Here is a 72089-nt window from a genome sequence, read left to right on the forward strand (position 1 = left end):
TGGCTTTCGATAATGGATGAAGCGAATCCTGAAGAGCGTATCCGTACTATCCAGTTGTAAGTGCGCTAGTTTTGTCATGTCTCAAAATCTTTCTGAAATGTATAACTTGCCTAGGAAAGTAATGATGACTATTAAAAGCACATTTGAGGGGGCTGGAGCAATAGCACAGCAGGTAGGGCGTTTGCCTTGCACGCAGCTGACCTGAGTTCGATTCCCATCATCCCATATGGTCCCCTGAGCACCGCCAGGAGTAATTCCTGAGTGGAGAGTCAGGAATGACCCCTGTGCATTGCCGGGTGTCACACCCCCCCAAAGAAAAAGCAAAAATAAAAAAAAAACACATTTGAAATAGTAGGCGCAAGAAAGATAGTGGAACAGGAGGGAGCTTGCCTTGCACACAGCTGATCCAGGTTCCATCCCTGCCATTCCATTTGGCATCCTCAAACACCACTGGATGTGACCCAAAAAAAAACAGAACAAACCAGGAGAGTAGATTAGCTGCCGTCATTGGTATTTCAGACGTAATTCTACCACATGGAATTCTTTACCTTTCTAAGAATCTGATAAGAACTGAAACCAATAACATCCAGAGCTAATGCTCTAGACCAAATCTTATCATTGGCGGTCTTAATTTTGTTAAGTATTTCACCAAACAACTCCTTAAATGTCTAACTCAACATCTGGATTCTTCTCTCAAGGAACTCTAAAGTCTGAGCAGATAAACTAGGAATTATAGTACTGTCTCATCAATGCCAGAAAAGACATAACTAGGGGTGGGATCTTCTTGGAGAGGCACTGCAGAAGGCTGCTCACTATTAAGAGTCAAGGGAGAGGGGAGTTGCAAAGTCTCTCCATCTTAATCACAGAGAACACATGGTTCTGCTGCAAAGGGAAGTTCCTAGCAGAACTCTGCACCCCTGACCCTAAACATTTTCTGTATTATGAGAGAATAAGAAAGATATGTCTAGCGACTGGAGCGATAGCACAGTGGGTAGGGCATTTGGCTTGCACACGGCTGACCTGGGTTCAACTCTTCACATTCCATATGGTCACCCAAGCACTGCTAGGAGTAATTCCTGAATGCAGAGCCAGGAGTAACCCCTAAGCATTGTTGGTCTGACCCAAAAATCAAAAGAAAAAAAAAGAAAGAAAGATATGTCTACCCTAATAAAAAGCAACACTTCCTTCACCTGTGAAAATGCAATCACTTATTTTTGCAAACGCTAGTTTAGTAGTCCTTTCTGGAATAACATTTAAAAAAGTTTGTTTCATTTGAATGAATCAAAGTGAGATACAATTACAGACTTACAAACTTGCATGATTACTTATTGGTTATACAGTTCTTGAATACACATCCCTCCACCTGTGCCCATTCTCCATCACCAATGTTTCCAGGATCCCTCCGACCACACGTACCCTTTTGCTCCCCTCTCCCCAACTCTGAGGCAGGCATATTCTTTCTCTCTCTTTCTGGGTATTGTTCTTTGCAATACAAGTACCAGGTGACCATCATGTTTGGGCGATGGTCTACTTTCAGCACGCATCTACCATCCCAAGCAAGCCCTCCAACCATCATTGATTTAGTGGTCCCTTCTCTATCCAGCTGCCTTCCCTCAGCACATGAGAACAGCTTCAAAAGCCTTCCCCGCAGAGATCCCCTTGGCTCCTATCTCTACTCTCCTTAGGTGTTGGTCTCCGATTATTTTACTTTATATTCTACAACTGAGTGCAGTCATTCTATGTCTGTCACTCTCTTTCTGACTCATTTGATGTGATACTCTCCATGTCCATAAAATTGTTTGAAGAAAACCGCCCTAAAGCCCTTCTGGAGTAACCTTGAACTTGTGAATTATCTAGACTGCTGTTGATAAACTATGTTCTTCTATTAACAAAAGAGGTCTAGCTCCTAAGAGGGTCAGAAATCAAGGCCATGGAACAAAGAGGTTATTACTTTCATTATGATTTTGTGGGATGTTCAGACAGAATGAACATCAGATTATATGCTTTGTTGCTTGTCTTAAAGATCTTATCCTACAACTTCAAATAGTTCAAAGACTGATGACCTGAAAGTCAGAGAACCAAAAGAGAGTACCCTAGACAATAGCTGCCTTCTTACTGAACTTCCTCAGCAATCTTTAGATTCCTCGTCCGTGTCCTTTATACCCTTTCCCTACAGACTCTACCCATTAGACCACTGCACTGAGCCTAAGTGCCTCTGCTTCATTTGGCGCAGCACCACCCACCTGATTTTCCCACTGGCTGCAGATTCTGGCTAAAAATAACAAACTTTCAAGATTATCAATAATGTCTCTGTTTCTCTGGGTAACAGTTAAAATCATTTTTAGTGACTAATTGTTTGAAATCCCTTATGAGCTGCAGTCCAGACAGTGGGAAACATAGTGTGAGAGTGAAGGAGAATGCTAAGCTCTGGATGGAGCAAGGATGTGTCCCAAGCACACAGCTGAGGCCAAGTGCTTGGGACACCAAAAGATACACTGGCATTTCTGCATTGCTGGAGCAACTTGATATTTCAAGGAGCATGTTGGGAGCTGGAGTATTAGTAAAGCCAGTAGGACACTTGCACGTGGCCAACCCGGGTTCAATCCCCGCCACCCCATTTGATCCCACAAGCCTGCCAGAGTGATTCCTGAATGAAGAGCTACGAGGAATCGCTGAGTAACATCAGGTGCACTACCCCACTCCCGCCAAAAAAAAAAAACACATTAGTTGTTTAATTTCCTCAGAAAGTGTGTGGGATAGTTAGCTTGAGAGTGTTCGGAAATGTCTCTGGGTTTCAGGCAAATATTTTAGGCAGCGCTGTTTTACAAACCATTCAGTACCACTTTTACATCTTTCTAGACCCAATGCCCTATTCATTTGACCTCTCTACAGGCAGTGCTCACTCTGCACACCATCACACTCACTAAAACTCTGCATATCTGACTGTGCTCTTATTTTCTTTGGTTCCCTATGGACAGAAAAAGTGCCTACTCTATACAAGCTTTCTATGAAATGTCTTCTCTAAAGTGCCTTATTCTTTCTTTAGACTCTTACAGCATCTTCCAAGAGACAACATCACTGTCCTGAGGTATCTTTTTGGAGTGCTACACTGCATTGAGCAAAATTCCTCTTTAAATAAGATGAACGCTCTCAACTTAGCTATATGCATAGCCCCTAGCATCTTGGGGCCACCAAGAGATACCCCGAAGGTGGAAACAGAGATTTACGAAAAGGTAATGGCATTTCTTTTTTCTTTTGATGCCCCAGGGAACTGAGTTTTATTTCCTATAGCATTTGGGGTAGTTCTGGTGTCTTCTTTAAGTAACATACCATACCTTACAGACTACATTGAACATGTTATCCTAGCCTGTTCATCTATTCACACATGGATGGCAGTACCGTAATTTGTGTTAAGCCACATTCAAGTGTGAAACACTGATAGTACACGCCAGCATCAACATATTCAACAGAGAAGTACTCCCAATTGGGTCACTTCTCATTTCCCTTGAAGAAGGCAAGTCCTTATGTCTTCAAGTGATGAGAAAGCAACTGACTTATATGAAGGGAAGAAGAACTTTGAAGTGGGACAGGTCACGGTTCAATTCTCAGCCCATTATGTACAGAAAAAATATATATATCTGTATATGCTCTTAGAAAAATGATTTGCAGTGTCCACCATTGCCAAATCTAAAAATCTGAAGTAATGGTAATCTCAAACTCATATTCTAGTGACTGGGAGCCACACTCATGTACAGTGTTCTTGCTTCCACCATTCTTCCTGTTCCACTGTCTCAGACACTGGGGCAACAAACCAAAGATTCCAGTATCCATCTCCATAGGGGCTGCTGCCCCAGGTGAAACTTTACCTCCTCCCACATCAGGGAATTCAAGGGAATGAACTTCACTGGCAGAGGCTGTGAGACAGAAGACAAACTCCCTCCTCCTTAAGAGGCCCCATGAGCACAGCCTCTGCCCACACTCACACACGTCATCAATACTTATCAAAGAATGCTTTACCAATTTTCATGATGTATGATTTTGTCGCTTCAAATACTCTACACAGAGGATACTGAAAACAGTCCTCATTTTAAAGTCAGAGCCATTGGCAGAAAAGTGTTAGCATGAAATCCAGGTCACAAATAGTGATTCTTTAATGTATACGCCAAATAACATACTCAGATGGAGAGTTAAGACACTTGACTTGCATGTGGCAAACCCCACACCTAGCACTTCCTATGGTTGCCCAGATACCGCCTGGTGTGGCCCAAGTCCTACACCCTCCATCCCCAAAAATGCCTTGTGTTTTGTGACTTTGAAAGCAGACATTTCTCTTAGGATTCACGTATTACAGGTGACTCGAAGAAAGGCTGTATAAAAACAGGTGCTTCCTTTTTTGTCCTTTTTGAACAGATGTCCAAACTCATTCAATTCATGATAGAGAATTGTTTCCAAATTTTTGGAGAGGTAATCATTTGCCTCTTTGGAGAAGTTTCGAAACCATATGATAGGAAAAAGAATATTCCAGGTATTGTAAAGAAACAAGATCTCTAGGGGGTTGGGGGGTGGGAGAACATGGACACTTGACTGGAACAGGGGGTATTTCTTAGAAGGCAGGTCTTTCTTGTCAGCAAAGGTCAGGGCATGGGGACGTCCACAGATTCACTTGGTGAGGTCCCGGAATCCAAGTAACTCATCAGCAACATGAGATACTAGAGTCATTTTAGCCTCTATTCAAATAAAGTTACACTAGGACCAAATGTGTTTACGTTGCTATGGTTGAAGTTGTAGTCAATGTCCCAGTGGCAAAGTAAGGCTTGTCTTTGGCTGTGTGATTCCTGGCATAGAGTCCTTGAAACTAAAAAAATAGTATCATGGCTGGTGTCCATGACTGAGTGGTGCTTGCATGTGGGAGGCCCTGAGTTGGATTCCTGGCAATGCCTTCCTCACCCCAGCACAGCTAAAAGGGGCTGAGCAGCAAGTTTTCTCTCACCCTGATCACCTTTTCTAGTCCTTCAAGTACCTCTCCAATAGAGACGACTTTTCAGGCTCAAAGGATACCTGGGATTGCTCTTTGGGCTCGCACGCTGATAACCCTGATTTTGAAATGTCTGGTTTCTCAGACGGCAGGCCAGCACTGCTTGGCTTCTACAAAAAAAGGACACGGTGGGATGGTATTCATAAAATAGACAAAAATCATTGCTGTTGTGGGGAAGGAGGTTTGGAATATGAAGTCCTGTTCTATCAATGACTAGTTCTATGGTCTTCAAGCTGCCATAGCTGCACCAAGAAAATACAGAGAAATCTAACTAATGGGGACTGAAGCAGTAGTACAACAGGTAAGGCACTTGCCTTGCACGTGGACGACCTGGGTTCAATTCTTGGAACCCCTTTGGGTCCCTGAGCCTGCCAGGAGTGATCACTGAACACTGCTCGGTATGGCCCAAAAACCGAATCGGTGTGTATGGGTGTGTGTGTGTGTGTGTGTATACAAAAGACATACAAAAGAGAAATAGTAGTTGTTAGAAAACAGTTTTCTGAGCCTAGAGTTGTAAGTCCCCACCAGCGATCCATGTTAAAAATCTGAACCCAGTTCAAGACGTTGGTGTATACCAGACATCAAGTCCTTACTTATCTTTACCATTTCTTGTTATTTTGGTATGTCCTCATGACAAGGATGTATGTAGCATGTGCTTGAGAAGTTCTTTTCCTACACTAACATTTGGGAAGATTGTGACAGAACCTATCCTCCTTGAGAGTAGGAGGCAAATGACAAGAAAATTCCATGGAAGATGTCTGTTTTTAAGGCACATGCACTGTGTTTGTGGTAAGAAAATACTAACAATAACTTGGATATTTTTTTCCCACAGCTTGTTTGCAAAAGTCCTATGATAGTGTGGAAAATGAACACCCATATCTTATGCCATGGTATCATGGAGAAGAGGACACCCCTGATGGTGATCCTGTCTTACTCTCAAACCCTCCCCTGGAGAGCCACTCTAAGCTCCCATCGGGAAAATTCAAAATGAAAAGTCCAAACGGTGCCAGATGTCAGGGGCAGTCCTCGGAGCCCACACTCTCCACAGAACTCTGTCTCAAGGAGAGCGTTCCCCAGGAATCGCGGGTGGCCTCCGCAGCGGCTCATGCCGTGCCCTTTGCCAACGCACATCATGGTGATCACGCCAGGGATTCCTCAGGGGAAACCCTAGTCAGATCTTTGTCAAGCAGACTGAGCCTGTGCTCGGAACCAGTCCCTGAAACACACCACAACCTCCCCGAAGGCATTCGGGGGGCCCAGCCTTCAGAGCCCACCACACCAGGGGCTCCAAGCCCTATGAGGCAGCAGCAGAGCTTCTCCGAGCCCACTCTAAACAGCCTGAGGATAAAGTGGCCCTCTTGGAAGGAACTGTATCAAAAAAAGTTCTGCTGCCATAGCTGTGACTCAGCCCTTTCACCACCACAGAGAGACTGTTTGAACCAAAAGTCACCCGGAAATGCAGAAAAGCAATGCTTAGAGAGAGATGTTACAGGCCTGGTGGGACTGCCTAAGAACAAACCCCTCCGCCAGTTGAGGCGATTTTCAAAATCCAACACAGGTCTGCCATGCGAGTCCATTTCTTTTTTTATTTTATTTTATTTTTTTTGGTTGGGCATTATATATATATATATTTTGTAGATTTACAATTTTTTGTGCTTGGGTTTGAATTATAAAATGATCAAATACCCATTCCTCCACCAGTGCCCATTTTCCACCACCATGGATAATATCCCTCCCACCCCCATCCCCCCCATTCCCCCCTGCCTCTGTGGCAGGGCAATCCCTTGTGTTCTCTCTCTCTCCTTTTGCTTGTTGTGGTCTGCAAAAGAGGCATTGAGAGGCAAACATGTTCAGTGCATAGTCTACTTTCGACATGCATCTCCCCTCCTGGGAGGATCCTCCAAACACCCTTTATTTGGTGCTCCCTTCTCTATCTGAGCTGCCCTTTCCCCTAGAATGCCCGGCTGGCCTCTAAGCTATGGAGTAATTCTCCTGGTGCTGATCTCAGCTATTCTTGGGTATTAATCTCATATTTTGTTACTTTATATCCCCCAGATGAATGCAATCTTTCTATGTCTATCCCTCTCTTTCTGACTCATTTCGCTTAGCATGATACTTTCCATGTAGTACCACTTCTATGTAAATTTCATGACTTCATCTTTTCTAACAGCTACATAGGACTCCATTGTGTAGATGTACCAAAGTTTCTTTAACCAGTATCTCCTCTCGGGCACTCAGGTTTTTTCCAGGTTCTGGTATTGTAAAGAGTGCTGCAATGAACAAACAAGTGCAGATGTCACTTCGACTATACTTTTTTGCCTCTCTGGGATATATTCCCAGGAGTGATTTTGCTGGGTCAAATGGGAACTCAATTTCTAATTTTTGGAGAATCATCCATACTGTTTTCCAAAAGGACTGAACCAATCTACATTCCCACCAGCAGTGAAGGAGGGTCCCTTTCTTGCCACATCCGCGCCAGCACCTGTTGCTTTTGTTTTTTTGGATGTGGGCCTGTCTCTGTCGTGTGAGGTGATATTTCATTGTGGTTTTGATCTGCATCTCTCTGATGAATAGTGATGTAGAGCATTTTCTCATGTGCCTTTTAGCCATTCAGATTTCTACTTTGAGTATATTTCTTTTCATTTCATCACCTCATTTTTTGATGGGGTTAGAGGATTTTTTCTTGTGAAATTCAACCAGTGACTTGTAGATTCTTGATATCAACCCCTTATTGGATGGGTATTGCGGGAATATACTTTTCCATTATGTAGACTGTATTTGTATTTTGGTCACTTTTTCTTTGGGGTGCAGAAGTTTCTTAGTTTAAGATAGTTCCATCTGTTTATCTCTGTTTCCACCTGCTTGCCTAGCAGTGTGTCATCTTTGAAGATACCTTTAGCTTTAATGTCTTGGAGGGTTTTGCCGACCTTGTCTTCAATGTACCTTATGGATTCTGGTCTGATGTTGAGGTCTTTAATCCATTTGGATCTGACTTTTGTGCATGGTGATAGGTAGAGGTCTGAGCCAATTTTTTTGCATGGGGCCATCCAGTTTTGCCAGCACCATTTGTTAAAGAGGCTTTCCTTGCTCCAACTCCCATTTCTTGCTCCCTTATCAAAGATTAGATGATTATAAAACGGTGTTGAGAGGATCCTCCCAGGATGAGAGAAGCATGCTGAAAGTAGACCATAGACCAAACATGATTGTCACCCATCGCCTTTTTTGCAAACCACAACACGCAATAAGAGAGAGAACAAAAGGGAATGCCCTGCCACAGAGGTAGGGTGGGATTGGGGGGTGGGGGGTGGGAGGGGTCCTGGGATCCGTGGTGGTGGGAAATGGGAACTGGTGGAGGGATGGGTATTTGATCATTGTATAATTGAAACCCAAGCACAAAAATTTGTAAGTCTACAACTGTACCTCGTGATGTCTCACTCATAAAAATTTTTTTAAAAAATTAGATGATTATATATTTGGGGGGGTCAGGATATTAAACCTTGTTCCATTGGTCTGCGGTTCTGCCTTTGTTCCAGTACCATGCCATTTTAATTATAACCACTTTGTAGTAGAGTTTAAGATTGGGGAGTGTGATTCCTCCCATTATCTTTGTCTGAAGAAATGCTTTAGTTATTCGTGGAGACTTATTGTTCCATATGAACATCAGGAGTGTTTGCTCCATTTCTTTGAAGAATTCATGGGTATCTTTATTGGGATCACATTGAATTTGTACAATGCTTTGGGGACAATTGCAATTCTGACCATGTTAATCCTCATCCTCCTGATCCGTGAAAAGGTGATATCTTTCCATTTCCTCATGTCCTCTTTTATTTCATGTCACTGTCATTGTCCTCCCGTTGTTCATCGATTTGCTCGAGCAGGCCCAGTAATGTCTCCATCAAGAGACTTGTTGTTACTGTGTTTGGCATATCGAATACGTCACGGGTAGCTTGCCAGGCTTTGCCATGTGGGCTAGATACTGCCACGCTCTCCGAGAGGAGCGGAGGAATTGAACTCGTGTCGGCCATGTTGGTCCCTTGCGAGGCATATGCCCTACCCGCTGTGCTATCGCTCCAGCCCATTTTATCTTATGAAGCAGTATTTTATAGTTTTCTTTGTACAGGTCCTTTACCTCCCAAGTTAATTTGATTCCGAGGCACTTGACTTTCTGGGGCATAATTGTGAATGGGATTGATTTTTTCATGTCATTTTCCTCTGTTTCATTATTTGCATATAGGAGAGCCATGGATTTTGGGGTATTGATTTTATAAGCTGCAACTTTATTGGACAAGTCTATTGTCTCTAGGAGTTTCTTGGTGGAGGCTTTGGGGATCTCTTAATATAGTATCAAATCATCTGTGAGAGCTTGATTTCTTCCTTTCCTATATGGATGCCCTTAATATCTTTTTCTTGCCTAACCACAATTGCAAATACATCCAGCACTAAATTGAACAGGATTGGTGAGAGTGGCCATCCTTGTCTTGTCCCTGATCTTAGAGGAAAGGCTCTTAGTTTTCCCCATTGAGGATTAGGCTTGCCATAGGTTTGTGGTAGATGGCTTTGACTCTATTGAGGAAAGTTCCTTCAAAACCCATTTTGGTGAGAGTTTTCATCCTTAATGGGGGTTGGATCTTGCCAAATGCTTTTTCCACATCTACTGATATGACCATATGGTTTTTATGTTTTCTTTTGTTGACATGGTGGATTCTGTTGATTAATTTTCGAATATTAAACCATTCTTGCATCCCCGGAATAAATCCCACTTGGTCGTTGTGTATGATCTTATTGATGAGATGTTGGATTCTATGTGCTAATATTTTGTTGAGGATCTTCGCACCCATGTTCATCAGGAAAATTGGCCTTTAGTTTTCTTTTTTACTGGTATCTTTGTTTGCTTTAGCTATTAGAGAGACATGTGCCTCATAGAAACTGTTTGGGAGATTTCCTGTTTCTTCCATTTCCAGGAAAAGCTTGAGAAGAACTGGTAACAGGTCCTCTGTAAAAGTTTGGAAGAATTCACTAGTGAATCCATCTGGACCTGGGCTTTTGTTTTTAGGAAGACTTTTTTGTTTTGTTTTGTTCTGTTTTATTTTTATTTATCTATTTATTTTTGCTTTTTGAGTCACACCTGGCGATGCACAGGGGTTACTCCTGGCTCTGCACTCAGGCGTTATTCCTGGCGGTGCTCAGGGGACCATATGGGATTCTGGGAATCGAACCCAGGCTGGCTGCATGCAAGGCAAATGCCCTACCCGTTGTGCTAGCTCTCCAGCCCCGTTTTTTTTAAAGAAGATTTTTGATCACTGTTTCAATTTCCTTGATACTAATAGGTTTATTGAGGTATTCCAAGTCTCCCTTGTTTAATCCTGGGAGAATATTGGAATCCAGGAATTTATCCATTTCTTCTAGGTTCTCTTGCTTCGTGTCATACAGACTTTCAAAGTCATCTCTGATGATCTTTTGTTTTTGTTGTGTTATCTCCCTTTTCATTTCTGATTCGTTTTATTAGGGTTCTTGCTCTCTTTTTCTTTGTGAGTCTTGCTAGTGGTTTATCAATCTTGTTTATTTTCTCAGAGAACCAGCTCTTGGTTTCATTGATCTTACGGATTGTTTCTTGGGTTTCCATGTCACTGATTTGTGCTCCAAGTTTTGTTATTTCTTTCCTTCTGCCTGGCTTGGCCTCTTTCTGTTGGTCCTTTTCTAAGATCTTGAGTTGTGAAGTCAAGCTATTTATATAAGCCCTTTCTTCCTTCCTGAGAAATGCTTGCAGAGCTTTAAGTTTCCCCCTTAAAACGGCTTTAGCTGCATCCCACAGGTTCTGGTAACTCGTGTCTTCAACCTCCTTTGTTTCCAGGTATCTTTTGATTTCTTCCTTCATGTCCTTCTTAACCACTTCATGTCCACTCGTTGTTCAAGACTGAGCTGTTCAATTTCCAGGTGTTTGATCTGCTTTTCCACTTCTGTGCATGATTAACTTCTGTCTTCAGTGCACTATGGTCTGAAAAAGATAGTTGACACAATTTCTATCTTCCTGATTCTGTTGAGGTATGTTCTGTGACCCAGCACAAGGGCTCTTGTGAAAACTGTTCCGTGTTCACTGGGAAAAAATGTGTATTCTCTCTTTTGGGAATGTAAGAGCCTACATAGTCTATGAGCCCTCTCTCTTCTGTTTCTTCCTTCAAAGACAGTGTTTCCTTGGTGAGTTTTATTCTTGTTGATCTATCGAGGGGTGATAAGGTGGTAATGAAGTCTCCAACTACTATTGTGTTGCTAGCAATGTCCTCCTTAAAACCTATTAGTAGGTTTTACATATTTAGTGGGTCCCTCACTAGGTACAAATACATTTGGGAGTGGGATTTCTTTCTGTTGTGCATATCCCTCGATTCATAAAAAAAAATTGCCAGCATCATTCATTGAAGAGGCTTTCCTTGCTCCACTTCATATCTCATGCTCGCTTATCAAAGATTAGACGATTCTATATGTGAGGATGTGTGTAAGGATATTCAACCCTGATCCAATGATCTGCAGCTCTGCCTTGTTCCAGTAGCATACTGTTCTAACTGCTCAAACATGAATTATTGGGAGGAAAAGTCAAAGAAGTAAGAAACCACACTGGGCAATAACTGTGCCAGGAAAAGACCTGATGGGCGCATTCCTGAGATGGTAGCAAGTGACGTGAAGTGACTCTCACCTGCCAAACGAGGGGCTGTGCTGGACTGATTAACTAGATTTTTGGAAGCTCCTATCCTTAGAAAACAACAAGTTTTTACTTTACTGTTATTACTACCATTACTTAGTACACAAAATCACGGTAGTGGTGAGAAGCAGGCTTCACACCTCTTGGCTCATTTGGTGGGATTTGAAAACTGCTTTATAGCCCATTCGGTTTATTTTATATTCCAGGACATATCTACAGTCTTATCTGCCTGGATAGCAGATAGCCTCGTTCATTTGGTGTGAGGGTATACAATGTGGAACCATTTTTCCCCGCCGGGAGAACACTTCTCCCGTCAAGTCAATATAACTAAGTGGATCGCTCTGTGTCCTGACAACTTCACGGACCAGACCATCCTGGTCAAGGATGATACATTGACCTTAGAATCAACTGACCATACTGTGACTCCTCACCCTGCTTAAAAAAGAGCAGAGAGTTCACTGACCTGTGTGACTTAGACTGAAAAGAACGGATGCATCCAGTTCTAACTATCTCTCTTTACACTCACAGCAAGCCTAAACTAGAGACTATAGTAAACTCCCAATATACCACCCAAGTGTCTTCTTTATGACTGTCTGAAGGAGAAAACTGATGGACACTTTGGGAAGAAAAAGAAATGCCTCCCACAAAACATGGAAAGAGTTGTCAAGCCTCATCTCACCACTGCCGTGGGTTTGTGTACCATCAACAACACGCACTTCAAAAAAACCTGGCTATGGGCTGGAGCGATAGCACAGCGGGTAGGGTGCTTGCCTTCCATGCAGCCGAAACAGGTTGGATTCCCAGCATCCCATATGATCTTCCGAGCGCCATCTGGAGTAATTTCTGAATTCATGAGCCAGTAATAACCTCTCTGCATCGCCAGGTGTGACCTAAAAAGAAAAATAAAACCCGGCTAAATCAGTCCAACACTGTCCATCCTTCGGCAGGTGAGAGGCACTTAACATGCTCCTACGTGCGCTACCACCCCAGCGTCATGCCCATCAGGTCTTCTCCTGGAACCGTTATTGGCCATTGTGATTTCTTACTTCTTTTATGGATTTCTCCTAAATTAGTCCCATTTGAAGACTGGCTTTTATATCCCATTTGGATTCTTTTAGGGTCAGCAGCATTTCTACAGTCTATAGACTTGTGATTAGACTTGTTTCGTTGGTGTGAGATGATAAACTTGGCAACCTACTCGAAATTATTTTCTCAGCCATCAAGTTTTACCAAGTTGCTCAGAATTTATCTCTAGAACAATCCATCAGAATTAGTTGCTTACAGTCTATCAAAAAATAAAGAAAAATAATAATAAAAAGAGTTTGTCTCTATAATCATCTACTAAATTGAGTGGCTCAGAATTTATTTCTATAATCAACAAATTTAGTTGCTCAGAATTTATCTCTAAATTCATCCATCAAATTTATATGGACTTGTAGACACCTACTTCGACTATTATGTTTCTTGGTCACTTGAAGATTTCCAAGTGTCACATAATATCTGAAATGTAACATAGTTGCTTCTTGGAACTAACTTCCAGTCCGCACTGGTTTCCATGGAATTCACTGACTCTAAATTATTTCTCTTGTGCACCAGAATATGTTGACAGTGTCAAGTTGCTCAAACACATATCTCCAGTCACCTATCAAATGGACCTTTCTATACCTACAAACAATCTGTTTAAACTGTCTGCAGAAGTCAAATGGACTTTTTTCCTAATGACTCCCAATAAGTTACTTTTCATTTCTATTGGACAATTCCTCTTGTCAAACAACATCTACGTGTAAGGCAGTTGATTGCTGCAACAAACTATAGGAAAAACCTTTCTAAGAAAACACTTTAAACAGTTTTTCTCGGCTACCAGAAAATGCTGACCATATCAGCATGCTCAGAACTACTGTCTGGAGTCATCAGCAGTGCACTTTTCTCATTTCACTCTCAAGAAGTTATGGCTTAGTCATCATAAAACTTAGAAATATTCTTTCCCTATTGTCTGAAAACTTGTATTTCTCAATAACTAGGAGAAAAAATGTTTTCTGTAAGATAACAGAATTACCACACAGCAACAAACAAGAAAACCAGCTGGAGGGCACCACAGCTCCCGGAGAATGCTCCAGGCCCAAACAGAACCGATATCAGCTGGAGGTCCCAGATAGGCTAGGTGCTGCCGTCCTGCCTTCTCCAGATGGAATCCCAGTGACCATGAGCTCCTAAAAGTATAGCTCTGGCATACGGGTACCAGGACATTTTTTCCGAACTGAATGGGTCAGCCCCGGCTCCCAGACAACCTCTCATTCTGAAATCATGCCCACAACTCGCCCTCCAGCACCATGTTACACCACACACCAAGAGAGAAGAAATCCCGGTATAGGGACCCACAGCTGCCGGAGAATTCTCCAGGCCAAAAACAGAGCCGATATCACCAGGAGGTCCCAGATGGGGTAGGTGCTGCCGTTCCACCTTATCCAGATGGCATCACGGTGACCATGAGTTCCAAAATGCATGGCTCTGGCATGAGGGTACCAGGACTTTTGTTCCGAACTGCAAAGGGGCAGGCACGGCTCCCAGGCAACCTCTGTTTCTAAAAGTCACGCCCACAACTTGCCCCAGCGCCATCATAGAACTCACATCAACAAAGAAGAAAACCGGCTGGAAGGCTCAACAGCTCCCGGGGAATGCTCCAGGCCCAAACAGAACCGATATCACCGGGAGGCCCCAGATGAGGTAGTTATTGCCATCCGGCCTTCTCCAAATGGAATCCCAGTGACCATGAACTCCTAAAAGCATGGCTGTGGCATGCTGATACAAGGAGGTTTTTTCCACACTCCAAAGGGGCCGCCCCGGCTCCCAAGCAACCTCTGATTTTGGAACTCATGTCAACGATGCGACCGCCAGCGCTATTTACAGCACACAGCAACAAAGAAGAAAACCGGCTGGAGAGTTCCACAGCTCCCTGAGTATGCTCCAGGCCCCAAACAGAGCCGATATCACCGGTAGGTCCCAGATGGACTAGATGCTCCCATCCCACCTTCTCCAGAGAGTATCCAGTGACCATGACTTCGTACAAGCATGGGTCTGGCATGCGGGTCCCAAGATTTTTCTTCAGAACTGCAATGGGGCCGACCTGGCTCTGAGGCAACCTCTGATCCCTGAGTCAAACCCAAAAGTCGCCCCCCAGCACCATCTTACAACACACAGCAACAAACTAGAAAACCGGCTGGAGGGCCCCACAGCTGCAGGAGAATGCTCCAGGCCCCAAACAGAGCCGATATCACCGGGAGGTCCCAGATGGGCTAGATGCTCCCGTTCCACCTTCTCCAGAGGGTATCCAGTGACCATAAGCTCGTACAAACATGGATATGGCATGCGGGTACCAGGACTTTTTTTCCAAACTACGAAGGGGCCACCACAGCTCCCAGGCAACCTATGATTTTGGAACTCACGCCAACGACTCGCACTGAGCACCATGTTATACCACACAGCAACAAAGAAGAAAACCGGGTGGAGGAGCCCACATCTCCCGGAGAATCCTCCGGGCCTCAAACAGATTTGATAATACCAGGAGCTCCCAGATGGGGTTGATGCTGCCTTCCCGCCTTCTCCAGAGGGATTTCCGGTGACCATGAGCTCATACAAGCATGGCTCTGGCATTCGGTACCAGGAAATTTTTTCCAAACTCAATGGGTTCGCCCTGATTCCTAGAAAACCTTTGATCTCGAAAGTCAGTACCACGAGGCGCCCCCCAGCGCCATCTTACACCACACAGCAATGACGAAGCAACTGGCTGGAGGGACCCACACCTTCCAGACAATGCTCCGGGCCTCAAACATTCAATATCACTTATTCAATATCACCTGGAGGTCCCAGATGGTGTAGGTGCCGCCTTCTCCAGAGGGAGTTTCGGTGACCATGAGCTCATACAAGCATGTGTCTGACATGTGGGTACCAGGACATTTTATCCTAACTACAATGGGGCCGACCCAGCTCCCAGGCAACCTTTGATTCCATAGGTCACACACACGACGTGCCACCCAGCGCCATCTTACACCAAAAAGCAACAAAGAAGAAAACCGGTGGGAGAGCCACACAACTCCCGGAAAATGTTCCGGGCCCACCTAGAGGCAATATCACCTGGAGGTCCCAGATGGGCTAGGTAATGCCATCCTGCCTTCTCCAGAGGGTATCCCAGTGACCATAAGCTCCTACAAGTATGGATCTGGAATACTGGTACCAGAATATTTTTTCCAAACTCAATGGGTCCGTCCCGGCAACCAGGCAACCACTGAGTCCTGAGTCAAACCCACAACTCGCCCCGCAGCGCCATCTCACACTACACAGCAACAAAGAAGAAAACTGGCTGGAGGGACCCACAGCTCCCGGAGAATGCTTCTGGCCGAAAATGGAGCCGATATCACTGGAAGGTCCCAGCAGGGGTAGGTGCTGCTGTCCACCTTCTCAGAGAAAATTCCGGTGAGCACAAGCTCCAAAAAGCAAAATTATGTGGGCATGATTTCAGAATCAGAGGTTGCCTGGGAGCTGGGGCAGACCCATTGAGTTTGGAAAAAAAGTCCTGGTACCCTCATGCCAGAGCCATGTGGGTACCAGGACTTTTTATCCGAACTGCAAAGGGGGCAGCCCGGCTCCCAGGGAACCTCTGATTCCAGAAGTCATGCCCACAACTCGCACACAGCGCAAACTTACAACACACAGCAACAAAGAAAAAAACCGGCTGGAGGGCCCCACAGCTGCAGGAGAATGCTTCAGGCCGAAAATGGAGCTGATATCACTGGGAGGTCCCCGAAGAAGTAGGTGCTGCCGTCCCGCCTTCTCCAGAGAAAATCCCGGTGATTATGACCTCCAAAAAGTATGGCTCTGGCATGTGGGTACCAGAACTTTTTCCCCGAACTGCAAAAGGGCCGCCCTGGCTCCTAGTCAACCTCTGATTCCGGAAGTCATGCCCACAACTCGCACACAGCGCCAATTTACAACACACAGCAACAAAGAAGAAAACCGGCTGGAGGGCCACACAGCTGCAGGAGAATGCTTCAGGCCGAAAATTGAGCTGATATCACTGGGAGGTCCCCGAAGAAGTAGGTGCTGACGTCCCGCCTTCTCCAGAGAAAATCCCGGTGATTATGACCTCCAAAAAGCATGGCTCTGGCATGTGGGTACCAGGACTTTTTCCCCGAACTGCAAAAGGGCCGCCCTGGCTCCCAGGCAATCACTGATTCCAGAAGTCATGCCCACAACTCGCCCACATACCATCTTACAACACACAGTAACAAAGTAGAAAACCGGCAGGAGGGCCCCACAGCTGCAGGAGAATGCTCCAGGCCCCAAACAGAGCCGCTATCACCGGGAGGTCCCAGATGGGCTAGATGTTCCCGTCCCATATTCTGCAGAGGGTATCCAGTGACCATGAGCTCGTACAAACATGGATATGGCATGCGGGTACCAGGACTTTTTTTCCAAACTGCGAAGGGGCTACCCCGGTTCCTAGGCAACCTCTGATTTTGGAACTCACGCCAACGACTCGCACCCAGCTCCATATTACACCACACATCAACAAAAAAGAAAACCGGGTGGAGGAGCACACAGCTCCCAGACAATGCTCTGGGCCTCAAATATTCAACATCACCTGGAGGTCCCAGATGGTGTAGGTGCTGCCGTCCCGCCTTATCCAGAGGGAGTTTCAGTGACCATGAGCTCACACAAGGATGTGTCTGACATATGGGTACCAGGACATTTTATCTGAACTACAATGGAGCCGACCCAGCTCCCAGGCAACCTTTGATTCCATAAGTCACGCACACGACCTGCCACTCAGCGCCATCTTACACCAAAAAGCAACGAAGAAAACCTGTGGGAGGGCCACACAGCTCCCGGAAAATGATCCGGGCCCAACTAGAGGCGATATCACCTGAAGGTCCCAGATGGGCTACGTACTGCCATCCTGCCTTCTCCAGAGGGTATGCCAGTGACCATAAGCTCCTACAAGTATGGCTCTGGCATACTGGTACCAGGACATTTTTTCGAAACTCAATGGGTCCGCCCCGGCAACCAGACAACCTCTGAGTCCTGAGTCAAACCCACAACTCGCCCCCCAGCGCCATCTTACACTACACAGCAACTAAGAAGAAAACTGGCTGGAGGGACCCACAGCTCCCGGAGAATGCTTCCGGCCGAAAATGGAGCCGATATCACTGGAAGGTCCCAGCAGGGGTAGGTGCTGCTGTCCACCTTCTCAGAGAAAATCCCAGTGAGCACAAGCTCCAAAAAGCAAAATCATATGGGCATGATTTCAGAATCAGAGGTTGCCTGGGAGCCGGACCGGACCCATTGAGTTCGGAAAAAATGTCCTGGTACCATCATGCCAGAGCCATGTGGGTACCAGGACTTTTTATCCGTACTGCAAAGGGGGCAGCCCGTCTCCCAGGCAACCTCTGATTCCAGAAGTCATGCCCACAACTCGCACACAGCACCAATTTACAACACACAGCAACAAAGAAGAAAACTGGCTGGAGGGCCCCACAACTGCAGGAAAATTCTTCAGGCCGAAAATGGAGCCGATATCACTGGGAGGTCCCCGAAGAACTAGGTGCTGCCGTCCCACCTTCTCCAGAGAAAATCCCAGTGATTATGAGCTCCAAAAAGCATGGCTCTTTCATGTGGGTACCAGGACTTTTTTCCCGAACTGCAAAAGGGCCGCCCTTGTTCCCAGGCAACCTCTGATTCCGGATGTCATGCCCACAACTCGCCCCCATGCCATCTTACAACACACAGCAACAAACTAGAAAACTGGCTGGAGGAGAATGCTCCAGGCCCCAAACAGAGCCAATATCACCGGGAAGTCCCAGATGGGCTAGATGTTCCCGTCCAACCTTCTTCAGAGGGTATCCAGTGACCATGAGCTCGTACAAACATGGATATGGCATGCGGGTAGCAGGACTTTTTTTCCAAACTGCGAAGGGGCTACCCCGGTTCCTAGGCAATCTCTGATTTTGGAACTCACGCCAACGACTCGCACCCAGCTCCATATTACACCACACATCAACAAAAAAGAAAACCGGGTGGAGGAGCACACAGCTCCCAGACAATGCTCCGGGCCCAACTAGAGGCGATGTCACCTGAAGGTCCCAGATGGGCTACGTACTGCCATCCTGCCTTCTCCAGAGTGTATCCCAGTGACCATAAGCTCCTTCAAGTATGGCTCTGGCATACTGGTACCAGGACATTTTTTCCAAACTCAATGGGTCCGCCCCGGCAACCAGGCAACCTCTGAGTCCTGAGTCAAACCCACAACTCGCCCCCCAGCGCCATCTTACACTACACAGCAACAAAGAAGAAAACTGGCTGGAGGGACCCACAGCTCCCGGAGAATGCTTCCAGCCGAAAATGGAGCCGATATCACTGGAAGGTCCCAGCAGGGTTAGGTGCTGCTGTCCACCTTCTCAGAGAAAATCCCGGTGCGTGCAAGCTCCATAAAGCAAAATCACGTGGGCATGATTTCAGAATCAGAGGTTGCCTGGGAGCCGGACCGGACCCATTGAGTTCGGACAAAATATCCTGGTACCATCATGCCAGAGCCATGTGGGTACCAGGGCTTTTTATCCGTACTGCAAAGGGGGCAGCCCAGCTCCCAGGCAACCTCTGATTCCAGAAGTCATGCCCACAACTCGCACACAGCGCCAATTTACAACACACAGCAACAAAGAAGAAAACCGGCTGGAGGGCCCCACAGCTGCAGGAGAATGCTTCAGGCCGAAAATGGAGCGGATATCACTGGGAGGTCCCCGAAGAAGTAGGTGCTGCCGTCCCGCCTTCTCCAGAGAATATCCCAGTGATTATGAGCTCCAAAAAGCATGGCTCTGGCATGTGGGTACCAGGACTTTTTTCCCGAACTGCAAAAGGGCCGCCCTTGTTCCCAGGCAACCTCTGATTCCGGAAGTCATGCCCACAACTCGCCCCCATGCCATCTTACAACACACAGCAACAAACTAGAAAACTGGCTGGAGGAGAATGCTCCAGGCCCCAAACAGAGCCAATATCACCAGGAGGTCCCAGATGGGCTAGATGCTCCCGCCCCACCTTCTCCAGAGGGTATCCAGTGACCATGAGCTCATATAAACATGGATATGGAATGCGGGTACCAGGACTTTTTTTCCAAACTGCGAAGGGGCCACCCCGGCTCCCAGGCAACCTCTGATTCTGGAACTCACGCCAACGACTCGCACCCAGCGCCATATTACACCACACAGCAACAAAGAAGAAAACCGGCTGGAGGAGCCCACATCTCCCGGAGAATCCTCCGGGCCTCAAACAGATTTGATAACACCGGGAGATCCCAGATGTGGTTGATGCTGCCTTCCCACCTTTTCCAGAGGGATTTCCGGTGACCATGAGCTCATAGAAGCATGGCTCTGGCATTCAGTACCAGGATATTTTTTCCAAACTCAATGGGTTCGCTCCGACTCCTAGAAAACCTCTGATCCCGAAAGTCAGTACCACGAGGCGCCCCCCAGCACCATCTTACACCACACAGCAACAAAGAAGAAAACCGGCTGGAGGGACCCAGAGCTCCCAGACAATTCTCTGGGGCTCAAACATTCTATATCACCTGGAGGTCCCAGATGGTGTAGTGCTGCTGTCCCACCTTCTCCAGAGGGAGTTTCGGTGACCATGAGCTCATACAAGCATGTGTCTGGCATGTGGGTACCAGGACATTTTATCCGAACTACAATGGGGCCGACCCAGCTCCCAGGAAACCTTTGATTCCATAAGTCACGCACAGGACTCTCCACCCAGCGCCAGCTTACACCAAAAAGCAACAAAGGAGAAAACCGGTGGGAGGGACACACAGCTCCCGGAAAATGCTACGGGCCCAACCAGAGGCGATATCAACTGAAGGTCCCAGTTGGGCTAGGTACTGCCATCCTGCCTTCTCCAGAGGGTATCCCAGTGACCATAAGCTCCTACAAGTATGGTTCTGGAAAACTGGTACCAGGACATTTTTTCCAAACTAAATGGTTCTGCCCCGGCAACCAGGCAACCACTGAGTCCTGAGTCAAACCCACAACTCGCCCCCCAGCACCATATTACACTACAAAGAAACAAAGAAGAAAACTGGCTGGAGGGCCCCACAGCTCCCGGAGAATGCTTCTGGCCAAAAATGGAGCCGATATCACTGGAAGTTCCCAGCAGGGGTAGGTGCTGCTGTCCCGCCTTCTCAGAGAAAATCCCGGTGACCACGAGCTCCAAAAAGCAAAATCATGTGGGCATGACTTCAGAATCAGAGGTTGCCTGTTAGCCGGACCGGACCCATTGAGTTCGGAAAAACTGTCCTGGTACCCTCATGCCAGAGCCATGTGGGTACCAGGACTTTTTTGTCCGAATCTCAAAGGGGGCAGTCCGGCTCCCAGACAACCTCTGATTCCAGAAGTCATGCCCACAACTCGCTCACAGCGCAATCTTACAACACACAGCAACAAAGAAGAAAACTGGCTGGAGGTCCCTACAGCTCCCGGAGAATGCTCTAGGCCACAAACAGAGCCAGTGTCACTGGTAGTTCCCAGATGGGCTGTGTGCTCCCATTCTGCCTTCTCCAGAGGGTATCCCAGTGACCATGAGCTCATACAAGCATGGGTCTGGTATATGGGTACCAGGACTTTTATTCCCAACTGCAAAGGGCCGCCTTGGCTCACAGGCAACCTGATTCTGAAGTCGCGCCCACACCTAGTCCCCCAGTGCCATCTTACACCACACAGCAACAAAGAAGAAAACCGGCTCGAGGGTTCCACAGATCCCGTGAATGGTCCCGACCCAAACAGAGCCGATATCCCTGGGCGGTCCCAGATGCGCTAGGTGCTGCCGTCCCGCCTTCTCCAGAGGGAATCTCGGTGACCATGAGCTCCTACAAGCATGGGTCTGGCATGCAGGTACCAGGACATTTTTTCCGAACGGCAATGTGGCCGCCCCGGCGCCAAGGCAACCTGTGATTCAAAAGTCATGCCACAACTCACCCTCCAGCACCATCTTATGCACACAACAACAAAGAAGGAAACCGGTGGAGGGCCCCACAGCTCCCGGAGAATGCTCCAGGCAAAAACAGAGCCAATATCACCCGGAGGTCCCAGATGGGCTAGGTGCTTCCGTCACGCCTTCTCCATACGGAATCTCGGTGACCATGAGCTTCTACAGGCATAGCCTGGGCATGCTGGTACCAGGACATTTTTTCTGAACTGCAATGGGGCCGCCTTGGCTGCAGGCAATCTCTGATTATGAAGTCACACCCACATCTCGCCCCCCAGTGTCATCTTACAGCACACAGCAACAAAGAAGAAAACTGGCTGGAGGTCCCCAGAGCTCCAAGACAATGCTCCAGGGCCCAAACAAAGCTGATATCACTGGGAGGTCCCAGATGAGCTAGGTCCTACAGTCCCGCCTTCTCAAGAGGGAATCCCGGTGACCATGAGCTCCTACAGATATGGCTCTGGCATGCAGGTACCAGGACAATTTTTCCGAACTGCAATGATGCACCCCGGCTCCAGGGCAAGCTCTGATTTTGGATGCCCTGCCCACAACTCGCCCCCAGGGCCATATTACAGCACACACCAAGAAAGAAGAAAACTGGCTGGAGGGACCCATAACTCCCGGAGCATGCTCCAGGCACAAACAGAGCCAATATCACTCGGAGGTCCCCAATGCGGTAGGTGCTGCCGTCCCACTTCTCCAGAGGGAACCCGGTGAGCATGAGCTCCTACAAGCATAGCTCTGGCAACCTGGTACCAGGATATTTTTTCAGAACTTCAATGGGGCCACCCCAGTCACAGGCAACCTCTGATTCTGGAAGTTGTGCCCACAACTCGCCCCCCCAGTGCCATCTTACAGCACACAGTAAGAAAGAAGAAAACGGCGGTGGGCCTACAGCTCCCAGACAAAGAACCAGGCCCCAAACAGAGCCAACATCACCCTGAGGTACCAGATGGGGTAGGTGCTGCCGTCCCGCATTCTCCAGAGGGAATCCCGGTGGCCATGAGCTCCTACAAGCATGGCTCTGGCATGCGGGTACCAGGACATTTTTTCCGAACTGCAATGGGGCTGCCCCGGTCACAGGCAACCTCTGCTTCCAGAAGTCACGCCCACAACTCGCCCCCCAGAGCCATCTTACACCACACAGCAAAAAAGAAGAAAACCCGGCATAGGGACCCACAGCTCCCAGAGAATGCTTCAAGCCCCAAACGGAGCAGATATCACTGGGAGGTCCCAGATGGAGTAGGTGCTGCCGTCCTGCCTTCTCCATAGGGAATCCCGGTGACCATGAGCTCCTACAGGCATGGGTCTGGCATACGGGTACCAGGACTTTTTTTCCGAACTGCAAAGGGGCCGCCTCGGCTCCCAGGCAATCTCTGATTCCGGAAGTCATGCCCACGACTAGCCCCCAACGCCATCTTACAACACACAGCAACAAAGAAGAAAACCAGCTGGAGGGCCCCATAGCTCCCGGAGAATGCTCCAGGCCCCAAACAGAGCCGATATCACCAGGAGGTCCCAGATGGGCTAGGTGCTCCCGTCCAGCCTTTTCCAGAGAGTATCCCAGTGACCATGAGCTCATACAAGCATGGCTCTGGCATCCGGGTACCAGGGCATTTTTTCCGATCAGCAACGATGCACTGGGTTCCAGGGCATTCTCTTACTTTGAATGTCCCGCCCACAACTTGCCGCATTTTTAATCTATTTTAATTTATCTTTAATCCCGCCCACAACTTGCCCACATTTTTAATCGATGTTAAAAATGCGCACTGCATCCTAAATTTACACCTGTCCTTTTGGTTTATACATACTTCACTCCATATACAATGTGAAGTAAAATGAGGATTATTTTATTCTCCAATGAAGTCTACTGGCAGAGAGAAACAGAAACAAAGAAACAGCTGGTCATCAATGGGATGAGAGAGGACCTGGATGTTTTAAACAAGAAAAAGGGGTAAGAAACCCTATTTTATACGAGGGCGTTGGGAAAAGTGCCATGTCAAAAGGAGCATGTAAATTGAGACTAGAAAGATGAAAAGCAACACTTGCAGGATTTCAGGTCAGAGAGAGAAAATGACCCAGGCAGAAAGAAATGTCAAATTGATGGAAAGTCCCAAAGGTGGAAATGTGGGTTGAATTCAATGCAGTGCTTGAGAAAAAGCAGGTGGCCAACGCGTGAATAAAGAATGAAGAGAGAAAGAGAGAGGCTGAGAGTAGTACAGAGGTGCAAGCACTTGCTTTGCACACAGTACTGGATTCCCCACACACTGCAGGGCAGGATCCCTGAGCACAGATCCAGGAGTAATCCTTGAATACTGCCAGGTGTGACACAAACCCCACCCCCTCCGCAATGGGGGACAGGGGAAGAGAGAAAGGAGAAAAGGAGAAGGGAGGAAGAGCAAAGGGAACCAAATCATGTGTCTTTTATCCTCAGGGAAGTAGGAAGCTACTTAGGGGATCAGGGACAATTGTGACTGATGATAGGACCAATCACCCTAATCACTAGGCTCAAGAGCAGAAGTGAATTAGCACAGCTCGGCGGTCACAGAGACGGCCACTTCCATGCATTCAGGGCCAAAGGAAAGAAGAGTGAAATGAAGAGGTTTAAAAAGAGACAACCAATATCGAATGTTTGGAAACGACTCCTTCCAATATTTTTTTCAAGTCATCGGAAAAGCTGAAAGCAACTAAAACCATGGAATTTAAGTCACCATCCCCACCACCACAAGGACAGCCTCTCTCGGGTCACAGGAACCTTCCCTCCTATGCCCTGCACCCTTGGTAATCTCAGTTCTGTCATCAGAGTCTATGGGTCTATTTTCAGTGAACACTGTCTATTCCTTACCTTGGATGATCTACCGATGAGATCATCCAGGAAGACTTAGCCTTCAAGTTCTTTTTCTTTTCTTTAAATACACTTGAAAATAGGTAGCCTACTTACACTTGGAGAAAAATGTTAAAAAGTTTTACAAGAAAATCTCCCTCGTGTTCCCAGCCTACCTATGGATAACCACTGATACTTCTACTAAATACTCCTTAGAACAATAGTATAATGCTGTACGACTGAACTACATCAGTTCTCCATTGATGGGCACGTACTTGTTTCAAGTCCTTTGCTGTTACAAAGAGCTGTGGTGTAAAAAACATTGTTGATGTGTTGTTTTCTAAATGTGAGATTAAGTAGATCTAACTTTCTACATTTAATTACAGTTCATTAAGCTTGTATTACTATCATTCTTTATCAATGGAAATGTACTTGCACATCTTGAATTTTAATACTTTGCTTAGCATGTTGTCAGTTAAAATTCTTGGAAAAAAATTTGAACCCACTGCAATAGCTCACTTATAAAAGTTCAGGAATCGTCCAGACTCACCCAAATCATCAATCTTTAAATGATCTTCAGCCACAACATCCAGAAAGGAGTCACCAACTTTTCCTTTGACATTCATGTTTCCCCATCATGCTTTATAACGTAGACAATGTTACTTTATCTTCTGAACTGGAAAAGGAAGCAGACCTTTTACTCATTTGAAAAGGTTCTTTCAAATAATTGTTTTTAGAACTTGGGGAGTCAAAGAAATAGTGTTGGGGTGTGTGTGTGCAAAAATATGTTCTTTTAGAGTCATTTTTTTTCTTTCCAAAACTGAACTCAGAAGGAGACACCACAAATCAAAGGCACGTCTCCACTCCTAGAGGAAGGGAAACTCCCACCATACAGGAAATAGCAAGGACATCATTGTAAGGCCTCAGTATAACACCTGCCACAACTCCCTGAAGTCATGGTCACAGCCATGTGGGGACATTTAGCAATCACTGCCATTTGTGAAGTCTGTTTTACTTTCACACAGCTTGCTGATGAAAGCTCTCTGCTCCTGTTCCTAAAGGACTATCCCAGCGCTGTGAGGCACTTCAGGCAACTCAAGTGCTTGTTGTGGAGGTCTCTGACAGGGAGCTGTCATTGAGACAGCAATGCGATGTTTTTCAGAGCATTTGAACATGGGTCCATACCGTGAACTCATCTAACACGGTCCTCCTCCACTGCTGAATTAACCGAATCACAGGCTAGAACTTCTCTGGGCTGTCATCGGAACCGAGGACATCTCCCTTGTCAAGTTAAACCCTCTGAGAGCTCAGACATTTTTCAGATGAGGAAAGTCATCATCCTTAGACAAACACTGAATTTCAGGCCACCCGAAGACATTCTTAAGGGTGACCAAAGACCCACAAAAATTTGCTGAATAATGTTACCGTTATAACGCAACCTATCAGACGCCTTTTTCTGACCTTTACCAATTAAGACACCTGTTTGCTGGTGAGGGTCAAGCTTCTCAAATGAATCACCCTAAAAAGGGATCTACAGAAGCACACCCTTAACGTGCGGTAGACTCAAGTAGACAAGCTTTACCAAGTCTTTCTACAGCAGGGCCTTTCAGAAACTTAACTAGAATAAAACTCGAGTATATAAAAGCCTGATGAAAATATCCTTGACTACAATTGACATCAGATTATTATTACTGCTGTTGTGGGTTTTTTTTTTTTGAGGGGGGGAAGGGGCACACCCAGCATTGCTCAGGTCTTACGGAGGAGGCAACTCAGAAACACTGACTCCAGAAAAGCACACAGACTATCTAGGCACTATTATTAACTGGCGGTGTTGAGTTCTGCAGATTATTCCAATTCTAAGAACTAGCAAACAGCTTTTTGCTCTGATTCCCAGAAGGAAACTGGGAAATACATAGGATCCTTTCAAATCCTCACCTGCTCAGCGCACCTGCCCACACCGCCTGCCCACACGCTCAGCGTCCAGCTGGGCCCCACGTGCTGGCAAGGACCTCCACCCCCATGCCCGCCCCTCACCTGCTCTGAGCGCCCGCCCACACGCTCAGCATCCAGCTGGGCCCCAAGCACAGGCCACCTAGCAGCAGCTTGGCATGGCGGGCGCAGCCCAGGGCCTCGGAGGTGGCGTGCAGGAGCCGGGCAGTCTCCAAGGAGCCACCACCAGCGGTCGGCGGTCAACGCCCGTGACGCAGTCCGCACAGGCACGCAGGACACGGAGCCCGCCTCAGCGTGAGACCTGGGAGGTGGGGAGCGTGAGCCCGCAGTCCCAGCCAGGCCTGCCCCACCCGCCTTCCCGCTGACCTTTAAAGGCCAGAGCAACAGCGCTTTCCCCCTCCCGCCCCCACCAACTGGCCCCTAGCCACGCCCCCTAAGCGGGGGCATTATGACATACATTGTTTGATTATGTTCACAAGCCAGTTAGTTTCAGCCCTCAGGAAAGAAACACAGCCAAATGTTCTGGCCTGTTATTTACAACCTCAAGCATCTGGTGTCAAGTGGGTCTGGTGTCATCTGGTCTATGAGAAAAGACTGACTCTTCTGCTATACTAAGATTTAGGTTTTTTACTTAAGGCAGCTTAAAGAAAGAGATGTTGAGCCTCATTGAAACCAATCTGGACACACACGTCTTGTCTCGCCCATTTTCATGGTTCCCTGTATTCCTGACCGTTAGTGGGATAGTCTACATGGACTCGTCTGTTTTTTTTTTTTTTTAAACAAACCTGGCCCAGTAAAATGAGGCTAGAATACCTGCAATGAGATGCTTTTTTCATTTAAGATTTCTTTTCCGTGGTTGTATTTTCTTTTTAGAACAACTACTTCTGGTCATTAGATTGAATCTGACAGTGTTCTGGATCAATGGTGATTATAGCAAAGCTATTGCATTTGTAAAAATTATTTATTCTCCTACATGTACTTCTTACCCTCTAAATGCTGATGACATGTCAAAGAGGCAAAAACCAGCTCAAATGGAAAGACGTCAAAAAGAGTATCACCTTGTGCTTTCAAATACATTGAAGCATTTCGGTGTACAATAGTCCTTTCATTTGACATTTTTAACAAGATGCTGATACAGTGCAGCAAATATGCAAAGTCTTCTTTCACACAGTCTGTGAAGAAGACAGCTAATTTTTTTTCAGTTCTGAGATACAAATGATTTAAAAAGAAATCAGGATGAACAAGTTTCAAAATGCAGAGTGTTCTGTGCATGAGTCCATTTTCTTTAATCTCTGAAAGAATAAAGTGGTAAGAAAACAAGACAAGAACTCCTGCTGCACTCTGATCTTCTCCACTGTGCTGGCCCAGACTCTATTCTGGCTTGGAAGGATGCAGGTGTTTCTTTACGGTGCCAACCTCCCAGTGGGTGAGCTGTTCCTCTGGCAGGTAGAGGCAGATGCTGCATAACTTGAAGATATTACCTTTATTTTTTGGAGTCTGCAAATGCTGTTGGTCGATAAAGAGAAACACTGACTGGTTGGGATTGTTGACAACAATTCCAGTCTTGTCCTTGTGGCTCAGTACATGCAGAAAGTGTTTTTCATAGTCACAGTGATGAAACTCAAATTTGGCATGAATGAGACGAAAAGGCTCATCAGATTCCTTCCAACTAGAAAACAGTAGACAGACAATTTTTTTCAATAACATTCTAAGGCCACAGAATGAAATACATCTCCTGAGTACAGTCAATGACATCCCTTCTCACAGACTGGTATCGAGGAGCAGGAAGCTGGACCACATCCTCCTTTAAAAGCTCTATGGAACTTTCCAAGGAATAGCTGGAATCCCGCACACCTTTTAGGATATTTTCTTATAATTATTCGTCATGACTGGTTTGACCTCAGACACTTCAAAACCTGCTGATTTTTTCTTCTTCTCCTTGAATGCAAAGGTAATATACATCTTGAAGTCAAACTGGTCAGCTAGAGTTTCTTTTTCTTTCTAAGCTGAGCATGTAGTCTGTACAGAGCTTGTTTCTTCTACACGGACTCATCTTCACCATCTAGTCCGGCCCCAACAGAAAGAGACAGTGAGAGAGAAAGACAGAGAGAGACAGAGAGAGAGAGATACCGCCACTCCTCCAATAAGAAACTAGGAATAGTTCTCAAAAGCCAGAGTTTGAAAACAGGATTTGAAAACTGAAGTCCCTGGTTAGATGCTCAGTACCCTGTGGTCCCATGAACACTGCCAGCAACAACCTTTCACACCAAACCTGAAGTAGCTCCTGAGAACTAATAGGTGTGACCTCAAATCAAAAGCCAAAGTTTGAAGTCATGCTTCCCACCACCAATTGAATGAATGTTCACAGCGCATTATATACTTAGGACCAAATCTTTGCTGGAATAAAAAACTAGCCATGATAACCCTATGTGCATATTTCTGAGAATAAGACCTTCCTTGGGTCTAGAGTGATAGTGCAGTGGATAGAGCATTTGGTCCCCAAGGAACTGCTCAGAGTTGTTCCTGAGTTACAGAGCCAGGAGTAACCTCTGAGCATTTCCAGTCTGCTTCCCCGACGAAAATAGAAATGAAGAAAGCCCCCCAAAACAAGGCTATAGAACGAAGAGCTGGATTGCAGGCTTTGTGTCTGGGTTTAGTCTTGCACTGCATGGTTCACTCAGCACTGCCGGGAGTAATCCCAGACCACAGAGCTAGATTAGTCCGTGAACAATATGAGGTTCAATCCCTGGGGCAACCCATATGGTCTCATGAGCAGTACCAGGAGTAAATCTTGAGTGCGTAGCCAGGAGTAAGCCCTGAACATTGCCAGATGTGACTAAAAAAACAAAATCATAAGTACTTAGACCACCTGAAATAGAGCTGCGGGCAGGTCCTACAAGACACATTCCAGAGGAAGCTATTGCTGTCCCAAGGGATGGCAGATGACAACTCCATGTGAGATTCTTCCTCTGCAGCCACGCCAGTGAGAAGAACAGCTGTGAAGGTGGAAAACAATGAGATTGCTGGTTCTGACCCTGTCTAGGACTATGCGGATGGATGTGCTTATGCCTTACTTGATGCTGTGAATGTTCATTCATTTTCCCTTTCTCTTCCCTTTTCACTGTTGTAATGACCAGGATTTGCAGTGCTCCCACAGTTGGTTATGGTATTCACTGGGGTTACACGCATTTTGTTGTGGCATCTGCACACACTTGGATGCAGTGCACCACAGGTCATGTGGACTTGCTGAATCAAGCATCTTTCTAGTGTGGGAAGAACTACATCAGAGGAAGTGGGTGGGGGCTGGGGAAGGGACAAGGGACAGTCTGGAGTGAAGTGAGCGTGGGCAAGGAGGATCAGGGCACTCCTATGCCACTGTTCAGCAGCATAAGGACTCCATAAATTTCAAAGTGGATCCAGTCAATGGGTTTGCTGTGGTGCTATATCCAGGCTGGGGTGCCCACCTAATATAAAGGATCTTGAGTCAGGGTGTTTAGTGTGAATTCCCGGAGGTGACTGAAATGACTGGCAAGTTGGCTTCAAAGGGTCATTGAGAATAGAGAGCCGCAGGCCTGAGTCTGTTCTCAGTCATCGGGGTTCTAAGACACACGCCAAGAGAGGTGAAAAGACACAAGAAAGTACTGGCCGCTGGCCTCTGGCACTGAGTAAATCCCATCTCCTTCAAAGCCCGTGAACCAGCTGCCAGCATGGCTGGTGCATTCTCACTCTCCAGGCTGTAGGCCTTCCCTGACATCCCAGGCTGACACAGGGCCCTCCTGGGCATCGCCTCTTGATTTCCTGTGTGAATTCATCAGCATCTCCTTCATCATTTTGATTCCATGCTAATGATAAGCTTTCTCACAGAAGGTAAGCTCTGGAAGAGCAGGAATCGCACCTGCCTGTTCACCACAGCAACCTCAGAACCTACACAACCCAACACTCCGTTAACATGGAGAGGAGGGGGTAGCGGTCCCTCCTGGTTCTGTACTCAGGGGTCACTCCTGGTGATGAAGATATGCTGTGCTAAGGACAAAACTGTGTGCGAAGCAAACCTCTTCACCTCTCTCGAGCCACTCGTTGAATATGTAATAAATACTGTTGAATTAATCAAATTGTTATTCTGGGTTGTTTTTCCAATGGACTCGTTTCCATTTTGTATAGCCCCCATCATCAATATGTTGGCCCCTTGGTCTTACCATTTATGTTATTTTCATCTGAGGTCGGACCCTGACTGAGAAATGTTTTACTAGGCTAAGGATGTTTTTATAACTTTTTCTCCCCTCTGCTGGCCAAGGAGTTTTGATCATCATCTTTAAAAACATTTTGTGATGGGGGAGAATTGGGCTATACCCGAAGCTGCTCAGGGCCTACTCCTTATTCCTTCGCTCAGGGCTTCCTTCTAGAGGTACTCATGGGACCACATGTGGTGCCAGAAACCGAAGTGAGATTAGAAGCAGGTATGGCAAGTGCCTTGCCCCCTCCACATCTCTAATCCTAGATACATCTTCTCCATGAACACTCTAAGATATCTACTCTGTCACTGTCATCCTGTTGTTCATTGATTTGCTCGAGTGGGCCCCAGTAACGTCTCCATTCGTCCCAGCCCTGAGAGTGTACCAGCCTCTCCTTACTCGTCCTTCCCAACGGTGCCTTATGGGAGGCTCTTTCAGGGTCAGGGCAATGAGACCCACTATTAGAACATTTACTCTAGGTAAGTTAAAGTTGAATTTGGGCCTAAGAGAAAGAACACAGTGGCTAAGGCACTTGTCTTGCACACAGCCAATCGGCTTCAATCCCCAGCATCCCATATGGTTCCCTGAGCCCCCGCCAGGAGTGATTCCTGAGTGCAGAGACAGGAGTAATCCCTGAGCACCACCGGGGGTGGCCCCAAAGCAAAAATCAAACCAAGAAAAACCTGAAGGGGGTTATGCGATTTATCAAAGTCTGTAGCAAAGCTGAGTAAACTGAATTTTGTTAACTGAGCAGCAGTGCTCATGCTGCTAAGGGTTTTACAGGAAAGAGGAGAAGGTGAAAAAAAGAACTTAGAAGAAGAGGGGCTGTAACTCCGACTCTTTCTGGTGGCACTAAGGAGACATGAGGTTCTGGAGATCAAGTCTGGGGTCGCTGCATGCTGAGCTGAGCATCCACCCTGGAGAGCTCTCTCTCTCTCTCTCTCTCTCTCTCTCAATCTCTCTCTGCCCCTGGCACTTTTTAATGCTCTGACATCTGTTCTCATGCCAGCTGTTTTAGCATATTCAAAATTAACTGTTGCTTTCTGAAATTCTGATTTTTAAAAAAATTTCTATTAGTAAAACACCATGAGGTACAGTTGTAGACTTACAAATGTTTGTGATTGAGTTTCAATTATACAGTGATCAAGTACCCATCCCTCCACCAGTGCCCAATTTCCACCACCATGGATCCCAGTATCCCTTCCCCCCCCCATTGCCCCTCCCCCCCACCCTGCCTCTGTGGCAGGGCATTTCCTTTTGTTCTCTCTCTCCTTTTCAGTGCTGTGGTTTTCAAAAGACGCATTGAGTGACAATCATGTTCGATCTATAGTCTACTTTCAGCATGCTTCTCCCATCCTGGGAGGATTCTCCTATCACTAATCTAATCATCTAATCTTTGATAAAGGAGCAAGAAATGTGAAGTGGAATAAGGAAAGCCTCTTTAACAAATAGTGCTGGCAAAACTGGATGGCTACATGCAAAAAAAATGGACTTAGATCTCTGCCTAACACCGTGTACAAAATTAAGATCAAAATGGATTGAAGACTTCAACATCAGACCTGAATCCATAAGGTACATTGAAGACAAAGTTGCAAAACCCTCCATGACATTGAAGCTAATGGTATCTTCAAAGATGTCACATCACTGGCCAAGCAAGTGAAAACAGAGATAGACAAATGGGACTATTTTAAACTAAGAAGCTTCTGCACTTCAAAAGAAACAGTGACCAAAGTACAAAGACAGTCTACAGAAAGGGAAAGGATATTTGCCCAATACACATCCAACAAGGGGTTGATATCAAGGATATATAAAGTACTAGTTGAAGTCCACAAGTAGAAAACATCCAACACCATCAAAAAATGGGGAGATGAAATAAACAGACACTTTCTCAAAGAAGACATCGAATGGCAAAAAAGGTACATGAGAAAATGCTCTACATCATTAATCATCAGAGAGATGCAGATCAAAACCACAATGAGATATCATTGCACACCACAGAGACTGGCCCACATCCAAAAGAACAAAAGCAATCAGTGCTGGCGCGGATGTGGCGAGAAAGGGACCCTCCTTCACTGCTGGTTCAGCTGACTGGTTCAGCCCTTTTGGAAAACAGTATGGACGATTCTCAAAAAATTAGAAACTGAGCTCCCATTTGACCCAGCAATACCACTCCTGGGACTATATCTCAGAGAGGCAAAAAAGTATAGTCGAAGTGACATCTGCACCTGTTTGTTCATTGCAGCACTCTTTACAATAGCCAGAATCTGGAAAAAACCTGAGTGCCCCAAAACAGATGACTGAAATTCTGGTTTTAAAGAAGAAACAGGAATTATGACTTCTTTCTTTTCCCACAGCTTTCTTCCCGCACAGCTCAGACTTCCCTTTCATCCCTTCTCCCTTCTATGCCCTTTGTGTAAATTTCAAGCAAAAATTAGAATGTTCTTACAGGATTCTGGATGAGAATATCTGGTGCTGGGTGAGTATCAGATCATCCAAGAAAAGTTACTTCCAATAGATGAAAAGTAATGAAAGAGAAGTCACAAAAATTTAAATCTGTCCCTTCCAAAGGGAGCGCTTGAATTCCAGAGATGCATATGATTATGTCAGCAGAAGGGAGGACATTCAGAAATGGAGTAGAAAGCATCCAAATGATAGCAACCCCTATATAAAAAGAAACAGTGTTGGGAAATTGACAACCTCCCATCTTGGTACTTGAGGGAAAACTGTGATTTATGTTCTTGAGTTTTCAGGACCTATGGGAGAGCAGGCCTGCATGCTGACTCAGGTCCCAATCCCAGCACCCCGTATGATCCCCCAAGCACTGCCAGGAGTGCACCCTGAGCTCAGAGTCAAGAGTAAGCCCGAAGCACAGCAGGTATGGCCCAATCTCCCCTCCATCAAATCCCCCCGTTCTTGTAATAATATGAAGGTCACACTTAAGTCTAAAACCGGTCAGGATGTAGGTCAGCAACAGAGCATTTGCCTTGCACGTGTGAGAGCCTGAGTTTGATTTCCAGGAATACAAAAGTAACAAACAAAAAACATAAGCAAGAGACTATAGATAAAAGACTCAGCTTAAAATCTCAAGTTTTCAGAACTCATATTCTTCCAAGTGCATCTCCGAACCCCACTGCAAGACGTGACTCATACATACAAAGTCCACAAAGAAATGGGAAATTACCCTGGTTTCAAGCACAAACAATTCTTCTGACATACTAAAGTGTTCCCTAAGTGAAAGTGAAAAGAAGACTCCAGGAGAAAGCCTTCTTCAAAACTAACTCAGAAATCACCACAAAGGCCTCCGACTGCCTGCTTTGGGTCTGACAGAAGTAGGGGCACCACTTTCTCCTTTTTCCAAAATCGGTTTCAGGCTGGTCCCTGGAATGTCTAGTGCAGGACTGCTTTGTTTGCCTTCTTTGCGACAATACTTCAGAGGCTGGAAGCCCAGTTAGAATGGAAGGGAATCATTCCTACACCACACATTTCTCCCACTGTTGTCTGGGGGAGTAAGGCTGATTTGTGCCTGTAATGCTCTGTCTGTGCTTGAAAACTAGGGTGCCCATTAGAGCAGGAGTGACAGAGGAGAAGGATTTCTGGTTTTTCACGCAATATTGAGTGTGTAACTCGTGTTGTACAGAATTCAGAAAGCAAAGGAAATTCCCCCAAATTATACCCGTTTTGTAAATCTTTTCGTAAAATTTAAAATTTTTAATGACTGATGTTTTAGAAGTTTCATTCTGAAACAAATTCCCACTATAACAAGCTTTAAAGGTGAAAAAATATAAAGGTGCTAGGGACTTAAAAACAATGGGGAAAAAAAACAGAGAAAAGACCATTATTAAATGTTATTAAATGCTCACCCTCTGCTATTTAAAATTCTTAGAGAAATGGGCCCAGGGAGAGATGGAAACGCCCACATCGCCATCACGTGGGGATTAGGTGGAACTACTGCAGCCCGACTTGTCCCAGGCTTCAGATTTCCTAACCCTCAGCTCAGATAGAGAAGGGAGCACCAAATAAAGGGTGTTGGGAGGATCCACCCAGGATGGGAGAAGCATGCAGAAAGTAGACTATAGACCAAACATGATTTCCACTCAATGCCTCTTTTAAAAACCACAGCACCCGAAAGGAGAGAGAGAACAAAAGGGAATGCCCTGCCAAAGAGGTGTGTGTGTGGGGGGGATGGTGGGAAGGGATGCAGGGATCCGTAATGGTGGAAAATGGGCACTGGTGGTGGGATGGGTACTTGATCAGGGTATAATCAAAACACAAGCACAAAAATTTGTAAGTCTACAACTGTAACTCATGGTGTTTCACTAATAAAAATTAAAAAGAAAAATGTTCTCAGCACAAGAAAAGAATTTAACTATATGTAGTGACATACATTAACTAGACTTACTCTCTAAATTATTTTAAAATGTACACAAATACTGAATCATTGTGTTATATACAGAAATCAATAGAAAAGTGTATGTGAGCCTTAATTATATTTTATAATGATATTTCACATTATAGCACAGTGGTAGGGCGTTTGCCTTGCACGCAGCAAACATGGCCAACCCACGTTCGATTCCTCCGCCCCTCTTGGAGAGCCCGGCAAGCTACCGAGAGTATCTCACCCACACGGCAGAGCCTGGCAAGCTCCCTGTGACGTATTCGATATGCCAAACACAGTAACAACAAAGTCTCCAATGGAGACGTTACTGGGCCCGCTCGAGCAAATCGACGAACAACGGGAGGGCCTTTACCTTTAAATGATATTTCAGTATATCCTACAATAAATGATACCTTGTTTTAGTTTCTGTAAAAAAAGAGACGTCGTGCCCTTTTCTTTGCTTCAAAGCTAGGTAGCATTGTAGCACTGTCCTCCCTTCACAGATTTTCTCTAACAGGCACCGGTAACGTCTCCATTGTGAGACTTGTTGTTTCTGTTTTTTGGTATATCAAATATGCTACGGGTAGCTTGCCAGGCTCAGCCGTGAAGGCGGGATACTCTCAGTAGCTTGCGGGGCTCTCCAAGAGGGACAGAGGAATCAAACCCGGGTCAGCCACGCGCAAGGCAAACGCCCTACCTGCTGTGCTATAGCGCCAGCCCAGTGGATCACAGCCAGTTACAGATTTCAGTGTTAGGTATAGGGTCATTAGGAAACAAGTAAGCAGTTTGGCCGTTGCAGCGGGAGCAGAGCGGTTAAGGGCTCTTTGTTTGCATGCATGGGACCCAGATCCTTTCGTACATTCCCCATACAGTTCTACAGCCATTCCGAAGTGATTCTTGAGTGCAGAGTCAGGAGAACCCCCTGAACATATCCATGTGTGGCCCCAACCATAAACAAACAAACAAGAAAATGAAAACAAAGCAGTCTCAGATGCTTGATGGCGAACTCCCTCATTCTGAGCTGGATCTTCCTCCATCCCCCACATCTTTATAGAAGAGGGTTGGGGCACCCTCACAATGTGGGTGGAGTGTGGGTTGTCCCTTGTAGGAAACATTCAAAGGGCACAGCCGCAGACATCGAAGGTGGGTTCAGAATTTTATTGCTCAGAGCGAAGAGAACAAAAAAAGAAAAGAGCCTTGCTTTGCTTCTTCCAGACCAGGTTCCAACCCCTGCAACCCTTCTTGTCCAGAGACCAAGCTGGGGCAACCCACCCGGGCACCCCGAGGAGATTCAGATATGTACCCCACAAAAGTCTGAAGGCGGGAATCGGACCTTGGTCACCCGCGGGAAAGACAAGCACCCGCGACACTCTCCTATCGCTGCACCTGTGGAAGCTGTGTGCTTAATGACCCCATACTTAACACTGAAGGAAACCCAAGGGAGGAAAATTCTTAAGAGAAAGGGGTCTGTGGAGGGGCAAAAACGCGGCACACCGCCATCTCGTGGCAGTTAGGCTGAACTACCGCGGCCCGACTTCTTCCATGCTTGATTTCCAGCCCTTTGCTTCAATATGGGGTCATCAAGCAGGCAGCTTGGGCGGCTGCAGCAGGAGCAGAGCAGTTAGGGCTCTGCCTTGCAGACACAAGGCCCTGGTTCTTTCTTTGGCTCCCCATACAGTCCCACCGTCATGATGGAGCGATTCCTGAGTGCAGAACCAGGAGAAGCCCTGAGCGTTTCTGGGTTTGTGACCCCCAAACTATGAACAAGTCAAATAACATGGACACAGCCTCAGTTCGTGATGGTGGATTCCCTCACCCCAACTTGGGGGACTCTGAGCTGTATCTTGCTGTATCCCTGACCCTTATTCCTTGTAGAGGAGGGTTGGGACACCCTCAGAACATGGGGTGGTGGTGTGTGGGGTTGACTATAATTGGAAACCTTTCCAAAGGGCTGGATCAAAGGCAGAGCAAAGTGGGTATAGACCATTTTTTGTTCACCTCAATGAGTAAAGCAAAAAACATAAAAAATAAACTTAATTAAAATAAGCAGAAGTTCATGGCTAACTTTAATAGCAAGCACTTATAAGGGTCCCCAGAACCCCGCGAACCCACATCAAACCCCCAAATAAAATAATTCTTGGAAGAGTGAGTGGTGTATTTAGAATTTCCAGGGAAGGAGGTTGCCTGGTCTTTGGCTCATTATCACTGTTTTAATCAAAATTCTTTTTAACCTACTCCCATTTCTCTGATGGTAGGCAATCTCACCCCAAACTTTTGGAGATCCTGAAGTTGAATCTAACCTCTGTCACCATCCTTCACAGACTTGGGACTTCTCATGTATATAGGAAGCCCCAAATTCTCTGCGATAGGGAAAGATGGCACCCTTGGAAAAGTGGAGCGTAGGGGTGTGGGGGTGATAGACTGGAGACCTGTAAAAATGGTTGATTTGGAGAGATCATACTATGGTATGGCACAATCGTCTACTGTGCTCACCCTGGGTTCTGTCTCAGCACCATATCATACCCCTGAGCCCACCAAGAAGCTGTTGGGGCCACCCACAGCCCACAGTAAATAAAGCCAGAGACTAGCTTGGCCAGTCAGTGCGGGGGACTAAGGAGAGGGACAAGGGTGCAACTCCACTGTGCAGAAATTCTTTTTTGTTTTATTAATCAGAAATTCTGAGGATCCTGGGAGGTCTAGTTCTGGAGGAAAGTCGGGACTAGGGTTGGACATTTCTTAGAGGAATGTCCCTGGGGAGGGGAGGAAACGCCCCACAGCGCCCTCTCGTGGTGCATCGGCGGAAGAGCCGTGGCCAGGCTTTCCTGCCTGAAGATTTCCAGCCCTTGGGTTTGCTTCCATATTAACCTGCGGGTCACAAAGAATCAAGAAGGCGGCCTCAGGCCGTGCAGCGGTAGCCGAACATTGAGGGCGTTTGACTCGCATGGGGCGATCTCTGTGTCAGGATGAACCCAGCAGCCTGGCCAGTGCTTTGCCCGAAGTAGAATCTCTCCCTCTAAGCCCATTCGCAAACAGTTCCTGTCGCGGTCATCCCCACACCTCGCGGTTTTCCGTAGAGGAAGGAGCTGGAAGCAAGACTCAGCTCGGCACCCCCAAGTTCGGCGTGAAGGAATGCGCCGCGAAAGTCGCATTCTGTTTGCTTGTGTTTTGCGGACCACACGGGCGGTATTCGAGGGTTATTCCTGCCCCTGCACTCAGGAATCACTCCTGACTGTGCTGGGGGAACCTATGGGTTGATCGCCCCATACAAGACCAGCGCCTTCGTGGCTCACTGTTAGATCCTTGACCTTTGATCCTTCATGACCCCGTATTAACACTGAAGCAAAGAAAATTTTTTCTGTTTTTCCCTTTTTGGGTCACACCCGCAATGCACAGGGGTTGCTCACGGCTTTGCACTCAGGAGTTAAGTCCTGGCAGTGCTCCGGGGACCATATGGGATGCTGGGAATCGAAGCCGGTGGACCCAGGTACCGGGCAAACGCCTTACCCGGGTACTAGAGCTCCAACGCAGGAGCTGGAAATCTTAAACTTGGGAATAGCCGCCCCGGTAGTTCCGCCTAGCCGCCACGTGATGGCGCTAGGCGAGGGCGTTTCCGTCCCTCCTCAGGACCGTGTCTCTAAGAATTTTCCACCCTTGGGTTTGCTTCAGTGTTAAGTATGGGGTAATTAAGGGTCAAACGCAGCTTTGACAGGCAGCAGTTGGATAGCCATGCGGATACTTGTGTTTCATGCGGGTGAACAGGGTTCGATTCCCACCTTCAGACTTTTGTGGGGTACATAGCTGAATCTCCTGGGGAGGTTCAGGTGGGTTCCCCAGCTTGTTCTCTAGACAAAGAGGGGTTCAGGGGGTTGATCCTTGTCTGGAACGAGCAAGGCAAAGTTTTATATATATATATATTTTTTTTTTCTTCGCTCTGAGCAAGAACAGTTCTGAACCCACTTTGTGATGTCTGTGAACGAGCCCTCTGGATGTTTCCTGCTATGAGCAACACACACTCCATCACCCCACAATCTGAGGGTTCCCCAACCCTCTTCTACAAGGACGTGGGCGATGGACGAAGATACAACTCAGAATCCCTCAAGGGAGGGAATTCGCCATCAAGGACTGCTTTGTTTTAATTTTCCTGTTTGATTGTTTATGGTTGGGGACACACCAAAAGATGCTCAGGGCACTCTCAGGAATGCCGCCGGGCACGACTCGAGGGCCATATGGGAAGCCAAGTGACAGACAACGGTTCTGTGAATGCAAGGAAAGTGTCCTAACCGCTAACCTACTGCTGCACCGCCCGAAGCTGCCTGCTTGATCCTAATTACCCCAGGCCTAACACTGAAGCAAGCCCAAGGGTGGAAAATTCTTAGAGAAAAGGGCCTGGGAGGGATGAAAACGCCCCACAGCGCCATCTCGTGACCCGGAACGAACTCCCAGCCTCCATTTTTCTTGCTTCAAGTCAAAAATTGGTTTGGTTTTGTTTGGGATTTGGGAGTCACACCTGGTTATGCTCAAGGGTTACTCCTGGCTCTGCGCTCAAGAATTACACGTGGCAGTGCCACGCCCCAAAGTCACAGCAGCTGCCCTGCAGCAGCCAACCTAGGTTCACCCTCAGCATCCCATAGCGTTCCCCAAGCACCGCAAGGAGTGATCCCTGAGCACAGAGCGAGGAGTACCCCTGAACACTTCCTGGTGTGGTCGCCAAACAAAAGAAAACAAAGCAAAAACAGCTTACCAAATCCATTGACTTAGGAGGAAAATGCTGCTCAGATGTGGAAAACCAAGCATTCTGGCCATGATTGGTGGTGATTAGAAATCATTATTGGTAGGATAAATAGTAAGTTGCAGACAGAGAAGGAATTCTGATAACACGCTATTTGGTTTCGTGGTGAGAGTACTTTAAATGCTTATAATATTTCTGTAATGATCCAAATTCATGTTTCATTTAACTAGACATGTTATGTTTCTTGGAAAAGAAAGGGTTAGAACTGGATAAAAATTCAAAGGTCTCAGCAATTCAATTTTCCCTCATGGATTGTAGTGTACATTTTTTGTTTTGGGATTTTTTTAGTTTTATTTATTTATTTATTTTTTGCTTTTTGGGTCACACCCAGCGATGCTCAGGGGTGACTCCTGGTTCTGCACTCAGGAATTACTCCTGGCGGTGCAGGGGAGACCAAATGTGATGCTGGGGATCAAACCCAGGTTGGCCGCCTGCAAGGCCAACTCCCTACCTGTTGTGCTATTGCTATTGCTCCGGCCCCTGTAGTCTATATTATTTTCTGATACATGTTCAAAGATTTATGTACCAAAAAAGTCACTACATCATTGAACAAGAACTGACAAAGAAAGACAACATAAGTCACCATCAGTTGGAAAGTGCTTAAACAGCTGGTTAAGTGAAGCATTGCTAAAGCATCAACAGTCAATCCAGCCCCCCGTTCCTCCCCCGGTGCGCGGCCCTGCGGAGCCAGCCAACTGGCCAGGCTCCCCTTCCTGGCCATAACGGGCGGGCGAGCTGCCGTGAGGAGGCGGGGAGGGGACGGCTGGGCTGGCGGGCGGGCGGGCGGGCACACGATAATAAAGAACTTCTGAGTGCCCCCCAACTGCATGCGCTTGAGCACGCAGTCCGACCTGGCCTTCTTCAGGTTCCCGCGGGACCAGGCCAGGTGCCAGAAATGGGTGGAGAATTGTAGAACAGCAGACTTAGATGGTAAAACACCAGATCAACTAAATAAACATTATCGATTATGTGCCAAACACTTTGAGACCTCTACGACCTGTAGAACTCTAAGTAATAGATACATTTTGCAAAAGTAGAAAATGAACGCTATGAAAATGGACGGAAGTGTCTCAAAGCTTACCTGAGCAACACTTTGAGAGACCAGGGGTCGAATAACTGGGCTTTGCTTAATATAAATTTTGATATAAAACATGATTTGGATTTAATGGTGAACACATATATCAAACTCTACACAACTAAGTCAGAGCTTCCTGCAGATAATTCAGAAACCATTGGAAACACCGAAGAGATTTTAAAATAGGGTTTATCTTCCATTTGAAAGCATCTTACAGAAAAGCTATGTTGTATGTAGGCCACCCAGTCACTGACTGTCTTGACCAGTAGGTCTCCCATTGAGTATGTTCATTTGTACTCCTATTTAAGTGGCTCCAGTTTGAATTCCTGCTTTGGAGACCGAACTGTTCTAAAATATAGCATTGAAAGTGTCACATCACATTTCAGTGTGAAGTCTGCTAGTGGCTCTAGAGTTGTTTTTAGTTATTTTAGACATAACATTATCACTGTGGATGCGATATGTGGGTATGGAGTTACCAGTTCCTTGAAGAAATAAATTGGAGGTTGTGTGGGAGGAATTCATTTTTAAAATGTTACGTTAAAGCTCACAACTGACCTTTGACTGATAAGAGTTCTAAGTGTTACTGCTCAAAACCTGTACTGGACAATTAAGAGTATTACCAGAGAAACTTGAGCTTGCCAAAGTGTAGATTTTAAGTGAAGATTTTGTCTTTAGCAAGTGAACTTAAAGAAACAGACGAGTCTGCCATTGTTGTTCCATAACTGGTTGTTGCTGTTTGCATTCCTTTGTTGAGCCTACAGAAGCTTTTAGCAAGTGTATCTTGAACTTGTGTTTCATGGTCAAGATAGGATCAGAGGCCATGGATACTGACAACTGATTTGTTTTGCTTTCAAGTCTGTTCTCCATGACTATTATCTACTGCCTCCTCTTGATTTATAAGTAAAACTAGGAGAAGACACAAGAATTATTGTTTTGTGGGCTTCTGGGAATTAAATGAAAATATTGCAGTTAATTTTGGTGAAGGAAATCAATTTTGTATAGTTTATTTCAACCTAAATAAAATGTGAATTTTGTTTTTAAAAAGTCAATCTAATAGATTCTAACATGAAGTCTCTTCACTTAAGAAACTGAAACAAAAGATGAACAAATTGAAGACTAGCACTAAATTGGAAAGTAAAATCAATTCAAATATCACCCTACAAACAGGTGAAAACATCAAATCTTGTGCGGGGACACAGACTCGAGGGGTATACTCAACGAATGGAGTTTTTGGATAAGAATTGGGATCATCAGGCTAGGGATAAGTTAGAGACTAAATCTGTACTACATACCATTTTGTCACTTGAAATATCATTCTAGAAGTAATATAAGAACTGTGGTGGAGGGTCCTGGACACTTTGACGGTGGTGAAGGTGCAGTGACTTTGGACAACAGTGCCATACAGTTAAATGCTATTAAGGTATTGAAACTATTTAGGTTTAACAATACAGGTGAAACTAAACTATAAAATGAGATGAAATGTTATGCTCAGCAATAATTACAATTTAAATGAATAACTTGAACATCTCAAAGAAATGGAAACATAAATAATACAGCTGTGAACCATGAAAGATCAGCACTCGTGTCCTCACTCCTTAGCCTATAGATTGAAAGATAAGCATTTACGTACATCACATCCAGTGTCAGCACAAGCAAGGTTATAGCTGGAATCATTAAGCCTTAGGTAATCTCCCTTGACCATCCTCATTTGAGTTACCCAAGTCTGCAGGGTGCTTTAGTGAGAGAATACATTTCAGGAACAGTAAATACACCTGAATCCTATCACACTTGGTTTAGAAAGATGTTATGCCCTGTTCACTTTCCAAGTCCCCTCTCCCCCAGGTGCAAAGAAGCCAAGCAGTTTTACAGAAAGCAATGTTGCAAGTTAGCTGAAGCACGCAAAAATTTGATGCCCTAATATGGATTCTTTCATATCCTTTTCTCTCTGGCTTGTATCACTTAGCACAAGGAACGGAAAAACGAATTAGTCTCTTAAATAGCTCACCTTAACACTATCATCTTAAGCAGCATTCTGTCATTTTAGCATATGGCCTGTAGGTGGCAGCAACAGCATTCTATGGAATCTCCATACTGCCCTTTCAGGGAGCGCATTTCATAGGAGGGTCCGAGTGTTCCTTCCTTCCTTCCTTCCCTCCCTTCCTCCTTCCCTCCCTCCCTCCCTCCCTCCCTCCCTTCCTTCCTTCCTTCCTTCCTTCCTTCCTTCCTTCCTTCCTTCTTCTTTCCTCCTTCCCTTTTCCTTCCTCCTTCCCTTCTTTTCTTTCTTAATTTCTTCTTTCTTTTCTTTCTTTCACTCTTCCTTCATTTTTTAAAATTTGTTTCTGTTTTTGTTTGAGGTCCACACATGGTGATGCTCAGGTGTTACTCCTGACTCTGCACTCGGGGATTACTCCTAGCAGTGCTTGGGTAACCATATGGGATTTAGGGAGTCCAGGGTAAGTCACATGGAAGGAAAGTGCTCTGCCCACTCTACTATCTTTCCAGCCCCATATATTTCTTTTCATAAGAATATTTTCTTGAAATATCTACTTATAAATTTATACAAATTTATACTTGAGTGGACTCTAAGTACTCTTGAATATAGTTATGAAAAAAGAAGCTACAAATCTCAGGATGGAAACACTGAAAAAATCTTCAGCAGAATGTGAATGATTGCCCCTCTGCTGTAGAACAATTGGTTTTCAGTTGGTTTTCCTCTCTGTGCCTTTCCAGGTTTTTCTACAAAAATCCTGGCATGCTGACCTCATTCCCTGCCTATCCTGACCAGAGGAGCCTCCTTCAGAGGTCTGGAGCATGGAAGTTGGTGTCCTATGTTACCCAGCATCCAAACACTGGCGATCTCACCAAACACTTCCTTTTCCAAAGTTGGAATGCAAATAATGAAAATGGCATTCGTTTCATAATAGCGTTGTTGAGGCAGATATGGGGAAGGGGGGCGCTACAGGATCTCTTTAGTACTCTTCCAATCCAGAAGCTGATTTTTCATGATGTTAATAAAGCTTATGCTTCAAGACCCCTCGCCTCACTTGAAGTAGTCCCTCTCCAAACATTCAATTTCTGAATACACAGTACTGTGATTTCCTTAGAAGACCCATCACTCCTCTGGTTACAGAATGTACCAGACACTGAGACCCAGTCTAGCCAAAGCTCTGGACAACTTTAATAGCCTTGTATGAGGGCTGCAGTTTTGTACAGTGGGCAGGGCATTTGCCTTGCACACAGCCAAGCTGGACTTGACCCCCAGCATCCTATATGGCTTCCTGAGCCCCACCAGGAGCAATCCCTGAACACAGTGCTAGGAGTAAGCCCTGAACTCAGAACTGACAGAGCCAGGTAAAAGCCCTGAGCACTACAGAGTGTAGCCCCTAAATAAAACAAAAAGAATCTAAAACAAAAACAAAATCCAAAATCATCTTCTCACAAGTTTCTTCAAAAGATGGACAAAGTGCATTAAGCATATTTGCTTTTTATTGGTTGTTCTCTATCTCTGTTTCTCTCTGTCTCTCTCTGTCTCTGTCTCTTTCTGTCTGTCTCTCTCACCTACATTCATCCACAAATAGGTTCTTCCCATCAAAGTAACAGACAAGTCCCTTTTGGCCAGAACATCTTCCAGTAAATCACAAAAAAGATTAACACAAAGAGGAAGAGGAGGGGCACCCGCTCTATGTTCTCTAGACCTTTAAGAAAACATGAGGTTAAAAAAACCCCCAAAAACTTGAGGTTGTTCCTTTGGCCACATACATGCAGATCCACAAGAAAGGTAAACTCGTAGACATAAGGGGAATGGGCATTGTCCCAAAAAAGAATTACTCCAGAAAAGTTTTTTTTTTTTGTAGGAGTACTGCTATTTATTCAGCCACTGATTAGCTGATTGAATTGTGCATGAACTCCACCTTACTTTTTTTTCCATTTTGTATAATTTTATTTATTGAATCACCGTGAGAGCAGTTACAAAGCTTTTGGGTCTAAGTCTCAGTCATACAATGAAACACCCGTACCTTCACCAGTGCCCATTCTCACCCCCAACAACCCCAGTATACCCCCATACCACACCCTCCCCCTGCCTGTGGGGCAGATGATTTCCACATTACTCTCTATGATCACATTCACTATTTCGATACCAGACCCACCATTATTTGAAATTTTACCCCAACACTCAGATCTGCTGAAAAGGCAACAATAGATAATTTGTTCTATTGCTGGTTATGAATAACATATGATGTCATGTGGCTGCAGTAGGCCCATGTGGTTTTGAAATTCCGAAATTTTAACACTTAAATCTGGAGTGATTTCTGCCAAAAGCCACTGGGTTTAGAGATCTGCTCCTGAGTCTCTGGGATCAGGACCGTTGAGCAGCTTGATGAGGAGCCAGAGAGGCCGTTCGTGGGCGATGACTTGGGGTCTCGTTAGGGTGGGGAGGACAGGCCCGGTTTCCCCCCCCCCCCCCATCCCGTGAGGCCCAACAAGTTTTCTGCAGGCCCAAGCCTGACTGTCCAATGGCCTCTGGAGGATGACAGCCACAAAAGTTTTTAACTGAGAGCACCTACAATGTTACCTAGCATGCTACTGGCATTGTCATAAACCAACAAGTCAAGGGCCAAACATGACGGAAAGTTAAGGAAATAGTTCACATCCAAGAGAAAGTGACGTTACCAGTCTCTCAATTTTCACTGGAGAATACGATGTGTTTTGCAAATCAAGTCATTTGCAGCACTTACGTTACATTCTCTGTACTCTTCTTTGCTGACTTCCTTATAGTAGTGATATCGCTTGGAATATGAGAACTTAGTCCACAGCTCCCTCATTGTCGTTAATCGTATTTCTTGCCTTTGTCTGATTTTGCTTGAGCTCGAGCGGGCCCAGTAACGTCTCTACTGGAGACTTTGTTGTTACTGTGTTTGGCATATCGCATACGTCCCGGGGAGCTTGCCAGGCTCTGCCATGCGGGCGAGATACTCTCGGTAGCTTGCCGGGCTCTCCGAGAGGGGCAGAGGAATCGAACTCGTGTCGGCCATGTTGGCTGTGTGCAAGGCAAACACCCTACTCGCTGTGCTTTGTTTTGTCCTTTTTTCCATGATCCATTACATAGCCTTCTTGAGTCGAGAAGTCTATTTTGTGCTAAGATTGTAATAAACCAACAAGTCAGGGACAAGATTCTTGCCGAGAGAATGACTGTTCATCGTGAGCATATTAAGCACTCTAAGAGATGAGTCAGCTGTCTGAAACAGGGGCAGGAAAATGGTGCGAAAAACAAGGAAGCCAGAAAGAAAGAGACTCTGGCTCAGCTGACGTGCCAGCCTGCTCCACCCAGAGAAACAAAGAGCCAAGATTTCCCATCACTAAAGCTCCTCAAATACACAACCAATCTGGAAAGTGGTTTCCACCAATGCAGTTCTAAGGAGCAGGCTGAAGAGGATGTTTCGAGGCTCTATGCTCCCATGTCATTAGAAATGTTGCCTCTTTTAGGTTGCCCACATTTGGACAGATCAGCTCCTGAGAAGTGAAAATTATCTGTGAGATACTCACTTAGGGGCAGCTAGGATCAGGCTGAAGAAATCTGACACTTGTCTCTAAAGCATGAATTGGAAACTCTTTAAGACGGATGGGGGCCGAAGAGCTAGTCCAGGGCAAGATGCTTTCCTTGTGTGTGGAGGGTTCCTACTTGGATATGGTCCTCTGAGGATCTCCAGGAGTGACCCCTGAACACTGCAAACCAACCTAAAGAACGGGGGTTGGGATAAGGAAGAAAGCTTCACAGCCACAGAAAGGCAGGGCAAAGAATTCTAAAACTAGTGCCACCCCTTTTCAAAGGTAGCAACTGCCTTTGTATATGCTTCCTTCTGTCTCTTGTCTAGAGCAGCCCAACGTAGAACACATCCCAAGAGCTGCTGTGTGTGTGTGTGTGTGTGTGTGTGTGTCTGTTGCCCTGACGGGAGGCGAGCTGCGGGCCCGCTGCTTCGATCCCTGTGCCTGGACGCCCATGGGCTAGAGCACCTGGGCCGCTCGGAGGCGGCGCTGGACCGCGAGCCTCTAGCCTGGACGCGTTGTGCCCGCGGCAGGAGACCCTGGCGGGACCATGGGGGCATCTGGGCTTGCCTGAGGCCCTTAGGAGAGGAGGACACTGAGCATGGGCCGCGGGGGGAGGGGGCGACTCGCGCCCGGCAAGCACATGCAGCCGTGCGAGGGGTTTAAATCCACAGAGTTCTGCTGCTTCGCGACCCCGCCTTTCCCACCCTCACGCCCCGCCCCGCTGCGCCAAGCCACGCTGCCCTCTCAGGGTCGCTCAGTCCCCGCTGTCCTCGCCACCACCCGACGCAGCCGCTGCTCCCGACCCTATCTTCTCTGGTCTTGCTCCCAGCCCTCTCGGCTCCTCTGTACATCCACCTGGGCGACCAGGCTCTGCTCGGGGGAGGAGAGGAGGGAGGGGGATCTTGGGGTCCCCCCGGCGCTCTGCGCCCCATGGCACGGGTTCCCGCGGTGGTGGCCCAGTCAGTCGGCCAGCGACAGGGGCCGCACAGGACGGTAGGCGACCACCGGGTCCCCTCACCTATGCTGCAGAATCCTGGGGGAGGCGGCGGGAGGGGGGGTCGAAGGTCCAGGGGTGCGGGGGCTGCAGGCAGGTCCTGTTGGGGATGGGGCGGGGCTGTCGAGGTGGGCGTGTGTGGCCTGTCACAGCAGGCAGCCAGCAGCTTGTGGCCAGGCCACTTCAGGCGCCGTCCACCAGCAGATCCTGTTGCCGGAACAAGTGCTCGGGTTTGTGGGCGGGCCCAGGGATGTGGCTCGTTGTGCCCTGCCCGGTCCTCACCTGCAAGACTTAGTCACTGTTGCTCCCCGTCCTTTTCTTTTATTCTTTTTTAAAAAAAATTATTAAAAACCCTTTTGAGCTGCATGTTGTAGCAATGCCCTCCTGGTTTCTGCGGAAACAAATTGAAATCAGTGAGGAGCGGTGGGCGGGGGGGAGGGGGCATTGTTTCTTCCCCGGGACCTTAGCCGACTGCCTTTTTCTTTAAGTCTGTCCCTGGGTTGCCACCTGGACCTTGCAATGGTGAGAGGTCAGTAGCAGGGGGGTGCGAGTGCAGGCGAGCACGAGTACGTGCTTGTCACTGTGTCATGTCACCATATCACTCTCCTCCCACCTGGGGATAGTGCGTCACATGATGCATCACCATTGTCTGCAGTTTCTGTAGTGCCCAAGGATCAGCAGGAGGCTCCGTAGAGACCCCTGGAAAAGAAGTCATAGCCGTGAACACCAGAGAGGAGCACAACCCAAAGCCGTCACCGGAAGTCCCCGCACTGAAGCTGGAAAGGCCCTGACCACCCCGAGGTACGTCTCAGAGTTGCCAGATGCTCCTTCCTCTCCAGGGGACATAAAAGTGGGTTGTGATCTAAGCTGCCCATCACTTTCAGGGAAGGAAAAGCAAGCAGCTGACCTGCTGTCCTTTTTCTTTAACTGAAAATTTTATACTATTTGAACAGACATATCTAGCCGAATTGATGAAAACTAAGTGTGGGAGCCGGCAAACAGAACACAGGGAAAGAGGGAAAGAGGGCACTGGCCTTGCGCACAGCTATCCTGGTTTGATTTCCTGCATCCATAGGGCCCCCACAGCCCACCAAGAGATTCCCGAATGCAGAATGTGAAGGAAGCCCAGACTCTTACTACTGTTGGATGGGGTCCCAGAACAAAACAAGAACACGCTCAAGAAATGTGAGTTGGGTACTTAGTAGAAATAAGAACCTCTACCATCACAACTTTCTGGAATTTAATCAGAGTAAAAGCTTTTTTTTTTGATGGCAACAGAGATAGCACAGATCATTTGGTGGCTGCCTGGCACACACTTCAACCAAGTTTCAATCCCCATCAGACCAAAGGGTCCCCACATCTTCATGGGGGATCAATGAGCAGAGACACAAGTAACCCATTAGCATTACCAGGAGTGGCCAACAACAAAAAATAAAGCAATAAATTTAGAGGCTGGAGCTATAGTAGCATAGCTAATAAGCCTCACACATGGCTGACCTGGGTCAGTCCCCAGCACCAACTGGGTATTTGAAGCAGCAACCACAGGCTATGACCCAGAAGCCAAAGGATAAAAAGAAGAACTTGTATATTAGTCAAAGCCCACCAGGCAACTTTGTCGGGTCAGGGTTTGGTTTGGGGGACAGCAGGGAAAGAACTTTTGGCAGTGCTAGGGGACTCTGCTTTCCCGGGATTGGACTGTGGCAGGCTGCTTCCAATGGCCAGGGCCTGCACTCCTGGCCTATCTCTGACCCTAGAAATTCAAATTCTAGATAAATCCTGTGTACCTTGTGATAACAATACAGACTGACTATTGGGGAGGAGGTCTTTGTCTTATCTTAGAAGGGTACCCTGGGAAGGAAGGGCTTTCCTATGTTCATTGTGCTACCTCACCTGGGTGAAACTGCTACCAGGAACGCTTGCAGGGTGGGCAGGAGACTTAGGCTGCAAGATGGAGGGAGGAGAGACCACCATAGGGGACAGAAGGAGACAAGATTGAGCGGCAGGGTGAGACTGGAATGGGGAGTATAGTGAGGCTGAAACAGTTGTGCGTGCAGAATGGAATAAGTGGCAAATGGTCTCCAACCAGCCTGGCAAGCCTGTTCCCTCCTTCATGCGTCTACTCAACCACACTCATTTATTTTATAACATAAATATCTCACTCGCATATACATGTCTCTTCCCTGGCCTCAGAGCTCCACCTTCCAGCCAGATCATGACCGGTTTCTCCCCCAGAAAGTCCTAAACCCCACAGACACATCTTCATGAGCCTGCATCTAGCACTCACTCCTGTTGTGCAGTAATTTATCTTAAAACAGTGCAAAAAGTTTGCTGTATAGGAAAATTAACCCAATATCCAGGACGTTTACTATACACCAGAATGTGAGCTGTGTCTCAAAGTTGTAGCAGCTGGAGTGATTCTACTTTTTAAAGATGAATATGATACCTTGTGGCCAAGGTGGTGATATAGGAGAAAAGGTGCTTGCCTTGCACTTGGCTGACCCAGGTTCTATACCTCAGCACCCCAGATGGGCTCCTGACCTTGGCAGAAATGATCCCTGAGTTAATAGCCAAGAGTTAGACATGAACCCTTTAGGTTGTGGACCTCAAATACTGCAACAACAAAAGGTAACTAACAAAGAAAACAAAACCAAAAATAAATTCATCTGCAAAGACAAATTCTACAGAGAAACACTTAAAGGATTGAACACTGGGTGCTAAAATCACATTTTTGGGACTTATTTTATGCTATAGAAGTTTTACACTCCATGTTTTATCCCGAATACTTATTCTTTTTCTCTGCTCTCACATCCGGTGTGTGTATGTGTGTGTCTCTGTGTGTGTGTGTGTGTTTCCTTCTGCGTATGGTGTATGGGCTTAGTTTTTGGGCAACAGCCAACAGTGCTCAGGGATTATTACAAGCTCTGGGATAAGAGATAAGTCTTGGTGGGGTCCGGGGACCATACGAGGTACCAGACATACATAGAACCTGGGTTGGCTGCTTGCAAGGCAACTCCCAGAATTGCTGTACTCTGGCCCTTTCTAAATAAATTATTTCTAGCACACCAGGAATGAGCCCTAGGCAAAGCTCCTACTCATCCCCAAGCCCTCTCAAACATCAAATATCTTCCTTCAAATATCTTAATTTATAGTACATCTCAAAACAACAGCATGGCTAGCATGGAAAAGGGAAAAATGAAATGAGGGGGGTACTTTGCTCCTTGTATTTAAGAAGCACACATTCCTACATATTCTTTTTTTTTCTTTTTGGATCATAACTGGCAATGCACTCAAAATTACTCCTGCAGTTGCTCAGGGGACTATATCGGATGCCAGGGATCAAACCTGGGTTGGCCACGTGCATGAAAAATGCCTTCCTTATTATAGTATCACTACAGACCCAGAAGGAGATATTCTTTACTGGGAAAAAGAAAAAAGGAAAGAAAGTTAGAGCAAGAGACAGTAAAGTGGGTAGGAAGCTGCTTGCATACTGTTAACCCGGGTAAATTCCTGGCATCCCATAGGGTCCACTAAGTCGGCCCACAGAAATTCCTGAGCACAGTGCCAGGAGGAAGCTTTGAGCATTTTCAATGTAGTACAGAAATTTAAAAACATGATAATTAAAAAAAAAGTGAGTTTCATTTTGAAACCCCACCCACCTGCCGGATAGCCGCCCTCATCATGGCAACCAATGAAAGCACAGGAGATAACTAAGTCTCATGCTTTAGGGTTGGGGTCCTGCCAATCAGAGTTTTGAGGTTCTACCCTTGTGAGGACCAAGCCAAAGGCTCCAGGTCAGGGAGCAGCACATCCTGTGTTGGGAGGGTAGGAATTCCAAGCCACCTATCCTTGGTAGGACCCACAAACCCAGGGTCTTGCGTGCTTAAAAAAAATAAAAACACAACCTTTACCTGCAATTATCACCCCAACAGCCTGGGACACCTGATCAGGGAGAGAGGAGAGATGCGGGAGGCTTCGTAAGTTGATGTGAGAGAGCAGAAATTCCTGATGTACAAAACCACCAACACTGGAATCAGACAGACTGTAAAGTTGTAGGGTGCTCGCCTCGCTGACACCAGAGAATCCTCTGCATCCCGATGGCCCCCAGAGCACCCAGAAACAATGCCTGAGTCCATAGCTAAGCACTCGGGCTATCACAGGGCATAACAGCCCCCATGCCCCACAACAAAAATAGCCCCCAAAGGAAACTAACATTAGCAAACCCCAGTCACATAAGGATCCACTGCTAGGGATGGCCCCGTCCCACCAGGGCAGCCAATGTGAAAGTAGGACAGGAACAGGGTCTCTTGCCATTGGGGGAGCGGCCGCTCTGCCCCTCAAAGTGAATCTGGAGACTTGAAGGCAGCGAGAGAGGGGCCAAGGTCCCAACAGGGGTCAATAGGGAGGGGAGGGTCGGCCAAGCCGCCGCACTTGGAAGGTCCCGTACCCCCATGGCCCGAAGCCCGCAGCACCCTGCACTAAGCCCCACGAAAACCCGATGCTGCCCCATTGCAGATCTGGGGGCAATCGGGACCACAGGAGCCTCTCAGGATTACACACTCACACCCTTGACACCTGGACCCCAGTACAGGCCCCACTACACGCCACAAAGCTCCGCCACACCTCAGGAACCATCTGGATATGAGGGAATACGTGAAAAACAAGCACAAAAGCGCCCCCCACGCAGCTCAGTGTGGAGATTGGTAGGTGCCAGGTGATCACGGGATTCTGTCCCCAGCCTCCCACAAAATTGGCTTCAAAGTCCCGCCGCTTCTCAGGGGCCCTACTCTGTCCTTTACCCACACCACATTTCCAGAAACAGAAGCACCAGGAAGAGCCCACTGTGATGTCACTTCCGGTTCAGAACGCAGCATTAAAGGGCCAGAGCCCAGATGTGCAGAAAAGCACTATGCCACCCAGACAAATAGGTGGCTCAAGGGGGATGGCCTCGCATAAAGGGGTGGAGAGGCAGCTGCTGGAGTGGCTTGTCATACATTGGGGGCTAGCGGGGAGTAAGGAGAAGTCCCCTGGTCTTGTACTGAGCAGACAATGAACCAATGCTCTCACACACAGTCCGTCAGGAAAAAAGCAAAGGGGGTTCACTCCAAGTAAAACAGGCAGATACGAGCAGGTGGGGCACTGGACAGTGAGTTTCTCCAGGAAGTCATCAATCAAGATGGGCTGAAAGCAGTGACTCGAAGCCAGCACTGGAGATGCAGAGAGGAACTGGCCTAGCACCAGCCCAGACAGCTGGAGAGATACTGGTACAGGAGCAAAGGCTTGTAAGAACATCAGAGAGCACTTTCAGTCACCGCTCTAGCCCTGATAACGCATGAGTAGTGGACTCTCGCCTAGAAGAAAAACCCAGGGGGCAGTTTAAGAAAAATTAAAACACAGAGAGATAGTACAGTGCACTGGCACCTGCCATGAACTTGTGTCGACCTGAGTTCCATCCCTGGCATCCCAAATGGGACCCAGCACCACCAGGAGAGACCGTTAAGAATTACCAGTTGTGCCCACAAACAAAAATATATAAATAAATAAATGAAACGCAGCATGTGGAGACCAACCCTAGAATGGAGATATACATGAAGCTAACAGGCAGTAAACTAGACTGGCCATTTTGTGGCCTTGCTTGGCATTTTGGAGAGATCTCAATGATGTTGAGCATTCTGGTCAATATAAATTGTTGGAATTTTACTGCTTCCAAGCAAAAGTTTGATCTTTCTTTTTATAGCCCTTACTACTGCTGAATTGAGGTCAGTGGATCCCAGGTATGTGACTGCCCTTTATTACTAGTAATCACAGTTAAGTCGAATTGCCTATTGAGATGGGTGCAGATGTTGGTGAATCTCTCATGTGCCCACCATTTATTTCAGGGTCCTCTGTACATTTCAAAGAACCAGCAAATATCTTTCTATGCCCAGTAAAGTCTGTATAACGTCTATATCCAACCTATTAAGGAAACTTGCCTAGGATGGTCTGCTAACTTGATACTTCCTGAAATTTTTTTAATGGTTTTACAAAACTAATGGAAATCTGAATATCGAGTGTGCAGACATGCTGGAGCAGGTAAGGTACTTCCTTGCACACAGCTGACATGACACCAACCCCAGGACCCCATAAGTTTCCCTGAGTCCCCCCAATCATGGACTACTGACCTTAGAGGCAGAATAAAGGCCTGAGCAGAGCTCAGTGAGTCTCCCAAGAACACAACAGGAGGGGCTAAAGAATGAATGCTTGCCAGTTTTTCTAATTTCAAAGGACTTGCTGAGGCATCATGGTTAAACTATCATTAGCCCAAGCAAACCAAACCAGGGCCTGTGAACCATGCCAGAGTTGGAGCAAAGAATCAAACAGTCTTGAAACTTGAAAGCCTGAAGTGCGAGAGGTTTTCGTACCTGTATATTTAGTTCTTATTTGATCATCTGCTTCCTGGCTTCTATCACCAAGACCCATTATTTACAGATTAACAGACACATCAAGTCCAATTTCTGGAACAGTGATATAGCTGCACCTGAATGATAACAAGGAAGTATTTTTCCCTTATGTGCTGACATCATGGGAATGGTATCCCGCACTATCAGGATAATTTCCCTCTTATCTCCACATTGGGAACCCCCACATCCTTATACAAACAAACCATGTAATACTGAATGGGTTTGCTATTAGGGCATCACTCATCCAGTATGAAATTAACGTTGTCTCCTAGGGCTTTCCTTGTTCCTTAAACCAATAAGGCTTCTCTCCAGTGTGAATTCTCAGATGCAAAGCAAAGCCTGAGTACAGATTGAAGGCCTTCCCTCATGCCTGACGCTGATGAGGTTTCTCTCCACTCTGAATTTTCATTCGCTTTACCGGATAAAACTGCATGGGTGGTCATGCGAGAGCGCCAGCTATCCTGAGGGAAACTTCGGAGGGAACCACCTACTGGATGGTTCGATTAGTCTTTCGCCCCAATACCCAGGTCGGACGACCGATTTGCACGTCAGGACCGCTCCGGACCTCCACCAGAGTTTCCTCTGGCTTAGCCCTGCCCAGGCATAGTTCACCATCTGGGCTGGAGCGATAGCACAGCGGGTAGGGCGTTCGCCTTACAAGCGGCCAACATGGCTGACCCGAGTTCGATTCCTCCGCCCCTCTCGGAGAGCCCGGCAAGCTACCAAGAGGCGGCTGTTCAGGCACGTCCACTCTTAGACATGGGGCTTATGGCCGTGTCAGGGAAAGTTCTGAGTCAGGTATACAGGTGGGCAATACTAAGGCCCCGTTGCCACCTTGCTCTAAGTAGTGAGAACGGGCCGATCAGGACCATACAGGGGCTCAGGGCAAAGAGCCTCAGATGAAACCACGTTATATGTATAGCTCGGGCGGATGGGACCAGAGATCACTCTAAGGCAGTTTGATCAGGTAAAATAGGAGGATGCTATTCTAGAAGGTTCCTGGGAGCGCGAGTCTTGCATACGAACACCCCAGAGTCAGTCCCAGCACCACTGTTCCAGTGAGAATTGCAGAGAGGAGAACTTGTGCACAGACTCAGAAGGACCCAAAAAGTGATGCTGGGTGAGGCCAAAAATACTAAACACACAAGCCCTGGACGTCACAGCCCATGATCACTACGGAGGAGAACAGGTCACTCAACGTCCAGTGAGTGATTCAAAGCTGTGCAAGGGGATGTGTGCCACAGGAGTCTGAACTTAAGGTTCAGGGCTGCCCTAAATCCCTCTCAAAACAGGTAGGTGTCTCAATGTGGAAGACCTCTGCTGGCCCCAGAGATCCTTGGCTCTGGCTCCCTGGGAGTGGCACATGCCCAGAACTGTGCACACAGCAGCGAGAGAACATGAGACTGTGTGACTGAGCAGGCGAGTCTCTCCAGAACGGGAAGGATGAAAAAGGGGAAATGCTTGTCCTAGGTTGTGAGTCACTGTAGCTACGGGGCGATTATGGGGCCAGCACATCCCAGAGGCCCCTAAAGCTGGGGAGGGTTCATCTGGAACACTGACCCAAGAGGAAGTCATGAGCACTTCCACTGTTGGACAAAAACAAATATGAAAAGAAACACAGGAGCAAGATGGAATAAAGGACAGTGGGCCCAGGGACAGTGAGTAGGGCAGGCGATCCCCACCATACCATCTGGTCAAACAAGCCATGCCAGGTGCAATATCGTATACAGAACCAGAAGTAGCCCTTGAGAATCACTGGGTGTGCCCCTCCCATCACCTCACTTCACAAAACAAAACAAACCGGAACAAATCAGACTCTTATTCTGGCACATCAAAGGGTTCCCAAGACTTGGCAGGAGGGATCCTTGAGCACTGAGCGGCGAGTACTCCTTCAGCATCTCTGGGTATGGACCCCAAATCCAAATTCAACAAAAAAACACAGGGTCAAAAATGTTGTCAAACAGCAGAGCATTGGGCACTCCAAACAGTAGTGACAACCCAGGGCTCCTTCCAGAACCAAATCAGAGATGGATGGCCCTGAAGTCTGTGTCCTCCTGTCACTGCTTTCTGTCATCTTGTCACTCCTCCTACCTGGGGATGGTCTGCCAGATGGGTCACTGCCATTGTCCCAAGCTTCTAATTCCCTAGGATAGCAGGAAGTTGTGTCCAACGACCTGGAGGACAAATCAGAGCTGTGAGCATCAGAGAGGAGAACAGCCCAGGGCCGTAACAGGCCGGAAGTCCCTGTCCTGGTGCCAAAAATGTCCTCACTGGCCTCACCTTTTGATACATGGTCACAGACCCACACAGGGCAGACACTGTCATATGCTCCTTACACTTCAGGAGAGGGTTTGCACCCGGGGTACTCATGGCGAAGGTAAGGCAAGTAGGTGACTTGGGTCCATTCTCTGAAAATACTCTAATATCTAAACAGGAATCTAGTGCTACAGATTAAAATTAGGTCTGAGCAGCGACAGCATATCAGGGAGAGCATGTATTGTGCAAGTGGCTGACTCTGCTTTGATCCCCCGCATCTCATACGGTCTCCCTGAGTCCACCAGGAGTGATTCTTGAGCTCACATTCAGAACTAAGCCCATAGAACTGCTGACTGGTCCCAAAACACACAAATGTAAGAGAAAGTTGTGTTCTAATGAGAAAAAAGACATCCAATTTCACAACTTTATTGACTTTACCCAGAGTAAAAGCATTTTTATGATGGTCAAAAGATAGCACAGAGCACGGAGTGCTTGCCTGGCATGCAGCTGACCCAGGGTCTTTGCCCACGACACACAAGTTCCCAAGCCATGCACGAGGGAATCAGTGAACACAGAGTCAGGAGTAATTGCTGAGCAACGACTGACATAGCTTCCAACCAAAAATAGATGAATTTATAGACGAGAGCTACAGTCTGCTAGGGTGTTGGCCTAGAGCTGACCGGGGTTCAATCCCTGGTACCCCACTGGGTATCATATGCATAAAATAAAAAACGAAAATGAAAAAAATGTATTTTCTCAAAGCCCCCTCCAGCCAGTTTTGTAGGACAGATTTGGGTTTTAGGGCCACAAGTGGCAGAACTTTGGGATTATTCATGAGGGTGTTTGGGGGACCCTGCATTGTGCCAGAGGTTGCCCCATGTCAGGCTGCTTACAAGGCGAGGACATGCACTCCTGGCCTACCTCTGACCCCAGCAATTCAAATTCTATATAAATCCTGTCAGCCTTGTGAAATGGACACAGATGGGCATGATGGGGGTGGGTGGGGTAGTACACAGAGGTGAGGTCCAGCCAGAAAAGGACATGGCAGGGTGATGGTGCCTGGTGGATCCCAGTATGATGCCAGTAAGCAGCACAGTCTGCAGTTCCAAAGAATTTTTAAAGATTTGCAGGGGACAGAAAGAGAAACCAGTGGGCATGACACTTCTCATGCATGTGGCTGACTTAATGTCACAACCTGAACTCCCAAGGAGTGATCTTGGAGCACTGCTGGGTCTGGCAGAAATCCCAAATCCCCTACCCTTCCTACACACAAATAAAAGCAAAGAGGCAGTTATGTGCCAACAGCAAAGGTTTGGAAATCAGCAGTATATTCTCGAGAGTCAGTTCTTTACTTTGTCTTTGCTTGGGGGCCACACCAGGCAGGACTCAGAGCTTACAGGCAAGGCTTTAACAGACTATATGATTTTACTCCCTTGGTATGTGATTTTGTGTAAGGAAAAGGAGAAGAAATATTACACTTGGCCCAAGAGAAATCTTAATGGTGAAAAGTCTGTAATTTTTCTCAGAGCCTCCAACTACTTCCCTACAGACAGTGTTTTGCTGTGGAAGGGAAGAACTTACACCTGTTATGGTGGCAGAAATCAGCACAATCAGTCTGGCCCCAGGTTCCTGGAATTGAAACAGTCTCGGCTTCCCAGAAATGGAACAATATGCAACTAGCCAACCTGAACCCACCTGGGAAAGTTCCTGTGCCCTGCCAGTGGGCTCAATCAATCATTATGCTCCTAGTCAAAATGTCCCAGAAATTGTCTTTTATTAACCCTAAAAGAATGAGCTTATGTAACCGTGAATGATTATGGAAAACAATTTTTTAACTACTGCCTCACCACTGTTAGCCTAGACACTTGCCAAAACAACTTTGTTTGGTAACTAGCTAAGTTTTTTCTGAAACTATACAAAATGTACTGCTTAGGTAATCCAACCCGTACTACCTGATGTCAGTGTCCCTATCAAGAGGCCACTCCGTGAGTGAGATAGTTGGCCCCAGTATACTGGATTACAACTCCTACTGCTTTCGCATTATCAAGTTAGTGTCTCTTTCTGTCTTGCTGCTTGGAAACCCATAGTTTCGTGCTTAATAGTTAAAATGTTCCAGAATGTTGACATCCAAGAACTTACAAAGAACATATCAACTGAGGGCAGGAGACAGCACACCAGGCTGGGGTGGATGTCAGCCAGCTGAAAGCCCGGGGGGGGCCTTTCCTGGTACCCACTGTCCACCAGTACTGTGAGCAGAGAGCAGGCTGCAGCCCTCCAGCACTGGCAGATGTGGCCCCAAATCCCACCTCATCTGCTCCCCTCGTAGTGAGATAGACCCGGGAAGAGGAGCCCAAATGGCGGATCATCTGGTTAAGGTGGGGTACATGGAATCTTAAGGACATCTGGACAGAGGCCCAGAGGCCCTGACCATCCTCAAGTTTGTAGCAAAAAGAAAAACAAGAAAAGAATAGGCAGGGAGCTGGAGTGATAGCACAGGAGGTAGTGAGTTTGCCTTGCACGTGGCCAACCCGGGTTCAATTCCCAGTATCCCATATGGTCACCGAGCACCAACAGGACTAATTTGTGAGTACAGAGCCAGGAGTAACCCCTGTGCATCGCTGGGTCTAATCCAAAAAAAAAAAAGCAAAAAAAAAAAAAGGAACAGACAGGAGAGATATTCACAAAGCCCAAAAAGATGGTCAAAGAACGGTCACTGTCATGACAAATTTTGGAGTGACACTTTTTTTTGGGGGGGCTTTGTGCCACACCTGGCTGTGTTCATTGGACCCTATGAAATGATGGGGATTGAAATCAGGCAAACTACATGCAAGGCAAGCGCCCTACTAGGTGTACCCACACCTGGTCTGGGAGAGATGGTCAATGGGTAGGGCTCTGCTAAGAAACTTGGTAGATACAAAAAATATCTTTTTCTGTAGAAAAATTAAATAGGGTAAGCAGAGACAGTACATAGGATGCTTTTCTTTCTAGCTGCTAAACCACATTCAGTTCTCCAAAGCAGATAGGGTCCGCAAGCAGTGCCAGGAACAATGTTGAGCTCAAATGCTAATCTTAGCACAGAGCACTGAGTGCTGTGAGTCAAAATTTACAATTCAAAAAGACAATAATAAATCAAAATTTTTCTGTGTAAAGGGTCTGGAGATATAGTACAGTGGGAGAAGTGCTTGTCTTGCAAGCAGAAAAACCAGATTTGACTACTGGCATCCCATATGGTTCCCTGAGCACCATCAGGTGTAACCAAGTATAGCAAGGTGTATCCTTGCTAAAAAATAGCAATTTTTTTTTAGCAAGGATACACTAATAAATAAATAAATAAATAAATAAAACAACTAAAATGGAATTAACTGAAATAAACTGATCAAGTCGAGGGAGCCAATGGTTCAGTGTAAGGAATGAAAGGTGGCCAGCAACAAGCTGTCCTGGAGATAATCCCCAAAAAATCCCCTGCCTCCACCTCCAAGAAGCAAAATGGGAAAATCCTGCACTGTGTGCACTGTGATTGAAAACAGGAGTCGGGGGTCGGGCGTTGGCATCTTGTACTATGTCTATAAATAGGAACCAGGTCTTTGAGAAGCTAAGCTGGAACTTTCTAGCTAAAATGTTCTTATGCCCATTGAAGTCACTGACATTAATAGCCCAGTGTTTTCATCATTAAAAGAATGATTTACAGTGCGTATTCACTAATTCTCATTTAACACACGTTCGAGAATTCAAATTTGAGCCCACTATTTCCTTAATTCCTTCTTGCTAAGAAATAACAATAATTTTAAAAGAAATTACTTTCTCGTTTGTTCCGTTATTTTGTTTCAGAAACTCTCCCAGCAGACCTTTCCTCTCCAAGCTCATTTTATTCCCTAACTCCATGCTTTTCTGACCACTTGGGGTTTCCTTTTCAGGTTCTGGGGTGATCACATCTGGCCATGCTCCGGGTACCCTATGTGGTCATGGGGTTCGAACCCAGGTTGGCTACATGCAAGGCCACTGTCCTCCTTACACAAAAAAAGCTTTCTTCAGAAAAATCTCCTCTGATCAATAGCACAGCGGGTAGGACATTTGACTTGTATGCAGCCGACCCAGGTTTGATTCCTCCGCCATTCTCAGAGAACCCTGCAAGCAACTAAGAGTATCTCACCTGCACAGCAAAGCCAGACAAGCTACCCGTGATATATCTGATATGCCAAACACAGTAACAAGTGTCACAAAGGAGATGTTACTGGGCCCGCTCGAGCAAATCGATGAACAATGGGAGTACAGTGACAGTGACTGTTTCCTAAAAATCAATTATTAAGTAAGATACAGCTTTCGTCAGGAGCACTCTGTGTGTCCCGGGTGAGGGGCCGCCATTCCTGTACACTATCATCGAGTGACCCCACCACTCAAAATGTAGAGACCTCAGCAGTTTAGGGCACTCAGAGCGACCACAGGGTGGCTGGCAAAACAAAACGACCTTGGGGACGCTCGCTGTCTCCCTGGGCACCCCAATACCTGCTCCTTCCCCGCGCCTCATACTCAGCAACAATGGTGGTTGATTGTAACTGTTGCCCAGAGAGTGAAGCCACCTTGGGTGGAGGGCAGGGATGGAAAGACCTGCATTCTGTGAAGCCACCTGCATTTCTGGTCCTAGCCTTAAAGAGCCAGCCTCCAAGTATTCCTGACCACATATATTTTGGTCACTGAAGAGTATGAGTACTCTTTACGATGGGCATGGTTCAAAAGGAAACACAACAAAACTGAAACAAACATGGCATCATACAGAGTCCGGCCCTCCAACAAGGAGGCACAATGCAGGATCCTTCCTGAAACAACTCAGAGACATTTGGCACAAGAAGGCTGAGCGCTCCTTGATAAGTGAGAAGGTCACTGCATCATCTTATCTTGTCACTCTCCTCCTACCTAGGGATGGTGTTTCTATTCGCATGTCACTATCTTCTTCTGCCTCTGTTTTTCATGAGGATCAGAGATCTGGAGGAGAAGTCAGAGTGGTGAGCACTGGAGAGTAGCACAACCCCCAGGCCTGAGAAGCCACAGTCTCGGGCAATGGCTCACAGACCCTCCTTGGGGATTACACCAGATGCTTCTGTCTCCCCAAGAGAAGCAAAATGGGTTGGTATCTGTGCTGTCTTTCATGACACAGGCTCTGGGCTTGGCTACAAGGGAGAAAACTCAGCCCTACCTTGACCTGGGGCCTCCTCCCTGGGTCCCACAGAAGGTTCTCACAGTCACAGCCAGGGGCTGAATCAGAGGCCAGATCCCGTGCATTAGCGCCCCCTGTGCTGGCAAAAGGGCTTCCCCCGACAAACATAGCCGAGAATGGGGCAGCCCCTTTCCTCTAAAAAAAAAAAACACACTTTCTACACACACACATGCACTTACCAACAAACTCACACACCCTTTACCCCCAGTATTCACCTCTATAAACAGGGGTCAAGGACAGGGATTTGCAATGTGATGTGAAGAAGCAAAAGTTCCTGTTCTGACAGACAGTAAAGCTAGTAGGATGCGTTGTTTGCTGATACCAGTCAACCCTCTGCATCCCCATGCATCCCTATGGCCCCCAGAGTACTCCAGGAAAAATATCTGAGCCCTGAGCCAGGAGCCAGAGTAAGCTCTCATTGTATCTTCGTGCAAGCAGAGCCCCCCATTCCCCACACCAAGTATAGCCCCCAAAGGAAACTAAAACACCAATCACCAATGGATCTACTGCTCGGGAAGGCCTCGTCCCATCAGGGAAGCCAATGAGAAAGACGGACAGGAACAGCGTCTCTTGGAATTGGGCGAGCTGCGGCTCTGCCCCTCAAAGTGTATCTGGAGACTTTACAGCAGCAAGCCTAGGGCCAAGGTTCCAACATAGGTCAGCTGGGGGTCAGCACAGTCAAGACCCGCCCTCGGAAGTTCCCTCTTCCCAAAGGCCCTCAGCCCCGCGTTCAGCCCCACACCCAAGGGCCGCTGCCCTATCGCAGAGCTAGAGGCATAGTGGCCGCAGAAGCCTCCCAGTATCAGTCATTCACACCCTCCTCCCCTGCACCCTGGAACAGTCCCAATGTACCCCCTGAAATATCTGCCCCACATCAGTAACTGTCTGGATATGAGGGAACAAGTGAAAAACAAGCATGAAAGCGCCCCCCTGCGCCCAAGCTTGTGGAGACCCACAGCTCAGTATTGAGATGGGAATCGCCAGGCACTCACAGGAGATCAGCCCCGTTCTGCCACAAAATTGGCCTTCCGAATCCCGCTTCCTCACAGGGGCCCTAACTGTCCTTTATCCATGTGAACAATGACGCTGACCCAATTTTCAGGAATAGAAGCACCAGGAAGGCCCCATTGTGATGTCACTTCCATCCCCACAAGCAGCCATAAAGAGCCCGGATCCAGAAGTGCAGAGAACCACTATGCCCACCCAGGTGAATCTCTGGCGCAACAGGGATGGGCTCGCATAGAGGGGTGGAAAGGCAGCTGTCGGAGTGGCCGGTCACAAAGTGGAGGGCTAGAAGGCAGTATGGAGAAGTCCCCTGGTTTTGTACTGGGCAAAAAATGAGCCAATGCTCTCACACACAGTCCATCATAATAAATGAACAGCGGGTTCATTCAAAGTCAAACAGGCAGATAGGGAGCAGGTGCGGCACGGGACAGTGAGTTTCTCAGGGAAGTCATCAAACAAGATCGGGTGAAAGCAGTGACTCCCAAGCCAGCCCTGGAGATGCAGAGAGAAACTGGCCTAGCAGCAAGCCCAGAGAGTTGAAGAGACACTGCAACAGCAGCAAAGGCAGGTAAGAACATCAGAGAGCACTTTCAAGTCAATGTTCTATGCTTGACAACAGGCGAGCAGTGAACACTCATCTACAAGGAAAACCAAGGAGGCCGTTTCAGAAATGCAATTTCAACCCAGAGCATGAACCAGGAGGGAGAGTGCAGAAGCTTGACACTTGCATTGAAACTGGTCATCTGGAGTCCATCCCTGTACGCCAAATCGTGGCCCAAGGAGCAACAGGAGTAACTGACAGGTATGTCCCTCCCCCCAGAAGTATAGTTCAATAAACAAATCCCATGATATCCAACATTCCTAAGAACAGAGGCATATATTTAGCCAAAGGTAACCAAAGCATACTGGTAAATTTGTAGCCCTACTAGGCCTTTCAGACAATCTATAGCACTGTCCTCCCGTTGTTCATCTCCTGAATGGGCCCAGTAATGTCTCCATTGTGAGGCTTGTTACTGTGTTTAGCGGATCGATTATAGGATGTGTAGCTTGCCAGGTTTTGCCGTGTGGGCAAGATACTCTCAGTAGCTCACCGGGCTCTCTGACAATCGAAATCATTATTATCAGCCAGGTGAAAACATCATGGTTGGGATTTAACTCCTTCCAAAGGCAAGTTTTGTTTTGTCCTAACACTACTGAAGTGAGGTGGGTGGGATCCTGGAATGTGACCCCCTTTATTAGTTAGTCATCAAAGCTGAATGCATGTTGAGATGGGGAAGCAGGGGGCTCTCCCATGTTCCTACCACCTGGAAAACATTTGAGTCAAGGGGCCCCTTCCACAATTTCAAAGTCCATTTCAATGGTCTCCAATCCTCACTATAAAGATCTTTGTCAGGATATTTTCACAAGATAAAACTTTTTGTGAATATTAATCTTTAGTGCAATGTAAAATTTTAGAAAATATGAATACAAGGAGTGTAGAAATGATACCGAAGACAAAGTACTTGCTTGCACATGGCTGACCTGGATTCTGAGCCCATAAGGATATATGTGACCCCCAGTCTGGATCCCTGAGCTAAGAACCAACAGTAAAGCCTGAGTCCAGGGGGTGTGGCACCCCAAAACCTAGCACAGAAAGACTGGAAGAATAAAGGATTTCCTGGTCTTCCACTTTGCAGTTTTCACTGCAGCTTTGTGATTCATCTCTGTCATAATTCTCTAAAACCAGGGCCTCTGGGCCAAGTTGGAGTGAGAGTAAACAATGACACAGTGATGAGCTGTGACCATTCCACAGAGGGCCTATTTTTGTACCTGTTTTTATTTAGTCACCTTCCTCATGGCCTCCATCACAAAGACCCACTATGTACAAGTTAAACATTCATGTGATGGAAACATTCCAGGGCACTGGCATGGCTGTGGTGCGGCGGATACTCAGCAAGAAACTTTCCTTACAGAAGTGACATCATAGGTAGCTCATCATATGATACGAGGATGATTTCCTTCTTGGCTGCAGTTTTGTACCACCTATGACCGCCCCTGTCCAAAGGAATCTGGCTAAACTGATAGGGCCTGTTCTGACCTTATAGATGGTTTATAGGGGATCAACTCATCCAGTATAAATTTTACAAAGTTTACTAAAGCTTGAAGGTCCATGAAGCCCTGTTCACATTCATTACATAAAATTTTCTCTCCACTCTTCATTCTCATATGCCTAGTAAGGCCTGCGGATCCAATAAAGACGGTCCCACATTATTTAGTTATATAGGGCTTCTTTCCTGTATGAATTCTGCAATGAATACAAAGACTTGAGAAATCGTAAGTACGGGATGCTTTGCAACTGGAACTTAGGAAGCAAAAATTCTTGATGTAGAAACAAAACCAAAAAGGTTGGGATCAGAGACAGTGAAGCAGGCAGGGAACTTGCCTTGCATGCAGCCAACCCAGATCAATCCTCACATCCCATATGGTCACTGAGTACCACCATCAGGAATTCCTGAGTTCAGAGCCAAAACTAAACCCTAAGCATCTCCAGATGTGGTACACAGGGCAAACCAAAACAATATTACTGAAAAAGTTTCATTTAAAACCCCACCCTCCGGCAGGGAACAAACCACCATGTGGCCCCACCACATCACGGCAATCAATCAAAGGAGAGACGATAACTGGATCTGCTAGTGCAGGGGTCTGAGGCCCTGCCCCTTGAAGTGAATCTGAAGGTTTTACACATGTGATGCCAGCGCCAAAGGCTCCGGATCAGGGCAGAGCGAAGTCCCGTGCAGGGAGGGTCGGGAAAGCCAGGCCGTGCTCTCTGCAAGTCCCGCAGGCCCCGCACTCAGGCCACCCCTCAGCCCCACGACCACCCGCCACTGACAGATCGTGGAGCAAGAGCCGATGGTGGGCAAAGGGGAGCCTCACGATCACCCACTCACACTCGAACCCTGCATCCCCTAAAGCCTCTGGGTTCCCCTAAAGCATTCACCTTGCCTCAAGAGCCACCTGGTATCAGAAACAAGAGAAAAACAAGCATGAAAGGGCCCCCAAACTGGAACAGCCCACACCGCTCACAGTGTGGAGGCACCGGGAGCTCATGGACCACCACTCCCATCCTGACAGAAAAATCGGCCTTCGTAGTCCCCCTTCCACGCAGGGCCTCCATTTCCTTCCCTGCCCACGACACCAATGGTGGCCTAACGCAGGCAACCACAACTGGAATAGAAAGGACATCTGAAGGTTGCTGGCCTGTGACGTCATTCCACTTCTGCCAGGATCCGGAGCCTTAACGTGTCATGAACCAGAGGCAGAGACCCTTTTTGCCCACCCAGGTGAATAGGGCTGAAGGGGGGATAGACTGGATAAAAGTGTCGAGAGGCAGATGATGGGGTCACACAGTGGGGAGCTGGAAATAAGGAGAAGAACCTTGATCTTCTACTGGTCAGTCACACAATGACCCAATGCTTTCACAAGCAGTTCAACAAGGAAAAACACAGCTGGGTTCATTCAAGGTAAAACAGGAAGGTTGGTACAAGTCACCAGATGTTGAGTTTTTTGAGGAACGAATCAAGATGGGGTGAAACCAGTGACTGCCAAGCCAACCCAGGAGATGCAGAGGAACTGGTCATGCAGCAGCCCAGAGAGCTGGACAGACACTGGAACAGGAGTAGAGGCTGGTAAGAACATCGGAGAGCACTGTCCAGTCAATGCACTACCCCTTGAAAACACCAAATCAGTGGACCCTTGACTACAAGGCAAACTGCAGGAGGCAGTTTCAGAAGCACAATTTCAAAACCAGAGTAGGGGGAAAGAGGCTTGGGTGCTTGCCTTAAATGTGGTCAATCTGGGTTCAACCCTCAGAATTCCAAACAGTCCCCTGAGCACCATCAAAGTGTAAAGCCAGGAGTAGGCCCTAAGCACTGCCAGGTGAGCACCACCACCAACATCATATATTCCTACCCTGAGAATGGAGGTTAATGGGCAGTAAACCATATTGGTCAGTTTGGAGCCTTTTATGACCTATAAGCAGATCAGAATCCTTTTGATCGTTCCGGTGACTACTAGATTGATGGGACTTTGCTAATTCCAAATTCAACACTTACTTTTTTCTGAAATATTATTGAACTGATTGGGGGGGGATCCAGGAACATGACCATCCTTGTAAGTAATCACAGGTAAACAGAACGGCCTGCTGGAATGTGGGGAGCTGATCCATATTCCCAGCATTTGTCAGACATTTGATTCAAGGGCCCCTTCTACCCTTTCAAATGTCTTTCTACACTCAGTAACGTTCATTTAAACTGTTTCCAATAGGGGTCAATGAGATAGGATAGCAGGTAGGAATTTTGTCTTGCACCATATTTAACAGGGTCCTAGAGCACCACCCGGAGTAATCCCTAAGTTTTCTGGGTAAGAACCAAAAATATGGGAAAAACAAAGTTTTAAACATTAAAAATAAACTGTCTTCATTGCACTCCATTAAAGAACATTGCTGGGGCCATTTGCCTAAGATGACACTTTCAAAAATATCAATCCTTTATTCTTACACAATGCTAACCAGTACCTGAATACAAGGGAGGCAGAGATGACATGGAGGAAGGAGCTGGTCACACATGGCAGACCTGGATTCCAACCACAGCAGCCCATACGAATCCTGAGTTCCCCAGGTATGGATGCCTGAGCTGAGAGGCAGGAGTAGGGCTCAGCTGGGTGAAGTTCCAAAGAACATGAATCAGGAGTAGCTGAAGAACGAAGGTATGGCTGTTTCTCTGTGTTAATACCCCAAACCCAGAGCCTCCAAGTTAAGCCACAGGGGTTGGAGCAATAGTCCAGAGGGGAGGGCATTTTCCTTGCATGGGGCCGACCCTGGTTCAATCCCCGCCAACACATATGCACCACCAGGAGTAATTCCTGACTGGAGAAGCAGGAGTAACCCCTGAGCATCGCTGTGTGTGAACCAAAAAGAAAAATAAGTTAAGTCAGAATCAGAGCAAAGATTCAGAAAGTAGTGAGCCTTCACAGCCCTGAGCCTAGGGGATTTTTTTGCCTTTTTTATTCACATTCCTACTGACTTTCACAAGATACGAAAATCTGACATCACAGAAGGTTTGTTACACACCACCAAGATCATTTCTTTCCTGGCTGCACTTTTGTAGCACCTTATATCATGGTCCAAACAAAACAGACTTTATTGAAGGAGCCTGTTTTGATGTTAAAAATTGTTATTAGGGGACTGAATTATCTAATGTGAATTTTATGATGTTTCCTAAGACTACAAAGAAACACAAAGGCCTTCCCACATTCTTGACGCACATGAGATTTCACTCCAATATGAACTGCTCTATGTGTAGTAAGGCCTGAGGGCAGACGGAAGACCTTCCCACATTCCTTACAAATATAAGGTTTCTGTCCAGTGTGATTTCTCAAATGACTAGTAAGGCTTGAGGAATAACCAAAGGCCTTCCCACATACCTTACATACATAAGATTTCTCTCCATTATGAGATTTCATATTCCGAGTAAGGGCTGAGGATAGAATGAAGGACTTTCCACATGCCTTACAAACATGAGGTTTCTCTCCAGTGTGAATTCTCACATGACGAGTAAGGCTGGAGGAATACCAAAGGCATTCCCACATTCCTTACACATATAAGGCTTCTCTTCAGTTTGAGTTTGCATATGCCCAGTGGGGGTCGAGGATCGAGTGAAGGCCTTTTCACATGCCTTATATTTATGAGGTTTCTCTCCACTGTGAATTTTCCTGTGTCTTGAAAGGTGTGAGGAGTAAGCAGAGACCGTCCCACATTGCTCAGACACATATGGTTTCTCTCCCGTATGAATTCTCCAAAAGTTTTAAGGGGTCAGAGGGTCGCGTGAAGGCCTTTGCACAGTCCTTACATGTATTAGTTTTCCTTCCTGTGTGGATGTTCATGTCAGCACATTGGGATGACACTGGACTCAAGCCACGCCCTTGCTGCTGACACTCCTGGGGATTCTGTCCACTGTGGGTTTCTAAAGGAACATCACAGTCCTGGGAACACGAGGAAGCTCCCCCACATTGCTTACTCTTAGACAGGGTCAGTCCATGGTGACTTTGCTTATGGGCTTTCCGGTGTGAGGGACTCACTACAAACAGTGCTCCTCTCCCACATTCTAGGGTCTGCTACAGTATTGGAGTTTGTGTCTGTGGACTGAGAACAACAGACTGTATGGACCTTTTCCCAGGGGAGGGCTTCTTCAGAGTGAGGTTGCTCTCTCCATTTGGATCACCCTCAGGGGCCATCCTGTGTGTTTTGGCATCCCCATGGGGCTGAGGGCACAAATGCCCACTCGAGACATTTTCACAGTGTGCAGGATCAGAGACATTCCACTCAGGCTGGCTGCTTTCCTGTCGAACAGCAGAGGATTCCAATCATCGCCCTATGACTTTAGAGTCTCCATGGAAAAAGACATTCAGAACTGCAGGTTGGTTCCTAACATTTGCACCACACCAACGCAATGTGAATGGCATTACCAGGGAATAAACTAATGTTTCTGTAAGACACACATGCAAAATTGATGAACGAGGGGTCATTAAGTTGTTAAGAACGACAGGATGGTCGTGATCTTGATCTCATAGGGTTCCCTGAACAGCACCCACAGTGATCAGAGTGCAGAGCCAGAAATAACCCCAAGAGCATCACAGGGTGTGGACCTAAAAGCAAACAGAAACCAAAGGGGAAAAAAGAAAGGAAAAGGAAAAGGAAAAGCCCTCCGAGCCTGATGGCTGAACCAGGAACAAGTGAAAATCGAACGCTGGGCCCAATGTTCTTGAGCCCCAAGCACAGGAGAAACGCACCCAGCGCCCTCCTCCCCCCACCAGGTAGTGGGGCGCTGATGCGCCTTCACACTGCTCACCAGGGTACGGGGTTACACCGAACACTGCCTGGGTCGTTTCCTGAGGGAAGGTTCAGGAGAGAGCCCTGAACAAGCCAGGAGAGGCCCCAGCCCTCTCCCACAAAAGGCCAAAGAATGGGCCCCCAGGTCCCCTTGCCGAGGGAAACCCCTGATCTCTGACTCCTTTTCAACCCGCCTAGATACGAAAGTCGGCCTGGAAAGAGGGGGATATAGGTAGGCAACCGGGGCGTAGCCATTCTCGAGATGTCCCCACGCCCCAATCCTGCTGAGGCTCCCGGGCTCCGAGGGTCCCTGCTGCAGAGCCAAAGCTGTGGTGGTCCCACAAGGGCCATGAGACTTGCGGGCAAGCTGGGGCTCCCTCGGGCTCTGGCACATTCCTCTCCGGTTGGGGGCCAGAGCGATGGGTTGGGGGGGAGGGCGAGGGTCTCGTGCCCGCGACCCCATGGGGTCGCCCGGGCCATAGCGACTAGGACACACAATGAAAAACAAACTTGAAAAGAAAACTCTTTCTCTTCTGGTCGTCCTCATTTCTGTTGTTCCTGACACTTTCCGAACGGACTTTGGCTCTCGAACCTTCCACCTCACTTGTCAGCCCACCTGCCCGGGACCGACGCCCCCTCCTCACTCGCCTCCGAAATAAAAAACTCCTGCCATGCGATGCGCTAAAATAGAAATGAGTAGACAGACAAAGCTCTCGAAAAGGCAGGCGCTGGGGGCGTCCCGCGGTGGGGAGACCGGCGGAGGCTCAGGGCTGCTCCCAGATACACCACTCACTCCATGGCCAGAGAGGAAACTGGCCCTATGGGACGTCCCCGCTCCCTGGCCGCCCCCTTCCCGCCCCCCACCTCCTCACAAGCCAACAAACAGGGTGGATATTGCTCCGCCCACAAAGACCCCAGGGAAAGGCGGGGCTCTGTGACCTCACCTACATTTCTGGTCGGAGTTTTAAAGGGCCAGACACCACACAGGGTTGGGAAAGTTAATTGTTTCCCCATTTCTGCTAGTGATCCCAGGAATCCCTCACACGGAGCCAGATCTGCTACAACAACATTATTCTAGAAAGTTCCTGCAGGTTCTGGACAGGTTCGCGACAGGTTCTGGACTTGCATGGAGCCATTCCAGGGATAAATCCAATGAGCACGGCACAGGGTAACACCTGAGCAGAAACCCAACAGGACCACAAAAAGCAACACTGGGTTGGAACAAAACACTAGCTGCCCCCTCTCCCCCAATGCAATATCCCACATTCCCCGTTCCATGTATTAGGGATGAGACGGAGACAGACAATGTCAGCGAGTGACTCAGAGCTATGTGAGGGCATAAGTGCCTGTAATTCCTGTATTGAAGCCGCCCCAAATTATCTCTGGGCAGGAAAAGTGACCCCAATGACATTGACGGCCCCAGGCATCCTTTTCTCCCAGGGACAGACACATGCTCAGAACTACACACACTGCAGTAAGTGAACATGAAACTCTGTTACTGAGCAGGCAACACTCTTCAGAGCGGGAAGGACAAAACAGGAGAAACACATGTCCTGGGGACAGAGTCACTGTAGTTGCCAAGGCCCATACAGAGCCTGCACACCCTGGGTCCTGATGTCCGTCAGGGGTGAATCCAGAGAACAGAGCCAAGAGGAAGCCATGAGCATCTACACTGTAGCACAGAAACAAATATGAAAAAAACAAAGCAGCAAGATGGAGTAACAGTACCGTGGGTCCAGGAAACCCGAGTAGGGCTGGCGATCTCTGCTGTTCATATGTTGCACCAAGAACTCTGAGGTGCAATGTTGGAGTGCAGAGCCAGGAAAAATCCCAAGAATCATGGGGTGTGGCTACCTATCAGCTCCCAAAACAAAACAAAACAAAATCCAGGAGGTTATTCTTGAATCACCAGCATCGTATGCAATCTCAGAGCTCCCCAAGCCGATCCCCAAGGTCAAACTGGTGTGACCCCTGAGCACTGAGTTGGGAGTACTTCTTGAGCACCATTCAATGTAAATAGAACAAAACAAACAGGGACGGAAGTGGCCTGAAACAGCAGTCAGTCACCCCTGCCAGGAACCCTATCCCAGGGCTCCCTCCTAACATAGCTTGAAACAGATGGGCCTGGAAGCCTGTCTGTTCCTGTCACTGCATCATGCCATCCAGTCACTCTCCTCTGACATGGGGACAGTGAGTCAGACAGCGTGTCACTATCTTCCCCTGTCTCTAATTCCTGAGCATCTGAAATAAGCTCCATGCAAATCCTAAAGAAGTCAGAGCCGTGACCACCAGTGTGGAGCACAATCTCCCAACCTTGACCAGAAGTACCAACACTGGAGCAGGAAATGCTCTGATCGGTGGAAATTATCCAGCACCAGAACCCTGACCCATCTGGGAAAGACACTGTCAGAAGATCCTTCCTCTCCTGCAGATGCAAAGTGCATTGGGATCCGGGCTGTCTGACCAGATTGGAGTACTGGGCTTAGGCTACAGGAGAGGAAACTGAGCCCTGGGAGTCTTCCCTACAGGAAGGTTCCTACAAGGCTGGCCAGGGACTGACTCTGAGCCCATGCGTGTAAGAGTATTAGTGGCCCCTGCAGGCCTCAACCAGGGCTGCCCCCACCACACCCAGTGAACAAAGCCCTGTAAGTGGCTATGCCATGGGGGCAGACAAAGGAATTCATCATGGACAAACCTTCAGCCACCCTCTCGCAGGGTAGATAGGGACACGAGCATGAGAGATCTCTCCTGGAGACCAGGGTCACTTCTG

At 47.1% G+C, this 72089-nt stretch overlaps 1 pseudogene; it reads right to left on the bottom strand.

Moving 5' to 3' along the window:
- Window positions 1-27903: 27903 nt before the first annotated feature.
- On the bottom strand, window positions 27904-45826 carry LOC130028906 (uncharacterized protein C6orf62 homolog; annotated as a pseudogene).
- Between the last annotated feature and the right edge of the window lie 26263 nt (window positions 45827-72089).

The sequence above is a fragment of the Sorex fumeus genome, unplaced genomic scaffold, assembly GCF_029834395.1.
Source record: "Sorex fumeus unplaced genomic scaffold, SorFum_2.1 ptg000041l, whole genome shotgun sequence".
Taxonomy (NCBI): Eukaryota; Metazoa; Chordata; class Mammalia; order Eulipotyphla; family Soricidae; genus Sorex; species Sorex fumeus.